The 66319-nt window shown below is 49.4% G+C and overlaps 3 protein-coding genes, 1 long non-coding RNA gene and 1 pseudogene across 6 annotated transcripts; 2 read left to right on the forward strand and 3 right to left on the reverse strand.

The window, feature by feature from the left end:
* The first annotated feature begins 3535 nt into the window (after window positions 1-3535).
* LOC120690661 (beta-glucosidase 6-like) lies at window positions 3536-19008 on the forward strand. The gene is made up of 13 exons (XM_039973401.1): window positions 3536-3815; window positions 6718-6784; window positions 8802-8860; window positions 8949-9024; window positions 9156-9227; window positions 9317-9404; window positions 9504-9759; window positions 9866-9981; window positions 10053-10276; window positions 18050-18084; window positions 18170-18272; window positions 18359-18467; window positions 18553-19008. The coding sequence occupies exons 1-13, from the start codon at window positions 3636-3638 to the stop codon at window positions 18725-18727; spliced, it is 1560 nt and encodes a 519-aa protein (XP_039829335.1). The 5' UTR covers window positions 3536-3635; the 3' UTR covers window positions 18728-19008.
* Window positions 19009-21384: 2376 nt separating this feature from the next.
* LOC120690662 lies at window positions 21385-26164 on the reverse strand. Its single transcript, XR_005681857.1, has 3 exons — window positions 25702-26164; window positions 24114-24292; window positions 21385-23094 (listed from the first exon to the last, which is right to left on the reverse strand). It is a non-coding gene; the product is annotated as an uncharacterized LOC120690662 (long non-coding RNA).
* A 6595-nt stretch (window positions 26165-32759) lies between these two features.
* On the forward strand, window positions 32760-38370 carry LOC120692790 (annotated as a pseudogene).
* Window positions 38371-39778: 1408 nt separating this feature from the next.
* On the reverse strand, window positions 39779-44570 carry LOC120692789 (probable mitochondrial-processing peptidase subunit beta, mitochondrial). The gene is made up of 9 exons (XM_039976175.1): window positions 43639-44570; window positions 42828-42992; window positions 42607-42744; window positions 42371-42522; window positions 42132-42240; window positions 41211-41309; window positions 40930-40995; window positions 40716-40823; window positions 39779-40266 (listed from the first exon to the last, which is right to left on the reverse strand). The coding sequence occupies exons 1-9, from the start codon at window positions 44305-44307 to the stop codon at window positions 40180-40182; spliced, it is 1593 nt and encodes a 530-aa protein (XP_039832109.1). The 5' UTR covers window positions 44308-44570; the 3' UTR covers window positions 39779-40179.
* Window positions 44571-44754: 184 nt separating this feature from the next.
* Window positions 44755-53327, reverse strand: LOC120692788 (atherin-like). Of its 3 annotated transcripts, none has more exons than XM_039976171.1 (8): window positions 46889-49920; window positions 46750-46801; window positions 46587-46664; window positions 46082-46201; window positions 45785-45883; window positions 45522-45679; window positions 45297-45362; window positions 44755-45162 (listed from the first exon to the last, which is right to left on the reverse strand). In XM_039976171.1, the coding sequence occupies exons 1-8, from the start codon at window positions 47806-47808 to the stop codon at window positions 45054-45056; spliced, it is 1602 nt and encodes a 533-aa protein (XP_039832105.1). In that variant the 5' UTR covers window positions 47809-49920; the 3' UTR covers window positions 44755-45053. The 3 variants fall into 3 exon arrangements, with proteins under 3 accessions (XP_039832105.1, XP_039832107.1, XP_039832108.1); XM_039976173.1 differs by having other exon boundaries at window positions 44755-45149; window positions 46889-49911; XM_039976174.1 differs by lacking the exons at window positions 44755-45162; window positions 45297-45362 and adding an exon at window positions 50350-53327 and having other exon boundaries at window positions 45518-45679; window positions 46889-50307.
* Between the last annotated feature and the right edge of the window lie 12992 nt (window positions 53328-66319).

Genomic DNA, 66319 nt, shown 5'->3' on the forward strand with positions numbered 1-66319 from the left:
TTGTTCAAAATAACTGGGAGTACGTTACGATATGACCACTCCACTCCATGCTGAACACAGAACGTATGAACGAGCTGACTGATCTACTGACGAAGCAAAACAGGGTAGGCGCAGAACATATACGCCCAAATTAAACGAGGACAAAGCTGACGTTCATACACACACTTCAAAACTCGCAGCCATCCATTGCCCCGTATCGAAGCTTGGAACTGGGACTCTGGGATGCCACGCGCTAACGACTTTCTCACTGTTTCACATAGGGTGTAAATTGACGACTCTCTTTAATTCAATTATAATATACTCCTTCTATTCCAAATTATAAGTCATTCTAAGAATTTTGGAAAGTCAAACAATCTCAATGTTTGACCAAAATTATAAAGAGAAACACAAATATTTATGACATCAAATAGGTATACTATAAAAATATAACTAACAAATAATCTAATAGTACTTAATTGGTATCATAAATGTTATTATCTTGTTGTATAAATTTGATCAAATTTGAAAAAAAAATTGACTCTCCAAGATTTTTGAAATGGCTTATAATTTGAAACGGAGAGAGTATGTGCTATTTTTTTTAAATAAAAATTCTATTTTTAAAAAAATAGCATAAATTTTAAACTAAAGAGGTTAAGAATACCCCTAGAAATTATCAATTAGCACCCCTGGTATCACACGTCCAGGCAGCCACAGGTAGCGGCGCGCCGTGTGCCGTCGCCCCGCCGGTGGAATCCGGTCGTCTCCGGGCGTCCCAGGAGGGTGCGCGGAAACGGGAAACCGCCGGAGAAGGTCCTCGCCATCATCGTGGGAACGGAATGCGTCGGAATGGTGGACGAGGAAGAACGAGACGAGACGGGGAGATCGGCGCCGGCTCCTCGCTGGGGCCTGGGGGATGGATCGAATGAATGCCCTAGCCCGCATCTCGCTGCCTGCCTAATTGCATACGAAGCAGTACGGTGGAGGCTCGCCCGTTTTTCTCGCTGCCTGCCTAATTGCATATATTGAAGGAGTTTAGGTCGCAGTCGCAGACCAGGCCACCAGCCAGCCGGGCCGGCTCCCCAAGTCAGGCTCGGCACATGCAAAGGTGTCATTGATTGGTTCATTGGTTGCTTGTCTGTCCAAATTAGTTCGGACACGCAAGGACAGTATTTGGTTACCTATTTATTTATGGGAACGTATTTAGTGCAAACCATAGTCTTTGTGAAAACCCGTGCAAATCATGAAAAAAAATTGTCTAAATTCACCAAAAAAATCACTCATGTAGATGATATGATGATACACAAACTTGTAAAATATCTTGTCCAAACTCGGCTTCGTTGGTGAGATATGAAAATATCAAATTTCTAACAAATCATCTGGACAATTTTTTGGCTTGAAATTTGTTATTTTCATATCCCACAAATGAAGCAGAGTTTGGACAAGATATTTTACAAGGTTGTGTATCATCATATCATTTATATGTGTGATTTTTTTGTGAATTTAGATGACTTTTTTGCCGTGGTTTATACGAGTTTTCACGAAGACTGTGGTTTGCATCAGATACGTTCCCTTTATTTATACAGCTCCATCAGCCAATTTTTAGTCCGATTTTGCGTGCCAGGAGCGTGGCTCGATAGCTGGAGCGGGCAACCAAACTGGCGTGCCTGCATCCAGTTCCCACAAGCTTGGTTCAGCCTGTTGTAGGCAACCAATCACGCCGTACAGCCGCGCGCGCTGCATGCGAGCGTGAGTTCAGACCAGGCTTCCGTTCACGCTTCAGAGTTCAGACGACATCCTCCGACAGGGGAGTGAAGCGATGGAGGCAACCAGACGGGTGCCTCTGGATTTCTATACGATCCTTTTTGTCCGCTTATTGCTTGCTTATACTAGGTGTCTCGATCTGCCCTCGATGATCCGTGCAAGGAATGCCGGTTACCAAGTGCGCATTTGTTTAGGGCAAATGGAGCCCCGTGTGATCAGGAACGAGCAGTACCAACAAGCAAGCTTAGCTTGACCCGCCCGATCGACGATGCCAAGAAACTTTTTTTTTTATGAAACAGGAGGGGGAATCCCCCTGAACGGTGGCGTCTAAGTAGTATACAAACTTCGAAATTAACTGCATTGCTCCACCGCATCATTCAGGTTATAATCGGGTACAATCATTAACTGCATTGCTCCTCTGCAAGGTGGTGGCTGTCTTCCACATTGTAGCAAAGGTCGTTCCAAACATTAAATGGTAAATGGTCCTTTCAAAAATATATATTTTTTTAAAAAAGGTGAGGTGAAAAAAACATTATCCCCAGCTGATAGTTCACGCCGACGCAGAAAATTTTCACCGTCAATCTGTTGCTGTGGTCAGCGTGTGTTTAGATCTGTTTGGCGTAAATTTTTGGAAGAGAATCTTACTATTTCGAAGTACTAAATAAAGTCTATTTATAAAACTTTTTACATAAATGAGTTGTAAATAGCGAGACGAATTTAATGAGCCTAATTAATCCATGATTAGTTTATAATTAGTGAATAGTTACTGTAGCATTACTGTTGTAAATCATAGATTAAGTAGACTCATTAGATTTATCTCGCGATTTACAACCCATCCGTGCAAAAAATTTTGGAAATAGATTTTATTTGATACTCCATGTATATGTCGAAACATTCCATTTGATATTTTTGGGTGTAAAGTTTTGAGATCTAAACAAGGTCTAACTCTTCTCAACTTCTTCACCGTTGGCTGTTCAGGGAAAGGGGAACCGTGCATGCAATTTCGCGACGCGGGTTGCGTAACAGTCGATTGGATTTGCCGTTGCCGGTCTTGGCAGAGAGACGAACACAGACGACAAGCAAGCATTGAATTCGCTGGTGCATACGGACATCTGCACTACCTGTCAACTGTCATGCTCACGTTTTTCCTACACCTGAAACAGCTATGTCTGTGTTTAGATTCGTAAAATGGTGATAAAAGGAGTCACACCGGATACTGTATTATACTGTAGCATTTTTTTTTGGTAATTGTTGTCCTACCATGATCTAACTAGGCTCAAAAGATTCGTCTCGTCGTGTACATCAAAATTATACAATTAGTTTTTTTATTTATCTACATTTAATGCTCCATACATGAGGCAAAAGATTTGATGTGATAGGTGAATAGTGAAGTTTGGAGAGAGAGAAATTTTGAAACTAAACACAACCTATATCAAGATTCAGTGCCTAGTGATTAGCAATCCGCAGTAGGATTCCCTAATAACAACAGTAGATTGATCATAGTAATTTGGTCCGTCGTGGCCTCTCGTGGGACTGAAACACTGAAGAAAAGCAGGAAAAGTCCACTCTTCTATCCATTGAAGCAAGAATTTGCGTCGGCACCTCCCCGGCAGTGCTCCATCCCTTCAAGCAAGTGAGCACTTCGGACACTGGGTCACTAACTGACGGCCATGGTCCACTGGCCAACCTCCCTGTCCCTGTGAGATAGATCGTGGCTAGTGGGGGGTGCATGGTCCATTGCTTTTCGTATAAATACCACTAGCTCATCAAGCATCGGCACTTTGGCACACACACACCGACGCACATCCACTCGGCACAGACAGTTGCTCCTTTCCTCGCCGCCGCACTTTGGAGCCCCACCTCGTCCTTCCTTGATCTCACGCGCGCGTGCGCCCATGGGGAGGATAAAGAGTGGGCGACGCACGACGGCGGCGGCGCCGCCGCTGCTACTGCTACTGCTCCTCGTCGGCGCGTCGCTGCAAGGGCGGTGCATTGCGCAGGGCGGCGGAGCAGGGCTCACGCGGGGGAGCTTCCCCAAGGGGTTCGTCTTCGGCACCGCCGCCGCCGCCTACCAGGTTCGTGGTGGTTTCTTTCGTCATCTCCCAGTACATCTTCTTCCTAGATAGGTTACATAGGTAGCTAGTCTGCTCTAGAATGGCGGTTACAATCCTTGCTCAATTTTCTTTTTTTTTATAACAAAAAGTGATCCTGAGTTCTTCAGTTGCACTTGCACGGACTCGTATTTGCATTTCTCTCCTGGATGGACATGCTGTGTGGTGTAGTTTGCCGTCGTTGCCGATCGAATTCTTTCGCTCTTTAGCCGTGGTTTAACACACAAGGAAATTATCGACGTCTTCAGTTAAATATTAGTGATACGTCTGGGAAAAAAATATCAGTTGCTGCTACAAAAATCAAGGGAGATGAATTGTAGCTTACTCCGGGAGGACTCTACGGAAGGAGGACGAAAGAAAAGCCAGCTGGGCTCGTCATGGGGCCTGGAACGGACAAAAAGCCGCGCTTTTTTCCTTCCGGAGTGGGCTCTTCCCTTCCCTTCTCGCAAAGCTGTATTCCTGTATTGTGACCTTGGGTTTGCCCGTTTGCCTTTGGACAGTGCCATTTTGGATCTTTCTTCTGGTCTGTGCACAGGGGTGGGCGTTCGGGTTACCCGAAATATTCGGGTCGGATTTTTTGGGTTTTCAAAAATTCGGGTTTTGAAAATTGAAACCCGAAAATTACTTGGAAAAAAGAAAAACCGATAATTCGGGTACCCGTAATTTCGGGTTCGGGTTTGGGTAACCCCGAATTACCCGAAATTAACGAGCCGGCGAGCTGCTTGCCGTGATGTCACTGGCGTCCTGGTTCTAGAATGAGGTTTTAGAGGAAAAAAATAACCAAATACAATGAAAAGGAATCCAAAATCAATCACCGAGACACCATGCTGTTCCTTCCGTCTAGCCACACAAAGATCCAATCATATAAAAATATCCAAAATCAATCACCGTTGCCGTGTGGTAATCGGATTAGCAAAGGCAAAAGAGGCTGATGCATGTCATGAATTCACGAGGTGCAAGGCTGCAAGCTGCAGCGCAAGAAGCCGGCAAGCCGCATGCCTATCTGGAGCTGCTAAAATCCGCTGCTATTCAGAGGAGCCCTTTGCCCCCTGCACGCTCGCACCTGATTGCAGCGCCGCCGGGCTCCGGATGCTGATGGCGATGGGGAAGAGGCCTCGCTGCTGCAGCTCGCTGAGAGGGGTGGAGGCGAGGACAGCGACGCCGCCGGTCGGTGGGTGCAGGTTTTGGCGTCGCTCCTAGATCCGCCGTCACAGGGGCGCTGGGCGCTGGTGGGCGACTCGCGACCAGTGCTCGGGTAGTGGCGGCGTGACTGCGTGGTGGGGGACTGGGGGTGCCGAGGTGGGGTGGGGCGCTAACCGCTGTGCGTAGGTTAGGGTTAAGAGATTCATGGGCTGGGCTGATTTCATACAATAAATAAACACATCTATGGGTTGGGCTGATTTCGGGTAATTCGGGTACCGTAGCCCAATACCCGAACTACCCGTAATAATTTCGGGTACCGTGGGTTAGAATCCGAATTGGGGTTCGGGTTTTTCGGGTTCGGGCTTCGGGTTTCGGGTATTTTGCCCAGCCATATCCGTGCAGCATAAAAATAAAAATACTAGTCCTATCCAGCGGCCTTTTTTCATCCACATCAGACTCAACTTTCAGCGTACACCCACGTAGAAGGTAAACAAAACCGCGCGATGAGCTATATATTTTTTTTAACTATCTGCAGTCACAGAACTGAAGCATCAATTCCTCAAATACCGTAGAGAACACGAGGCTTGTAGAAAATAGGAATACTCCTGTACGCAGGTATACCTGCTACTGCCAGTGTGTCGTCATACGGCCATGGCACAATATTTTTTTTTAAGGAACGCAGCACAAATGTAGGCCCCACCCGGTTGACACATGTCCGGCCCATTCCAGCTGGTGGCCAGCTCTACGGAGCGCGGCCCTGGTCGTGGAAGTTTCGGCGCAAACGGCCGAAATCCCGAGCGCTCACGAGCCGTGTCCGTTTGCGTCGGAGGCGGGCGCGGTAGGAGACATCCTCTGATCCTCATCGCCTGGGGGTGTGCGCGGCGCGGCGAGACGGGCTCGCCACGGCATCCGCCCGCATGGTCAGCCACGCGGCGACGAGCGTACGACGGGCTGACCGTCGGAGGACTCCCGGACTCGGAGCCGTTGGCCTCGGTCGCCCGTCAGGTAAAAGTGTAAAACTGCCAACGAGAACCGGGTCAATTTCAGTGAGAGAGCGCCCAAGTTAGCACTTCGTGGAAATTATGATATGTTCATGGAAAACTAGGCGTAAAGCCCGCGCATTCGCGCGGCTAGTATTGAAAATTTAAAATTTGCATATCGTTATATCCTTACTTAAATATTGTACTATTTTTTTACTATATATCACCCTGTTCATTATCGTAAATTATGTGTTATTGTTAGTTAAAACAATTCAAATATGATCTACTTATAATAACAATTTGATTTGTTGAGCTTTAATAATATTAAGCATAAAATTATTCTTATTTTCGTTTTATTTTGATTGATGGTTGTTAGCTTTAGTTTTCATTTTTTTTGGGTAAGCTTTAGTTTTCATTAAAAGGATATGTTTGTAACTAAACATAGCTAAATGATATTTTATATTTAATTTTTCATAATAGCATATGTGAGTAAATTTTAATTAAGTATACGGGTATTTTAGGCTAATTTTATTGTAATGATAGTGGTGGGTAATTTTTATTTTTCTGTTTTTCTCCTATTAACGTGGGAATTTCTAGACTTTGAGAGCGAACGTGAAGACTCTATTTGTTGGCCAAATAATAAGATAATAGATAGATTTCAGTGGATTTCATCGCCTTGCTCTCTTGCTAGTTACTGCCCCAACCTGACACTTTTTTTCTTCTTTTTGATGACATTTTTGTAGTACGAGGGAGCCGTGGAGGTGGATGGCAGAGGACAGACTATCTGGGACACGTTCGCGCACACGTTCGGTACGCATGCTCTCTCTAGTTGCTCAAACACATGCTGCTGCTTCTTCTTCTTCTTCGTTCCAATTGGGTCAGGATCAATCCACGGTCGTCGGGGGCACCGCTAATTTATGGTCAACCGTACGGAAGAGTTTCGTACTGTTGATTTTCCGACCGTTCATTTTTTTCCTATTTTAGTAAGTTTTTTGTCGTTTTCTGATTTCAAGAAATTTTTTCAAGAAAAAAATTTTGAGAAAAAAAATTCAAATTTTTTTTGGAGCAGCAGCAAATTAAATTTGGACAGCAGGAACTTTTTTTCAAGGAAAAAAATAGAGAGCAGAAAATTTTTTCAAAGAAAAAATTTGGAGAGAGGAACCTTCAAGAGAAAAAAAATTCCGAAACAAATTAAAAAAAATTAACAGAAAAAAATTTACATAAAAAAAATAAAAAACCTCAAGTAAAAAAAAGAAAAAAATGAAAAAAAATGCGTCAAAAAAAAATCAAACCTGGGAGCCATGGCGAGGCCGCACGGCGCCGAGCCATGGCTAGGCCGCGCGGCTCGGCCCGGCGGCGAGCCCGCGACCTTGCTCCCCGGCGCCGCCTCTCCTCCTCGGCGGCCCCCTTCCCCTTCCCCTCCCCTCCCTCCTCCCTCCTCGCCGCGCCGAGCTTGCCCCCCTCCCTCTCCTCGGCCAGCTGCGGCGGCTCCCCTCCAAGCGCCGGTCGGGCCCGCCACCGCCCCACCGCTCCGTCCCGAGGCTGGCTCGCCGCCGTTCCGACCCGATTCCGCCTCCGCCTAGCCGCGCCGCCGCCCTAGCGTCGCGGGTGGGAGCTCTCGCCGCCTCACTCCGCAGCCGTCTCGAGCTCGGCGCTTGGAGTGGTCGAGCTCGGCGCGGACGGCGAGGAACGCCGCCGTCTCGGTGTGTGACCACTGCGGCAGGCGCTCCCGGTCGAGGCTCGCGGCGGAGGACTGCGGCGCGGCCTCGGCGGGCGGGGGAAGCGGCGGGGGCGGGAGGGTAGGGAAGTGGGGGTGGTGGGGCGGGGAGGGGGAGAGCAGCGGAGAACGAGATCCAGCAGAGAAACGAGATGAGGAGGAGGAGGAAAGGGAACTGGAGTGGATCTCGCTCACGGGATGGGAGGAGTCACATTCGTGTGGGGCCCACTGCATTGCTGGAAGGAAAAAATCGACCGCTCAGAGGCGGAAGTTACGGTCGACTTTAAACTCAGCATCCGGGTCGCCGGGTCCGTTATCGATCGAAATTTTTTTCCCACACACGCTAGTGGCCCACGCCCCACTGGACATGGATGTCGGAACTTCAGGGTCTCAGAAACTTGCAAGGCGCAAATGGCGAACCAGTACGCTTGCGCTCCTTTTCAAGTCCAGTCCTTTTCTCCGCAGTCGCTTAACCCCTGCTTTCACAGTGAAATTTCACACGCACAAGAAAAGTTTCTTTGCTTCGGTAGGATGTTCAGCTGCATTCACCATGGCTACACGCCTTGGCAACAACGGCAGCTGCACTAGACGCCATCACCGGGGATCACAAGACCCCTTCCATTTCAGAAGAGTACGTGCTAGATAGGCCAATAATCCGTGGCCCCCAGCAGCAGCTGTTGCTTGTATCTTGCAGGCTTGAGCATGACACTAACCCCCTCTGATCAGGAAGCAGGTTCATGCCTTGTGTTTTCATGCATACATGTGATGAATGCTTCCCCTTTTGCTGAAGATGGATGCACAGACAAGACTCGCAGTTAGTGCTCGTGCGAGCTGATATGTCCTGCCTGTGTCATTTGCAATGGGTGCAAGGTCCATCTGTTCTCTAGTGGTTGGGAGGAATGAGCGAAATGCGTGTGCTTTTGGCACGGCCATTTATCCAACCTAAAACAGTGGGTTGGAATTGCATGGCATGTGGCCGTTGGCAATCTTCAGACATCTAGTGACTAACCTTTCAAAAAAAGACATCTAGTGACTGTTCTAGTGGTCAATGCAGAAGTTTCAGAACCTGAATGCAGAGGTTTCAGGGTTTTTCTTTTCTTCAATTTGTAGGCAAGATTTCCGACTTTAGCAACGCCGATGTTGCTGTTGATCAGTACCACCGTTTTCAGGTTAGCAGTGCTCTTCAAGAGTGGCATATATACAATATATGTCATGTGCCAATTATTTTTATGATGGTTTTGGACTTCTATTTTTCAGGAGGATGTGCAGCTCATGGCAGACATGGGAATGGATGCTTACCGGTTTTCGATTGCCTGGTCGAGGATTTTGCCAAGTATGTGGCTTCAAACCAGAATAGCAATGCTCCATTGATATATTTCAGCTTCTTCCATCCGAACATTTTCACTTGCCGTCAGTTACTATTGTTATACTCATTTTGGCCTTGAATTATTCTTGTTGCTTCAGATGGTACCGGCCAAGTCAATCAGGCTGGCATCGACCACTACAACAAAGTGATTGATACACTAGTATCAAAAGGTGAAGGGCAAGCAGGAAACTTTGATAAGAAAATCTGTAATAGCGAATTAAAATAAATGGTCTTAATTTTGTGCAATTCAAATTTTCAGGAATTCAGCCATATGTAACCCTCTACCACTGGGACCTCCCTCAGGCCCTGGAAGACAGGTACAATGGATGGCTGGACAGGCAGATAGTGTGAGTCCCTTGACCCATGTCACTCTAGCTACACACTTCACATAACTTAATTCATCACGCATAGCATAAGTAGTAACCATTTCCATGCTAAAAATGCAGTGACGATTTTGCGGCCTATGCTGAGACATGCTTCAAGGCTTTTGGGGATCGTGTGAAGCACTGGATCACGCTCAACGAGCCGCACACCGTTGCTATTCAGGGCTATGATGCGGGTCTTCACGCACCAGGACGCTGTTCAGTGCTGCTCCACCTCTACTGCAAGTCAGGGAATTCCGGCACTGAACCCTACATCGTCGCTCACAACTTCATCCTAGCTCATGCCACCGTTTCAGACATCTACAGGAGGAAATACAAGGTGAGCACCTCTTTTTGTCTTTGTGCTGTTTGATGTCAGGTGACCATTAAGTTTCAGTTTAATGTCCTACTACACTAGTAACTAGTCAGCTTTATCTTCTCCGTAGGCAACTCAGAATGGCCAGCTTGGGATTGCATTTGATGTCATCTGGTACGAACCGATGACAAATAGCACAATCGACATTGAAGCTACCAAAAGGGCACAAGAGTTTCAGCTAGGATGGTGAGCCACTGAGCTGAAGTTATTGTTGTGAAATATATGTGGATTAGTGCTAACTCTGTTTAGTACGGAAGGTTCGCGGATCCGTTCTTCTTCGGAGATTACCCGGCGACGATGAGAAAGAGGGTTGCAGAAAGACTGCCCAAGTTCACAGCAGATGAGTCTGCCCTTGTCAAGGGGGCTCTGGACTTTATGGGCATAAACCACTACACTACTTTCTACACGAGGCATAACGAGACCAACATCATTGGACGATTGCTGAATGATACCTTGGCCGACACCGGAGCCATCAGCCTTCGTGAGTTCTCATCGCCTTTGCAAGTTCATTTCAACATAAAATGAGCCTTCAAACTTGAAACATGCTAAATACTGTCAGGCTGTAAAATGCTGCCTACTTTTTTAACTGTACACAGCGAGGGAGGCGCCCGCTATGAAAAAACTTTATTTTTTTTCGAGACAGGCTCACCCCATTTCCATTACGAGATAACGGAAATACAACATTCAGAACGAGGGGGGGGGGGGGGGGGGAGGGTGAGCACAAGTTTAACCCGTCAACCTTCAGAACCACATAACCTGATTGAGGTTATGGGTTCTGTCAACATTACAAACGATGCCTAAGCTCCCGGGATTCCCAGGATAGCAGGAAGTTTAAACACAGTTTCAAACACTGAACTAGTCCTGACAAAACAAAAGAAAGACCGAGCAGCATTCGCGAGATCACTCTTCAGCTTCATCCACGCCATCCTCGTTTCCTTCGTCTTCAGTCACCGCAGGAAGGATCCTTGGAACGTTGTCTGATTGCACCGCCACAGCTCGATGAACGCATGCCAACAGAGCCTTGACGCCCTCCACGATTTTGCCTTGCATCTCCGGTGGGTAAAGACCTGCCCAGTAGTAATGACGGGAATAATTGCTCTATTCCTCCAACACTAGATAGGTGGGTATATATAGATCCAATACATGGGCCTCTAGATGGGCCTCTACACACATGGGCTCAATATACTCCAACACCCCCCCGCAGTCTGAACTACCGGTGCAGCGGTGTTCAAGACTGGACAATAAGAAAGCTAACACCCCCGCAGTCTGAACAACCGACGCAGCGGTGTTCAAGACTGGACAAGATGAGAGTACAAGTAGAGCACAAAAGGGCTAATACCCCCCGCAGCCACAACTACCACCGGCTACATTGAGGCTGGATCGAAACTCCGTGAAGGTCGACGAGGGCAGCCCCTTCGTGAAGATGTCAGCAAACTGGGAGGTAGTCGGGACATGGAGTACCCGAACATCGCCGATGGCGACTCTGTCGCGCACGAAGTGTAGGTCGATCTCCACGTGCTTCGTCCGCTGATGCTGGACGGGGTTGGTGGAGAGATACACGGCGCTGACGTTGTCGCAGTAGACGAGCGTGCTCTTGGCGAGCGGGCTGTGGAGCTCCGCCAAGAGCTGTCGCAGCCAGGACGCCTCCGCCACGCCGTTAGCGACAGCCCGGTACTCCGCCTCGGCACTGGAGCGGGAGACAACCGGCTGCCGCTTGGACGACCAGGAGACCAGGTTGCCGCCCAGGAAGACGGCGTAGCTAGAGGTGGAGCGACGAGTGTCCGGGCAGCCAGCCCAGTCAGCGTCAGTGTAGACCACCAGCTCAGCAGAGGACGAGCGGTGAAGTACCAGGCCGAGGTCCACAGTGCCACGGACGTACCGGAGGAGACGCTTCAACGCAGCAAGGTGTGACTCCCGGGGATCATGCATGTGGAGACAGACCTGCTGAACAGCGTAGGTGAGGTCCGGCCTGGTGAAGGTGAGGTACTGCAAAGCGCCGGCCAGACTCCGGTAGGCTGTAGGGTCAGCCACCGGATCACCCAGATCAGCAGACAGCTTCGCCTGAGTGTCGACTGGAGTAGAGCAGGGCTTGCAATCAGTCATCCCAGCCCGCTCCAGAATATCGAGGACGTACTGCCGCTGGTGCAGAAGGAGACCAGACGGGCGAGGCTCAACAGTGACGCCCAAGAAGTGGTGGATCTGACCAAGATCCTTCATAGCGAACTCCTGCTGCAGAGAGGAGATGACACTCTGAAGCAACTGCTGACTGGAAGCTGTGAGCACAATGTCATCGACATATAGCAGCAGATATGCCGTCTCATCCCCACGGCGGTAGATGAAGCGAGACGTGTCAGACTTGGCCTCGGTGAACCCCAGTGTCAGCAAGAACGTGGCGAACCGAGAGTACCAAGCCCGTGGAGCCTGCTTCAGTCCATAGAGAGACTTGTTGAGCCGGCAGACCATATCCGGACGACTCGAGTCCACAAATCCCGCAGGCTGAGAGCAGTAAACAGTCTCTGACAAGGTGCCGTGAAGAAATGCATTCTTCACGTCCAGCTGGTGCACAGGCCAAGTGCGCGAGAGCGCAAGTGAGAGGATCGTGCGCACCGTAGCGAGCTTCACGACCGGGCTGAAAGTCTCATCATAATCCATACCAGGCCGCTGAGTGAACCCCCGGAGAACCCAGCGAGCCTTGTAGCGCTCCAGTGTACCGTCAGCCCGACGCTTATGCGTCCAGATGCACTTGCCAGTCACCACATTGCAACCAGACGGACGCGGCACGAGGTCCCACGTCTGGTTGGCAAGAAGAGCCGCGTACTCCTCTTCCATCGCGCGATGCCAGTGAGGATCCGCCAAGGCGTCGCGGACAGAGTAGGGTACCGGAGAGACCCGTGGCTCTCCCTCGGTGGCGGAGAGAGTCGCGGCCTGGGACGCCATCCGCCGAGTCAGCATGGGATGTATATGTCGATGATCCCGATGGATGACCGGCGGGTGGTACACCTCCGGCTCTGCTCGAGAGGGAGCCGGAGGAGGCGGCGACGGCTCCGGTGTCGGCGTCACAGGAGCCTCCGGAGCAGGAGGCTGCGCCGGTGTTGACGCGGAACGACGCAGGCACACCTGCACCGGCTCAGCATACCGCTGCGGCGCCGGGTTCGGCGCCGGACGACGCCGGGTTCGGCGCCGGACGACGCCGGGTTCGGCGCCGGACGACGCCGGTACACCTGCACCGGCTGAGCGTACCGCTCAGGTGCAGGGGAAGGCATCGAGGCTGCGCGAGGCGCAGCAGAAGACACCGGGTCCGTGCGCGGCACGACCGGAGGTCCGGGGGCCGCGCGTGGCGCGACTGCGGGCACCGGGGCCGCGCTCGGCGCAGCAGGGATCACCGGAAGTGGTGCCGGTGCGCCGGGAAAACCTGCAGGAAAAGGACAGACAGGTAACGGTGGCTGGACCACCGGGTCAGTCGGAAACAGGGACGCCAGCTCGGGATCAGGAGAAGGTGGGGAAGAAGTGGAGTAGGAGAAATCCGACTCGTCGAAGACGACGTGTCGGGAGATTAGAATGCGGCGAGAGGTGAGGTCAAAGCATCGGTACCCCTTGTGGTCAGGGGAGTACCCAAGGAACACACAACGAGTCGAGCGGGGCGCCAGCTTGTGAGAAGCGGTGGCGGTGGTGTTAGGGTAACACGCACACCCGAAGACCCGAAGGTGGTCGTAGCGAGGAGGGGTACCGAAAAGAGCGTGGTGTGGTGTGGGAGCAGGAGAAGCAGTGGACGGAAGGCGGTTGAGCAGGTAGGTGGCGGTGTGGAGGCTCTCAGCCCAGAAGCGCGGGGGAAGAGAAGCCTGGATCAGAAGGGTGCGCACGACATCGTTCGTCGTGCGAATCATCCGCTCAGCCTTACCGTTCTGAGGAGAGGTATACGGACAAGACATGCGCAGCTGAACACCCCGAGACAGGAAGAAAGACCGGGAGGTGGAGTTATCGAACTCCCGCCCGTTGTCACACTTGACGGCCTTAACGGTGAGGCCGAACTGAGTAGACACCCAGGCAAAGAAGTGGAGGAGGGTGGGGAAGGTCTCCGACTTGGCGCGCAAAGGGAAAGTCTAAGAGTAATGAGAGAAATCATCAACAATGACCAGATAATATCTATAGCCAGACATGCTGAGTACAGGAGATGTCCACAGGTCAAAGTGAATGAGATCAAATGCATGCGCAGTATGCGAAGAAGAAACAGAAAACGGAAGTCTAACATGACGACCTAACTGGCACGCATGACAGAGGTGCTCAGCAGGAGCCCTAGTACATGGAACATTGGTACTACGGCGGAGCTGAGCCAAAACGTCGTGGCCGGGGTGACCAAGCCGGCGGTGCCAGGTGGTGGAAGAAGGCGTCACGGCAAAAGCAGAAGACGAAGAAACCGAAGGTGAGGCAGCGGAAGCAGGAAGCCAAAGAGTGCAAAGGGGCCCCGGGCTGTCACATCGGAGGAGCGGACGCCGGGAAGCCGAATCCTTCACAGTAAGACCAGAGGAGTCAAATTCGATAGAACAGGAGTTGTCAGTAGTAAAACTGGCGAATAGAAAGAAGGTTGTGAACCATTTGAGGAGCAACAAGAATAGTAGGAAGTCGAGGAGCAAAACCCACGGCGGTGACAACAAGGCAAGACCCATCACCAACCATGATAGAAGAAGGACAAGAGGGGTGTGGGGGTCGGATAGAAGAGAGGATACCAGCATCGGGAGTGGTGTGGAACGAGGCGCCCGAGTCGGCAATCCACTCGGTGCTGGTCGGCGGCGTCAGTCCCATGGTGCTGAAGGACTGCGCCAGAGCGGCCTGGTCCCACCCCCCAGGCCAGGTCGGCTGCTGGCTGGGCTGAGCGGGCGGGGTCCAGGAAGGCGCGAAGAGTGGAGCAGCGACAGTGAACATGGCCGCCGGCTGGAGCTGAGGACGAGGCCCCCCTCCCGGACCCTGGAACGGCCACATTGAGATGTGCCCTGACCATGGATTGCTGAAGGATGGCCAGGGCGTACCTCCAGCGGCAGGGGCGGGAGCCGGAGCCGGTGTCGGCGCGCCGCCCCGACGGCCCCACCGGTACCGGTGTTCCCAGAAGCAGGGCCACCAGTGCCACCACCACCACCCCGTCGCCGGCGACGTCCATGGCCCCCCCTCCTCCGGTCTGCCCGGCGGGAGTACCACCAAGGAGGGAGGTGGCAGGAACAGTGGAGGAGGCCGGTGGAGCAGCAACGAGCGCGGCGGGTGTGGGCGAGGACGATCCGGGCGCGAGACCCCCTGGTGATCTCCTCGAGGGCGAGGTCGTCCCGGACCTGCAGGAAGGTGGGGGAGGGCCTCTAGCGGGCGATCCAGTCCTTCAGGTGGTCGTAGGTGCTGCTCAGTCCCCATAGGACATTGAGCACCAAGACCCGATCGGACACTGGATCCCCGAGGTCGTGAAGAGCATCGGCCATGCTCTTCATTCGCCGGCAGTACTCACCGACGGAGAGGTCCCCCTGCATGAAGGTGCGGAAGGTGGCGTCGAGCTGGAGGGCGCGGTACTCGGCATTGCCGAGGAACTGCCCCTCGAGCGCCACCCAGACCTGCCGCGCGGTGCCGCCGTGTGTCCTGATGAAGTCCTGAAGATCCCGGGAGATGGTCCCGAAGATCCAGGACACGGCGACGCTGTCGAGGCGCAGCCACGTCACGTCCCGCGTCTTGATCGGCGAGTCGACGAGGACGTGGTCGTCGAGGGCGTAGCGGCGGAGGGTGAGGTGCACCTGGTCACGCCAGCGGCCGTAGGAGGAGGACGCGGGGTCGAGGAGGACGGAGACCAGAGCCCTGATGTTCTGGACGCCGGCCGCCTGGAGGTGGAGCTGGGCGACCATGGGGTCAGTCGGGTCGTACCGAGCTCCAGCTCCAGCGATCGGGGCCTGGCGTGAGGAAGAGGCGCCGGGCTCGGGGTCGACGGGCCGGCCGGAAGAGACGCGGAGGAAGCGCTCTGCCTCGGCGACCCGGAGAGCGAGGGCGTCGGCCGTGGCGCGCTCACGCTCCCAGGCGAGGGACGCTGCGCGGACCCGCTCCTGAGTCGCCGAAGCCTCCGACTTGGCGGCGAGGAGGGCCGCGGCGAGTGCGGCGTCGGCCGGCTGCCCGCGGATGGCGATGGCGGAGAGCGGCGCATCCGCGGGCGGCATCCCGAGCCCGGTCCACGCAGTGTCGGACGCGGCGTCGACGACGGGCTGCTTGCCTGCGGCGATGGAGGCGCGGAGGGCAGCAGCAACGGTGGGACCGGCGGCCGCGTCCTCAGGAGCAGCCCCCGCGGCGTGTAGTAGCTGGGCTGCGGCCCGCAGGACCGCCGGATCGGCGCCCGCGGCCTGCAGCAGTTGTGCTGCGGCCCACAGGGCGGCCAGATCGGCACCTGCGGCGGCCATGGCGGCCTCCACGGGCTGCTCCACCACGGGAGGCGGCTCCAGGGCCTGCTGCAGAGGGCCCGCGCCTGGAGCAAGGGGGACGACGTCCCCGGCCCCTGCAGCGGCGGGTGCAACCGCGTCGGGCCCGAGATCGGCGGCTAGGACCACCGCAGGGGCGACGGCGGCGCATCCAGAGTCCATGGCGGCCGCACCCTGGGCGGATCCCGCAGTTCCCGCCGCGCCCGCGCCCGGCACTGGAAGGGCGGCGGCGGCTCGGGACCAAGCGCCAGGACACGGGCCAGAGGCGGCGGCGGCTGCAGGGAAACCGGGCGGGGCGCCCAGATCCGCGCGAGTTGGAGCAGAGGGGGAGGGAGGGAGGGGAGGGAAGGAGGAGGGGGGAAAGAAGGGGGCCGGCGGCGCCGGCGGCCGTCCGGCCATGGCCGGCGGCGGCGGGCACCAGGGGCGACGGCGGCTGGAAACAGAGGAGGCTGGAAACAGAGGAGGCGTGAAACCCTAACCTAGGCTAGTGATACCATAATGACGGGAATAATTGCTCTATTCCTCCAACCCTAGATGGGTGGGTATATATAGATCCAATACATAGGCCTCTACACACATGGGCTCAATATACTCCAACAAGTAGGACATAAAGGAGCACGCGTGGTAAATGATCTCGACAGGATGTTTAATTGTTTTTGAGTCAAAACATGCTATATTGTGGCATTTCCAGATTGCCCAACTAACAGCAGCAAGGAGGAAGTGATGGACAGCACCACCATTCGGCAGATGATTTTTAATCCAGCCATGATAACCCGAGATATTACCCGGCAATTCACGAGCGCCCAGACACATGGCAATAAAACCCCAATTCACTTTGACTATGGGGCATAGAAAGAACAAATGATCAACAGATTCATTTTGAGAGCAGAAAGAACAAGTGGGATCTCCAGTCCACTTTCTCCTGACCAAGTTGTCCTTTGTCAAAATGACTTTATTTTCAAGAAGCCAAGTAAAATTTTTGATTTTATAGGGCAATTTGGACTTCCAGATATGCTTAAAATTTCTTCTAGGATGCCCATTGGACAGGTGATCATAAACAGATTTAGTAGTGAAAATTCCTTTGCTATTCCAATTCCATTTAACAATATCAGAATTGTTTTCAAAGTGATAGGAGAAGGCTGAGTTTACTAAGTTTAGCCATTGATCAAAGAGAAAAGGTGGCAACCATCTAATAAAGGTCAGCTGCCCATCCCTCCTTAGGAAATCATACACAGTAACATCTTTGTTGGAACACAGATCAAATAGCACAGGGTTAGTAGAGCACAAAGGATTATTGTCCAGCCAGGGATCAAGCCAAAAGAGAGTGTTCTTCCCATTCTTGGTTTGAATAGACCTACCCCTCGGATAGAAGTGTCTGACTTTCAATAGGTCAGACCAAATGGGGGAATCATTGGGTTTATGATGTACAGCACCAATGGGTTTACCATGAAGGTATTTGGCTCGGATTAAGTCTTGCCAAATCCCAGATTCATTCTCGAGCCTCCACCACCATTTACAAAGTAGACTAATGTTCATTTTGGTAATGTCTTTGATTCCTAGGCCACCCTTCTTTTTGCTTAGAGTGATGATACTCCATCTAATTAAGTGGTATTTTTTCTTAGTCCCTCCCCCCTGCCAAAAGAAACTTCTCTGTCTGTCCAAGTTTTGGATGAAAAAACTTTATTAAACTAAAAATACAGAGAAGGAATACTTGCAGATAAAGTTCAAAGCCCATCTAAGCTAAAAAGCGAGAAGAGAAAAAAACTGTAGTGTAGCTGATAGAATGGAAATAGACACTGATATTTTTGCAACTTTCACAGCATTCGACAAGAACGCGAAACCAATTGGAGACAGGGTGAGTTGGGAAATCATATTCTTGCAGTGTACAGAGCAGCATCATAGAGAATCAACCCATGTGAAATTTCTTTGCCGTTGTGCAGGCCAATTCGATCTGGCTGTACATCGTGCCCAGCGGGATGAGGAAGCTGATGAACTATGTCAAGGAGAGGTACAATAGCCCACCCGTTTACATCACTGAAAACGGTAAGGTCACATACTCTGAAACCTGCTGGAATATCTTCCTGGATTACATGTGTGCTCTGAAAGTACACTACTGAATTCTGATGCAGGTATGGACGACGGCAACAGCCCTTTCACTTCCATCAATGACGCCCTCAAGGACAGCAAGAGGATCAAGTACCACAACGACTACCTCACCAACCTCGCTGCCTCCATAAAGTACTGAAGATTACTGTACCTCTTAAGTCTGCAAAATTTCCTACATACACAATGGCTGGTACCTGACGAGATGCTGCTGATGCAGGGAGGACGGGTGCGACGTGCGTGGCTACTTCGCGTGGTCGCTGCTGGACAACTGGGAGTGGGCCGCCGGGTACACCTCGAGATTCGGACTCTACTTCGTAGACTACAAGGGCAACCTCAAGAGATACCCCAAGAACTCGGTGCAGTGGTTCAAGTCGCTGCTCAGCTCCAGCTGAAGACGGCAGATATAGTTAGTCTGGCCATACTTGTATATATCATCTTCAGCTATTATGTTCTACGCAAGCACACATGCTCCAGTGTACATGTTCCATTCTTCTCAGTGGCGAAGCCAGGAATGAAAGGCAGGGGGGCTGGAGCCCCCTCAGCCCTCCCTGTAGATCCGCCCCTGATTCTTATGGTTTAGCCATCAGCCTATCAATTCTGATCCGACACACACACGGAGGATATTAGAAATTAAAACAGCTTATAATTACAAAAGTGAACAGTTGATTTCAGAGCACACATGCATGTATATAGTTGTTGCTCCACAAATTGAACTGTGCCTTGCAATTGGAACCTCATGTTTATCCGGCCGCAGGGAGTACTAGTAGGTCCTGGATGCTTCAATTTATGGAAAGTCAGAATTGCGTGGTAGACGGGCGCATACACCCCACGCGCGCTCGTGTGTGTTGGTTGCTGCTCGTGTATCTTGCTACCGATATGATCGACGGGCGTGACTTCAAGTCCCTGGGTGTCCGGCGCCCGTGGTGCGCGACGAGAGCTAGAAAAACACTCAGTTTGCAGGCGGGGCGGGCTCTTAAGGGCGTGATTGGTTTGCTGCTGACTCCGGCCAGGCTCGTACCAGAGAGCCAGGCTCCCAGCGGCCAGGCCGAATGCATGCAACACTCAATTGATTGGTTGACTGCTTTTGTCTAGCCTGGATGCTCAGCAATCTTGTTTGGTTCACTGCATATTGGAGTTTGTACACACGCTAAAGCTTACTTTGGTGCACTATGGACATGCACATGCACCACCAGAGCCAGGCTCTGGGGAAACGCCCATTTTTACCGCATCCCGCGAGCCAGGCTCGAGGACCTCTTTTGCACGCGACGGGCCAGGCTAGCTATCCACAGCAGGCAACCAAACGGATCCAGGTCGCACCACGGGAGCCTGGATGGGGGGTGATATAACCAACCAATCAGGCCCTAAACGAGCCCGCAAAGCCGCCCCGAAAAAAAAAACTGACCAATGTGGCCCAGCTGCAAATCTCTGCTGGTCCAATACTTGCCAGTCTATCTAAGCCCGCGGACGATGGCTACTAGCCTTTTCGCCTGGCATGTGCGTTCAGCGATTTCATTGCATGTTCGTGTGGGCATGCTGTCCATGGTGCCGTTCAAATCTTGTGAAGTGTCTTCATCGGGGAGGATGTCGGCTTCAGCGACTGCTCCGGCCGCCGGCGATGGAGACCACCGGGAAAGGCTTGCAAGGACTTGTGTGTAATTTTTATTTTCTTCAAGGGTGTCTTTGTAAGCGGGTTGTAAATCACTGGAAAATTTAATGAAATATCCCCGGTTTTCTCAAAAAAAAAAAATCTAAGCCCGCGGACAAGACCAAAAAGCCTCAAGACCTGAAAAAAATTTATCCTCACCCGCCTACCTAGCAGCAGCGGGCCAGCGGCGGCCGCCACCACCATCAACACCACCGCTCCGCTCCACTCACCGCGACCGCGCCGCTCCGTTCCGTGCGACCGCTCCTCCTCGCCGTATTTGCTCCTCGGAATCATCCGCTTCAGCTCCCTCGGGGCCGCGCGGGGGTGGGGTGGGGCCGTGCAGGGGCGCGACCGCGCAAGGGTGCGCGGCCTCAGCGTGGGAGGCCCCGCGAGGCAAAGACGGCGGCTCGGCGCGAGGCCGGCGGAGGAGGAGGCGAGCCACGCGCGGCGCAAGGCCTGCGAAGGAGGAGCCGAGCCGTGCGAGCGCAGGCTCGCGGACAGCGCAGGCCCAAGGCGGTCGCGGAGCCGCTACTGCCCCGAGACGACTGAGCAGGGTATCGTCTATGATGAAGAAGAAACAAGATGCTTGGGGAGACATCGAAATGCTCTCGTCTATGATGCCGTGTGATGCACCGACCTGTAATTGAGAATCTATCAGGTGTTCTTCATTATCGCGAATCTTCGCAAATCTCAGCATCTCGCTTGTCATTTAGTATTCGGATTTTGTACGTATCCATGAGCTCCAGATCTGGTTCCTTTGCATTTGAGGCGGCTGTCGGTACCGAGCCCGGCCCGACGATACTCACTGATGAGGATTCTGGGTGATGACAATAAACTAGTTTTTTTTGGAAAAGAGAAGTTTTATTAATTTTAAATAATTATATCAAGGTGATACAATTATATAAGATGCATCCCAACATCTACTCTGCATAATTAAAATGCACACATCTTATCTTATGAAAAAGGAAAAAAAGCCATAACCTAAAAATCATGCCACAACAAACTACCACAAGCGATTTCACCTTCATCTGTTTCGCAAATCAAAACAGTTCTTAAACTATGAAGTAGACTCCCGAGACAACATCTCCAACGAATAAACGTACATGCACGTGCCGACAATAAATTAGCTAGAGCCCTCAATCATAGGAAAGGTTCCCAGCCATGGCAGTCACTCCCCGTTCACACTTTCTGCCTCTCACTCTTTCCCCAGCCAACCTCGATTCAACGAGCAATTGTTTAGTCCCTTGAAGCAAGAGGCCACATGACTGCACTGCACTAGCCAGATCCATCCACTGCCCACCCTTGTTTAGATGTCTTCAAAATTTTAAAACTTTATAAAATTCTCCATCATATTGAATCATTAAACATATACATGAAGTATTAAATATAGATAAACAAAATAACTAATTATACAATTTGTCTATAATTCGCGAGACGAATCTTTTGAGCCTACTTAACTCATGGCGAAACAATAATTATCAAATACAAACAAAAATGCTACATTACTTTACAATCAAAATTTTATGCATCTAAACAAGAGGCAACTTGACTGTGAAAGAATGAAATTGCGTAGCCTTGTAGCTGCCAGTGGGGGCGTATAGGGTTATGGACCCAATGCTTCTATGTTTCTATATATAAATACAACATGGACGCACAGCACACCGCTGAGCGATTCTTTCCTTGCAGCGCTCTCTCGTGTGTTCATGGCGAGGATGGAGAGGAGTGGGGGCCGCAGGGGCGGAGACAGGGGGCCGGCAGGGGCCAGGCCCCCCTAATGTTGCTGCAACTCCACATAAAACCCCATAATCTCATTGCAAATGTTGCTCATTAACAAGATATGGCCCCCCTTGATCTAAATTGGCCCTCTATGTTTCAATCCTGGCTCCGCCCCTGGGGGGCCGATGCCGATACAGGACGGCGCTGCTGCGGCTTGTCGTCGTCGGCGTGTGGCTGCTCCAAGGAAAGAATATTTGAAGTCCCTGCACACAGAGAAAGAACACAACCAAGTAGATCGAAGCGGAAGCACAAAGTAAAGCTAGACTCCGATTAACGTGAGAATTTCTAGATTTTGAGAGCGAACGTAGAGATTCCGTTTCTTGTCCAAATAATAAGATAATAGATTTGCCACTGCATGTTGGTTATCACGGCAACGCTCACAACGCTATCATCACCGGCACATGTGTTTCATCCGAGACGGTTCACTTGAACGGACGGCCCACGAGGCCACGAAGTCCTCTCGCCCAATGCCCCAATGGCCCAATCTCGTGACTCTCGGCGGTAGAGGACTGTCATCCTCACGTTCGGAGTGCGCTGCCACACCATCATGAGACCTGTCGGAGTTGAGAATAGAGTCGAACAATTTGTATGAACTCTTACTTCTTTCTCAAATGATATGTCCTCCAGAAGTTAATTCTCTGTTCTCCTCCATTCTTTCTATGTTCCTCAGATCCATTCTTCTTCCTCTTCCCGCTACCTCTGCTGTTAACAGATATGCTAGGGATCTCGCCTAGAGGGACCTAGGGCGGCCGCCCTAGCTCGCCCTAGTTGTGGCTCCGTCTCTAGCAGCAGGGTAGGTTAGGCTGGCGGCGGGGAGGCGAGTGAAACGAACATGGCACCATTTATGCCATTTCGAGTGATTTTGGTGATCGAATGACAACACAACACTTGGACTAATATGATTGTTAAGATGACCATTCTCAGGCTTTTTAGGTTCAAGTGATGACAAAGAGAAAGAGAAGATAGGCGTAGTAAGTGTGGCAGAACCCCCCAAATTAAACTGGCTTAAGTGCACTAACTATCATTTTAAGTATTAATCAAGCCACCGCGCACTTAAAACGGTGAAATCCGGCAGCCTGCTGGGTTAAGGATCGAAAACACCGGAAGTCTCGCACGAAGGCGAGCACAGATGATTACAAGCAGACTAAAGTTCTCAAAATTAAGTTTACAAAGCAAAGTATTACAATTAAATTTAAATAAAAGTTAACAGAGTTAAAAGTGCAGCGGAAATTTAGAAAGGAAGTTCAGTTGGAAAACCACGAGACCTACGAAGTCGGGAGGATGTCACATCGAGCCCACCGACGTGAATCCTGGTCAGCTTCCATCAACAATAAAAACCTGAAAACAGGGTGACAACAAACCCTGAGTATACTAATACTCAGCAAGACTTACCCGTCACGGGTATACTTAGCCCACTATCTAGACATGCCAAGCTTTTTGGCTCTGAAGTTTGTTTTGCTGAAAGGCTACTAATACTGGATCCTTACTTTCAATATTTTAGCTCAATTTAAGTTTATCAAGTACCAACTAGATTTGCCTGACATCTAAAGCAAGCATGGTTGATCACATAAATCTTTACAAAGTACCACAAACATATCTCATCATACCTCTCTTCTCATTTTCACTTCTTAACTACGATGTGACAAAGTGACCAATGTTCTCCTAACCGAGAGAGACGGCGAATCGATCCGATTTAACCTTGCAAGGTGGACCTAACTCACACGACACGTGCAGCCACGCCGGACCACATATGTCAACCGTTCCCATCTTTACCCCGACGTCTGAATCACGCCTGCCAAAACCCGGGTGAAGGGTCCCTCACGGTGAACTCTCTGAGAACCCGGAGGCGACATACTATCCAACACCCGCCATCATTCTACTCCCAGAGTAGCAGGTCGCGATTCAAAGTATCGTTGCAAATCAGATAATTAGCTTACCGGTTTCGACTACCTCCTACTTCCGGCATGTGGTTAGTACTGTTCAAACTCGGTCAACACTGCCAACAACGGAATGGTCCTCAATCGACACAGGCGGAGATTTCTTTTCATCCATTCCATACCATTAATCCAACTCAATTCCGCCCGGTCTCCATTTATTCTTTCTTTTTCTCAAGATTCATTTTCCGCTAACTTTTCATAAGACCAAGACCTATCTCTCGCGAGTGACAGGAATCACTCGGCTTCTACCGGGTTCCTAATTAGCAAGCAGTTCTAACGGTGCCTGCCTACTAGTAGAGACCCATAGGTACCTAGGAGAATATGCATACTAGGGTTTCATACAACTCCTAAAACTTTAATGCACAAATACTTAAATAAACATTGATATACTGAATTTATGGGTTATACTCCGGGGCTTACCTGGGTTTGACACAAAGTCAGTTAGTTAGCTTGTAGTCCTGCACCGGCTTGACATCATCCCAGTCCAAGCATGTACTCCAGTCGGTCCTTCTGTCTTCTGGATTGATCCACCCGTGCACCATCTTCTGGCTCGGCTTCAACATTGCCCTCCGGTTCCACGTGTCGCACATTTAGCGTACCTAGATGATATGCAATGATGCAAATGCAATGCAATTAAAGGAAAGACATGACTGGGCAATCATTTATCGAGTAAACACAACAAACAAACTCAAAAAGCAAAAGGGGTTGGTGCTGCAACACGAGAGTTCATTCAAAAATTTTAGCCTGAAATGTTTCCTACTAAAAAGCATTACTAGCTTGCTTAGAAAAGGCTAAGCAAAGATATAAAGCAAGAAAGAACAATTAGGACAATTTATTTAACTAGCAAGGCATAAAAGTAAAATAAAAACAAGCAACCCATAAACTAGTTCTCGCGAGGTTAACATAACTTATACAGGACTAACTTATATTGTTGGAATTAACAAGCAACCATGATTTTCCAGCATTTATTGATAACAGGAGGTAATTAAATTTAACCCCAACATGACATACAAGTTAACTTAACTCAAATCATTGCAAGCACTCACCAATAAGAATTTGCCAAACATGTCTAGTCAAACAAGAGTTAATATATTTCACCCAGAAATGACATAACTTGATGGATTGAAACATGCAGAAAAGAATGGCTTAGCAATACTTTTGGAAAGTGAAAGATATAGCTAGAAACTAAACAAATGCAAAAACTTAACTTGAGGACATGATCTAGCAACCAAAATTTACCAACATGATGAGCTATTGATAAAGCATGCAACAATATTTTGCCAACATTTATTGACAACAGAAAACATTTAATTTAGCCCTAGCAAGACAAACAGAACAAAAATAGATTTACAAACATGCACAAAGCTTATGGACATGAAAATTTTACAATGAACTAAGCATGCCAAGAGTACACTATTGCAAAAATTTCATAATTGTTCGACTCCCAAAACTGCAGATATTAAATAAACAAGCTAAAACAAACATTATTCATGATTAAATCAAAACATCACAGAAACATTAAATACACAGCAGGTTAAATATTTTTCCTAAGCTCTATATTCCAAAACAAAGCTAACCCAACTAGTTTTACATTTTTACCATTTTTCTACTATTTACTATACATTTTCAAATATTGCAACCACTTAAACTAACATTTAAACTAGAGCAAAACTATTTAGAAACTGAAGATCAACCTGTAAGGAAAGTTGTAGATCCTTGAACAAGGAATCCAACAAGTTTTAGTTTGCATTTTTCTGATTTTTCTACGATTTTCTATGATTTTTCAAAATTTCAGCCAAATATTGCAAAAGAACCCTTCGGGGCACTATTTCAGCCAAATATGAGTCTTGGCTTGTGCAGAAAACCCCCTGGATTTGTTCCTATTGCTGCGTGGGGTCCCTAGTCGCGATTTTTGACCAGAGGAGGCTCGGGGAGCTTTGTACCAGCGAGAGGAGGCCATCCCGGCGGCTGGGGAGGGGTGGGGGAGCATGAGGGACACGAGAGCTACCTCTGGGTGGTCTCGGTTGATGCCGATGTGGCCGGAGGAGGGCCGGCGATGGGAGCCGGCGGCCGGCGGCGGCGGTGGCGGCGTGGGGCGGTGCTCCGGCGAGGCTGGGCGAGCAGGGACGGGTTGGGGACCTTCAGTGGGCCGAGAGGGACCCGTTCTGGGGCTTGGCTCGAGCGAAGGTGGTCTGGAGGGGAAGGGTCGACGAGGAGCAGGAGCTCCGGGCGGCTCCAATGGTGGCGGTTGGTGACTGAGCCGATTCCGGCCGATTCGGCCGGGGAGAAGCTTGACCGCGGGCTAGGGAAGGTGGAGGGGATGGTGAGGGGCTCGGGGCACGCCGAATCGGAGCGGAGCGGCGGGGAGTGGCCGGCGCGGCAGGGCAAGCCCGAGCTGCGGGGGCGCCGCTCGGCTCAACCGGAGAAGGAAGAGGGGAAAATGAAAATGAGAACCGGGCGCCGTGAATGGATAAGAACGTGCTCATTTGGAGGCCAAGGATCGCCGACGCGTGGAGTCGACGCTGGCACGGATGTGCGGCATGGGCGCCGGGAAAAATGGTTCGACGAAACTCAGCTCGATTTTGACCGTCTAAAACTCAAAACTTCATATAGAAACTCGAAAAATTCCAAGAATGAAAGTTGTTCAAAATTTGATTTTCTCCAACTTTTGTTTCAGGCAAAACTTCATTTGAAAATTAAATCATGGTTTAAAATTTGAAATGTTAAAACCAAGCATTAATGTTCTATTCAAAGCAAAACTAAAAGTTTTCTTCAAATTTTTGTACTGAAACATGAAAAACCATAAACACGAAAGTTTTTCACCATTCCAAACTCCACAATTTTGTTTTTAGGCAAAAGTTTAGTTGAGCAAGAATTTAAAAGTTATTTTTAAAGCATGTTTCTTTGGATTTGAAAATTAGTCATCATTTCATGTGTTAACAACTAGCAAAAATGTAATTAAAAGATTTTATGCATGCAAGGTTAGTGTTAACAACGATATCAAATACATGATTAACCAATACTACAGGTGATTAACACCTGGGGTGTTACAGCAAGGCCCGAAGGGCCGCCCCTACGGGGTTCCGCTACCCAGTTAGCGGACGGGGGTCGAGGGGGAGCCGCCCCTTGCGGGTCTCAGGGCAGCGCCCTGAAAACTCTTCGGATTAGGAGCACCGAAAGAACCGATGCCCAAGCATTGGTGCATCCGACGCTTGTCGGAAGAACCGACGCTATTATGTTCGGTGCAGGAGGGAATCAAAACCAAGTCAGCCTATAGGCACCGGTTGAATCGACGGTCCAAAAAAGGCCATCGGTGCATTGGGCGTACTGTGTACCAGGGACGATGTCAAGTGCCCAGGAGAAGTTTCTTCAGCACCGGTTCAACCGACGGTGCATCGGAGTATTGCGTCGGTGCATTGACGTCAGCAGAAGAGAAGAAGGCTGTGAGTGACCGGTTTAACCGACGGGCAAGTATCGGTTCAACCGGTGGTCACTGCGTCAGCAGTCAGAAGTTCAACGGCTACTTCGTGCTTAGAGTGACCGGATGAACCGACGCTACCCATGCCAGAGGCATCGGTTCATCCGATGATACGCAGATTTTCTGCTGACCGTTGGAGAAACGGCTACAAGACTTGGTGGCTTATATATACGCCTCACCCCGGCCATTTGAAGATTGCTGGAGTTGCTGGATATCCCACACACACCCAAGAACATCTCCAAGCCATACAAAAGCATCAAGATCATATCCTTAGCCCTTGCACACTTTGAGAGTGTTGTGTAAAGGATTAGCTCTTAGTGAGTGAGATTGCAAGGCTTCGGGCCTTTGTGCTGTGGTTCGTTAGCGAACCAAAACAAGAGCTTGGTGCACCGGCACCTTGGAGCGTGAAGCTCACTGGCAACGTCAGCGACCCTCCGACTTGGTGTGGAGCGGCGACATCTTTGTGCGGGGGACGTGGAGACCCCCATCCTTTGTGGAGAAGCTTCTTAGTGGAACCCGGGGCCAAGGTGACCGTGATTGTGTTCACGGAAGAGACTTGGTGGCCGAGTAGCAATACTCTTAGTGAGTGCTACAACAACGTGGATGTAGGTGTGCCTTTGTGGCTAACCGAACCACGGGATAAACACCCGCGTCAAGAGTTTGCTATCTCCTATCCCGCTCTTTAAGTTTCCGCATTTCATACTAGCAATTTGTGTGCCTTTACTTTCATAGAATAGTTTCTTGATAGGAAAGGCTATAGGTTGCTAAACTCTTTTGGAATAGGGGTTTCACACTAGAACAATTTAGTTGCACATCTAGATAGCTTGTTTTAGTTTAAGTTTTGTGCAAACTAGTTGGAGCCATAGGTCAGTTTTTATTAGTATCTAATTCACTCCCTCCCCCTCTTAAGCTAGAGCACCCGGTTACTTTCAGCGAGGGTGCCACTCGAGTCGCCCGATTGGATGACACGGGGGCAAGATAATGTTAATGCTTAGTGGTGGATCAAGCGGTGGGTCATTGGGCTCGAGGCACCCCTAGTGCCAGATACAAATCCTAGTGAAGCTATGTCGTTAGCGTTAGAATCAACTCCTAATTTTTTTCCTGGATCCGCCACTAATAATGCTGTATGATGCACCTACATGTCATTGAGAGTCTATCAGGTACTCTTCATTATCGTGCAAATCTTCGCAAATCACAAGTTCACAACATATCGCCTGTCATTTTGTACTTGGATTTTGGACGTATCCATGAGCTCCAAATCTGCTTCCTTTGCATTTGAGGCGGCTGTCGGTACCGAGCCAGACGATACTCACTGATGACGATTCCTTGGTGAGTATGTGACACTAATAAACTAGCTAGAGCCTAGAGCTCCACGCATTTCGCATTTGATCAATCATAGGAACCCGGTTTCGACTATCTAATATTCCCGGCATGCGGTTAGTACTGTTCAATCCTCAGTCAAAGGGCCAACAACGGAACGGTCCTCAATCGACACAGGCGGAGACTCAACTTTCTTTTAAATCCATAATTATGTCCAACTTTCCCTCCGTCCGGTCTCCAATTTCCCTTCTCATTGCATTATTTCTCATAACACTGCCTGAAGCAACAACCCTATATCTCGCGGGTGACAGGAAATCACCCGTCTTCTACCGAGTTTACTTAAGCATAGCGGTGCTAGCGATAACTGCACTAGTAAAGACACTGGGTATTCAAGATTATGCATCTATGGTTCCAATCAATTCCTTGAACGTAAATGCACAATACTTTAAATATAACATGGAGTAATTAAAATAAGGGATATGCTCCGGGGCTTGCCTTGCAAGTCAGCGGGGTTAGCGATTTCTTCGGAAATGGGTTCGACGGCGTTCTCCTGCTGCTCTCCCGCTTGCGGCTCCTGGATTGGTTCGGTGATTAGCTCGTAGGCGACTTCGGGTTCAGCGTCTACACGAATAAAATATGTCAGGCAAAAGTTAAAACGGTGCAACGAAATTATGCAAGGCACTCAGGATGCAATACGCCAATTAAAAGAAAGAAACGACTTGACAACGATTTATTAAAGATTCAAATACGAACAAGCAATCAGAACCAAATATTTCTCAAGGGTAACTGTAAGGATCACCGGGGTGTCCGACCCTAGAGGAGGAGGGGGTGAATAGGGTCGCTAATCGCTTTTTAACCTAGGGCTCAAACTACTTACATAAGATAAACCTAACACGTCCTACGCATGCTAGTTATGACTAAGATTTATCTATGCTACTCTCTACTTACCCCTAAAAAGACTTGCAACCTAGCTAATCCTAATCAAACTAACTAGGAAAGTAAAGGTATGCAAGGTAGAGTAAGTGCGGAAACGTAATGCGGTAAGTAAAGAGGTAAGTGCAAGAGGGATGCAAACTCCCGAGTAGACACGGTCATGTAACGTGATTCGGCATAAACGCCTACGTCCACGGGACACCGAGGCTCTTCCGATCACCGTCTTGCACTACGCCACCAATGGCGATGCCGGCAAGCAAAGGCAAGTGCCCACAAGACACCGAGTCTCGTGCACCGCCACCGTCTCTCTCGGTCACCCGGCCGAAATCCACTACGGAGCTTCTCCACCAAGGAGGGGGCCTCCTCTTCCCCCGCACAAAGTGTCGTTGCCACTCCACACCAAGACGGAGGGTCACATGACGGATCACAAGTTGCTTGCCGCAGCAAGACTTCTCTCAAGGGAGCTCTCGCAAGAACTAATCCCTATTAGAAGCACTAAGCACTCTCACAAGTGTGCTTAAGCTTATATGATATACAATGAAGCTCTATGGTGGTTGGAGATGATCTTTAGCTCTTGTATACTTTCTTGAACTCCAGCACACTCAAATGACCCGGCCTTGGGGGTATATATAGGCAGCCCAAGCAAATGTAGCCGTTGGAGAAAAGCTGCCAAAAAAACGCTTAACGCCGGTTAATCCGACGTACCTCCAAAGCCATCGTCGGTTTAACCGGTGTATGTAAATTGCTACTTGAAAAACTAGCCGTTAGCAATTAACCGGTGTATCGCCGGTTTAACCGATGCAATCAACCGGTGTATGTAAAATTGGCGTCGGTTTAACCGGTGATTGTTACTTCTTCACGTTCCTCCAAAAACCACCTCTCTGGACAACTGAACCGATGCAATTGACCGATGCATCGTCGGTTCAACCGGTGTATGTAATTTCCTCGGTCTTCATCGGCCAATGCACCGACGTATATATTTTCTTCAACGTCGGTTAATCCGGTGTTAAACCCTAGCCCGCAGACCTTCTCTGTGATTGCACCGGTGAGTTCATTTTGCCCTACGTCGGTTTAACCGATGATAGCAAAATGCCTCAATTCTTGTCCCTTGGACCGAAGAGCTTTCAGGGCGCTGCCCTGAGACCCGCGAGGGGCGGCTCCCCCTCGACCCCCGTCCGCTAATCGGTTAGCGGAACCCCCGTAGGGGCGACCCTTCGGGCCTAGCTACGCCTATCTTCTCTTTGTCATCACTTGAACCTAAAAGCCTGGGAATGTTCATCTTAACAATCATATTAGTCCAAGTGTTGTGTGTGTCATCAATCGCCAAAACATTATATTGAAATATGGCATGAGAGGCCATTTTCGCTACAGTAACCTATTTTGATCCTACTGCAAGAACAAAGGTTAAACTGAAACCAAACCAAAATTGAAAGATACATTACAGAAAGTAAATTATTTTGGCCCTAGCATTAAAAATTGAACAACAACAGATCCACGAACAAGCACATAGGCTATGCACTTGAAAAATTTTCAGTGAACTACACAAGCAAAGAGTAATCTACTGAATAAATTTCATATTTTTTAGAATAAAGGAACAACCGGTATTAAATAGACTAGCTTAAACACAACCCGAATTTTTAGTAGGGGCAAAAGTGAGATTTACCATGCAAGAGTATTTTTCTATTGAAGATCTCGATTTTAGAAACCTAACAAAATTTAGTTTGTATTTTGAGCATTTTTCCTTGATTTTATACGAACTTTGCAAATCTCACTCAAATCAACCCAAAATAAAACAAAACTACCCCTACCCCCTGACCAGCGGGCCCCACCCGCAGTGGAACAGAAGGAGCAGGGGCTCCTCTGCTCTGCCCGCCTGCCCCGGCCGCTCACGCCGGCGGCGCCCTGATGCGCGCGCGGCCGTGGGCCGGCCGGCCAGCAGGGCAGCGCGGGCGGACCCACGCGCAGGGGCCAGCGCGGTCGCGGCCTGCGCAGAGGCGGCATGAGGCGGAGCGAGACGGCGGCGGCGGCGGCGTGCAAGGCCAGGGCGGCGGCGACTTGCGGCGGCGGCGGTGGTCTGGGCCGTTCCGGCTACAGCGGAGCAAGGCGACGGGGAGGCGGAACAGGCCGGCGGCCACGGGACCTAGGCGACCCCCGGGCGCGAGGTGGCATCACGCGAGGCCGCGCAGAGGCGGCCCGCTGCGACGCAGCGGCGGTGCAGAGCGCGCACGACGGCGCGGCGATGCTCCGGCGGTGGCGGCGCCGGAACCAAGGGGAAAAGGGGGTGGGGAAGGTAGATGAGAGAGCGAGGAAGCTCACCGCACCCTCGAATCGAGCGGAGGTGGACCGGAGGACGGGGATCGACGGAGGGGCGGAGCTCCGGTGAAGGGGCAATGGCGGCCGGTGGTCTGGGGGCCCGATTCCGCCCGGGTGTGGGCGCGGCCGAGTTCGTGGAGGGACGGAGGAGCTTCGGGGCAAGGTTGTGCGGCTTGGGGCGCGGAGAATCGAGCGGGGGGTGGCGAGGATTGCCGGAATCGGCACCGGCGGCGGCACTGAGCTCGAGCTCGGCTCGGCGTGAGCGCGAGGAAGAAGGGGAATGCCAAAAACGGACACGACTCCGTGCGGATAAGGCCAGGCGTGTAAGCACGACGTGCGAGGTTCGTCGGCGCGACGCGTGGAGGGCTCGTCGGCGGCCAACGCCGTGCGGTGAGCGCACAGTGAAGGAACAGAGGAAGCACAGTAGAGTTTCTATGAATTTTGACCCAACTTTGACCATCCAAAACTTCAAATTTCAAATGGGAACATGAAATTTGACCAAAATAGAAGTTGTAGAGGGATAGAAGGTCTACAACTTTTGTTTTGGGCGCAAGTTGATTTGGAACTCGGATTAGAGAGAAAAACGCAATCAAACACTGCTAAATCGATGTTTACCGCGCGAACTCGATTAACGCTAATGATTGTGATTAACCTTAATTAGTTATTAAGCACGGTATTAACATCAAAATTAACACCGGAGTGTTACAGGGATGCTCGTGCTCCTCCTTTTCTCCGAACCTGCCGCTGCTGCCTGCGGCCAGGGGAATGTTCGGCGGATGCGGCCGAGACCCACACCCACCCCGACGGGCTCGCCCGCGTTGCCACGGCCGCGAGCACGGCCGAGCAGCGGCCAACCCCTCGGCCCCCGCCCAGCGCTGCCACATGGTGGCCAGGCCCGCCTCGCATGTCGCATCAACCTATCCTGCCGCGTCCTCGACACCCCCCGTTCGCGAGCGCATGGGCTCCCGTGCCCGTTTCCCACCACGCCGCTCCGTCTGTGTGTCTATCGGCTGCTGGCTAGTTCGTCTCCGCGGGACGAATCATATTTGGCAATGGGATTAACACGGTTTGGTTGGAGCCTGCTTTTACTGCTTGCGGACGGCAGCCTGACAGATTTGCGCAGGGTCGAAGATCATCGTTGGTGACGTCTGTTTTGTTCTGGTCTGTTTTGCAGTACGAGGGGGCTGTGAAGGAAGATGGGAGGGGAAAGACAACCTGGGACACGTTTGCACACACTTTTGGTATGTGTTTTGGATTCTCTATCTCTCTCTATCTTCTCCAGCAGATGATCCAACTGCGTTTCATGCATGTACCTAGCTGTCTCAGGCGTCTCAAGAATATTATACAACAACATAGTCTTTTGTCCCAAATAAATTGGAGTAGGCTAGAGATGAAACCAAAAGACACAAATGTCAAGGTTGATAGCTAGTTTCCAAGCGCTTCTATCCAAAACTAACTCCTCAGAGATATCCCAAACTTTATGGTCTCTCTTAACCGACTCGTCCCAAGTCAGTTTAGGTCTACCTCTACCCCTCTTTACCTTATCAACACGCTTTAGCACCCACTACGCACCGGCGCCTCCGGAGGCCTCCGTTGGATATGTCCAAACCATCTCAACCGATGGGGGGTAAGTTTCTCCTCAATTGATGCCACCCCTACCCTTTCCCGAATAGCTTCGTTCCGGACTCTATCCCTCCTCGTGTGCTTGCAAAACCACCGTAACATCCACATCTCTGCTACACTCAGTTGCTGGACATGTCGCCTTTTTATAGGCCAACATTCAGCGCCGTATAACATCGCCGGGTGAATCGTTGTCCTATAGAACTTACCTTTTAGCTTTTGTGGCACCCTCCTGTCACAGAGGACACTAGAAGCTTGACGCTATTTCAACCAACCAGCTGAGATTCTATGCCTAACATCTTCATCAATGTCGCCATCCTTTTGTAGCATCGAACCTAAATACCGAAAAGTGTCGGCCACCACTTGCTCATCGAGACTAGTGTCACCACCCTCATGTCTAGATGCGCTGAAATTGCACATTATGTACTCGGTCTTGGTCCTACTAAGTCTGAACCCTTTTGACTCTAATATGCGTCTTCACAGCTCTAATTTTCTATTTACCCCTGCTCTACTCTCGTCCACTAGCACCACATCATCAGCAAAGAGCATACACCAATGGATATCACTTTGTATGTCCCTTGTGACCTTATCCATCACCAAAGCAAATAAATAAGGGCTCAATGCCGACCCCTGATGTAGGCCTATGTTAATAGGAAAGTCAGTGGTGTCGCCACCATATGTCCGGACAAACATCTTCTCAAGAATATTATACGAATTAATAAATGCATGATTCTGCAATCGATACGCCGAGATTTTTTCCCCCCATTTTAAGCTAGAGTTAGTTACTCCTGCACTGTTGGTTTCGGACAAGCCGAAACCAAACCTAAAATATAAGAGGGAACCAAAGCTCAACAGGATAGCCTGAGAGAGAGACAAATGGGCAAGAGAGCAAATTGTCAAAAGTTCTCTCCTTTAAGCTCTAGGGGGAGGAGGCAGTCGTTTATATTTATTTTATTGGTGGGGCTGAATATTATAAAAAATTTGTAGGATTTATAAAGAAATCCCTAGAACTTATAAATAGGTCCCTAAACACTACAACTAAGTCCCTAGATCTGATGAACAAGCCCTCATATCCCTATTTTTAGGCCTCTTTAATTTTGTACAAAAGGGGGAGGGGTCCTTAGCATTAGGAAACCTAAAGCGCACCCCAACATACACGTACGTTTAGAATCAGTGAAACACGTCCAAACATATTTTTTGTGGTCGAATAATGTGCTAGTCCAATCATCATTAGCCCATTGCACTTCTACCTTGTGTCGTGCTTGCCGCCTTGCAGGCATGCTGATATATTGTTTCCCCTCTGACCATGCCACTACATATCTGATAGATGCATCAACCGTGCTTTTCTTTTACTACAGTTGGGTACATAGTGGAGCAAAACAAGATCACGGTTGTGCTTCGTGCTAGGTGATATATCCCACCACCACTTGCAACGAGCATATGTACGCCAGTGGTTGGGAATACCGGTTAATTGGATTCCACGTGGCAAGGGGCGGCTGCTGCAAAACAAGATCACGGTTGTGCTTCGTGCTAGGTGATATATCCCACCACCACTTGCAACGAGCATATGTACGCCAGTGGTTGGGAATACCGGTTAATTGGATTCCACGTGGCAAGGGGCGGCTGCTGCGGCCGTGGCGCCGGCGCGCCCGCAGCTTCGGCTGGCGATGGGGCTCTTCCGGCCAACACCTGCGCGAGGCCATTAGCGCGGCCGCCATGGCCGCGAGCACGCGAGGCCACCAGGCAGGCAGCACGTCAGGCCGGCACGGCTGCCATGGCTGCGGGCCCGCTAGCCCTCCCGCGGGCTGTGCGTGTGACCGGTGTGGGGGACGCGTGGGCGCGCGACGCCGCAGGCCGAGCCGTGCGGTGCGTGAGGCCGGCACGGAGACCGCTCGTGCTGCTCCCCATCGGCGGGTGGCGGCGCCGCCGTCCTGTGCGGGCGAGCAAGGATCCCGAGCGGGCGGAAACTGGCGACCTGTGCGCGGGGGCGACCGGAGCTAGGCGGGCGGAGTTTGGCGGCTAGAGTCCTTAGGGCCGGAGCTCGGCGACTGGCGCGCGGGGGAGAGGAGAGCTCGACGGCTGGCGTCTGCAAGGCAGAGCATCCGTGGCCGGCGAGCGCAGGGAGACAAGGGGAGTGCCGCATGCATTGGTTGGTGACGTGGACCAAAACCATGTGCCACGTCGGATCAAAACCAGGATGGTTTGGGTGTGGGGGGTAATTTGCACGGTTTCGATAGTTTAAGGGTGCAGGATATCTGGTTTTGCAGTTTGAGGTTGAAAATCGAACGCAGGTGATAGTTGGAGGTTGAAATATGGACTTTTCCATAAAACTTTTGCTTTTAACTTTTTCGGTTTTGTTTTCAATTGTGCAGGCAAGATCGTCGACTTCAATAATGCTGATGTTGCAGTCGATCATTACCACCGCTTCGAGGTCAGCAGTGCGCTCTAAGAGTGCGTGTATACTTATCTGCACCTGATGCCCTATTAAAATTGATATTCTCGATGTTTCCATATGGCTACTGTCAGGAGGACATACAGCTCATGGCAGACATGGGGATGGACGCGTACCGGTTCTCGATTGCCTGGTCGAGGATTTTGCCAAGTACGTGGTTAGAAACCGAAACAGCAACGTGCCCGTGATGTCGGACTGATCTTGAAGGCTGCTGCATAGGAATATTCATCTTTGATTTGAACAGTTTCAGAAATCTTCAGTTTAGTGTTGCCATACTACTGTCATCCTTCAACTGTTCTTGTTTCTTCAGATGGTACTGGCCAAGTCAATCAGGCTGGCATCGACCACTACAACAAACTGATTGACGCACTCCTAGCAAAAGGTGATCAAGACCTGCAATATTTCATCAAAATAGAATGCCTGAAAGTTCTGACAATGTGAAATCTTTCAGGAATTGAGCCATATGTAATGTAACCCTCTACCACTGGGACCTGCCCCAGGCCCTGGAAGACAGGTACAACGGATGGCTTGACAGGCAGATAGTGTGAGCCCTTTAACCTGTATCACTTCAGCTACACACTTTGCAGAACTTAATTGATCATTCATTATATAACTAGTAACCATTTCCATGCTCGAATTGCAGCAACGATTTCGCTGCTTACGCCGAGATATGCTTCAAGGCTTTCGGAGACCGTGTGAAGCATTGGATCACGCTCAACGAGCCGCACACGGTTGCCATTCAGGGCTACGACGATGGGCTTCAAGCGCCAGGACGCTGTTCCTTGCTGCTCCATCTGTACTGCAAGGCAGGGAATTCAGGCACCGAGCCCAACATTGTCGCCCACAACTTGCTCTTAGCTCATGCGACGGTTTCAGACATTTACAGAAGGAATTACAAGGTGAGGATCTAGTTCCAGACCTCTAACATTTTGTGCTACTAGATTGATGTCTGAAACTTAACATTTTTCTCCATTAAATTACAGGGTACTCAGAATGAGGAACTTGGGATAGCATTTGACGTCATGTGGTTCGAGCCGATGACGAATACTACAATTGACATTGAGGCTGCCAAAAGAGGACAAGAGTTTCAACTAGGATGGTGAGCCTCTCACTTCCAAGTCCCTTATATCTTTCTGAAACTGTACATGGATGATTGATACCTAAGTCGGTTGGAAATTAAAGGTTCGCGGATCCGTTCTTCTTCGGTGATTACCCAGCGTCAATGAGATCACGGGTTGGGGACAGGCTCCCCAAGTTCACAGAAGATGAGGCTGCCCTTGTCAAGGGAGCACTCGACTTTGTCGGCATAAACCACTACACCAAGCATAATAGCACCAACATCATCGGACGCCTGCTGCACAACACTCTAGCGGACACCGGAACCATCAGCCTTCGTGAGTTAACCATCCTGTTCGCATAACTGTACTTGATTGCAACGAGCTGCATTGTACTTCAGTGTTCAGACACGTAGCATGCTGATATGAAACCTAGGCACAATGCAAGCTGACAGTTCTGCAATTTTGCAGCTTTCAGGAACGGGAAACCAATCGGTGACAGGGTGAGTTTCAACACCACATTCTTGCATTACAACAAGCAAGATCAGATCATATCAAAATGTTTTACGTGAAGTTTTGATGCTGCTGCTGCGCAGGCCAATTCGATATGGCTGTACATTGTGCCCAGTGGGATGAGGAGCCTGATGAACTACGTCAAGGAAAGGTACAATAACCCACCGATCTGCATAACCGAAAACGGTAAGACCAGCAGACCATGTACACTGGATTACCTTTCTAGATTACTACCCCCATACCCCCAAGAACTCCATGAAAATTAGAGGGAGTAAGGAAGGAGGGAGAGGAAGAGAAAAAAGAGAGATGAAGAGGAGGGGGGGGGGGGGGGGGGGGGGGGGGCTGGAGGAAGGAGATGGGAGATGAGCTCCCCTATCTTCAATTCCTGGATCCGTCCCTGATACCCTGCTGAGATAGTGGAGCTGATGAACTGCTGCTGATGCAGGGATGGATGACGGCAACAGCCCTTTCACCTCCATCAATGACGCGCTCAAGGACAGCAAGCGGATCAAGTACCACAACGACTACCTCACCAACCTCGCCGCCTCCATAAAGTACTCTCAGATCAGCTGGTCACTAGGTTCTTTCCTTGATTTGGCATTTGCATGATCGTAACAAGAGCGATGCTTGCTGCCGCTGCAGGGAGGACGGATGCGACGTCCGTGGGTACTTCGCGTGGTCGCTGCTGGACATCTGGGAGTGGACGGCCGGGTACACCTCGAGGTTCTTGCTCTACTTCGTGGACTACAAGGACAACCTCAAGAGATACCCCAAGAGCTCGGTGCAGTGGTTCAAGGCCCTGCTGAGCTCTAAGTAGTAGCTGAGGGCTGTATGTACATTGCTTCGTCTCGCATAGCCATTTCTTCTTCAGGCCAGCCCATCAGATCATGTAGCAAAATGTGCTGGTGCTGGACCCATGCAATTCCATGTGGCAGAGCCTTTTAACTCAGAGAGGAAATATACAGAATCACAAAAGATATGATCTGATGAACAGAGAGCGAGTTCACACGCTGTGGTAGGGAAAGGACAAACTTGGCAACCGGAGGAGAGGCTGTGGGCTATGCCGAACGCGAGGAAGCTGACCCTCGTCACTTCGTCAGCTCGCGGCCGCCGCAGCCAGGGAAGATACTGCAGCCTCAAAGCCGAGTCCATGCGTCCCCCGCTCTCTGTCTCTCAGTCTCTGTACCATCCATGACGAGTGCTCGAGCGAGGTGGACTCCAGGGGACCTCAGGACCTGCCGAATCAGGCCACCTATGGATCACCTAGTACTACCAAATTTTAGATGACTAAATTTAAATTTTCATCAGTGACCTACTGACCAATCTATAGAGAGCTGTCACAGAGACCCTCCGATTATTTTCACCTGACGAACGTCGCTATCCTTTGATTACTGTAAAACATTTGCAGGCAAATGTTGCTTGCCTTCTTTGCAGTAGCACGCGATCATGAGCCCATAATTCACGGACATCACGTTTGCTGTGTTGGTTTGGTTGTGGCTGGTGCTGATTTATTATGAGAGAACAGTACTGCTGACTGGTTGGTAGCTAGTGGCTGATGCCGATTTAGTATGAGAGAACAGTACTGCTGGTTGGTTAGCTGACAAACCAAACAAACAGAACAATTGAGTTTGGGCTTAGCTTGAACGAAGATAAAAAAGCGGGACACCTGTAAAGTTTGACACCCGCAGTTGAGTAAATTGAATAGAGTTTAGCTTAGCCATAGACATCACACATGGCGATGACTACCAGGCGGTCGGTACTCGGTACCACCACCTGATCCTTAAGACTACACTTAAAGCAGTCCCAGTCCTCCAACATTTCTATAGCATTAAATATATTATCATATAAGCAAAAAGTTAAGATAGTAGCAAAATTAATAAGAACATCAACATCAACATCAACATCAACATCAACCAAGCCTTTTAATCCCAAGCAAGTTGGGATAGACAAGAGTTGAAACCCAACAAAGACTATTATTCATGATTCTGGCACGTGAATCGCGGCTTTCCAAAGACAAATCTCTAGATATACTCCAATCTTTCAAGTCTCTTCTAATTATTTCTTCCCATGTCAACTTCGGCCGGCCCCTGACTCTCCTCATATTACCGTCGTGCAACAAAATTAATAAAAAAAAGATAAAATATGAAGAAATCAAGTCTCATACAAAAAAAACCATATCTACACAAAAAGCAAAACAAAAAGAGAATTGGAGAGGAATAGGAGAGAGAAGAGATGTGATTGGATAACAATTTATTTTGAAGAAACTACCCATTCGAGATATAGTTTCTATGAGTAATGTCTATATGACATGACAAGTATAGAAACTACTAGTGATTTTTTGGGTTGGGACTGGACTTATATATACAAATCACTGTAGAAAAGTTAGAAGACAACAATTGCGTTGAGGAAAAGAAACATTCCATTAGAACAGTAAAATTTGGGAGGCTGCCAAATGGCAACGAAGCCAAACTGTACCATCTTTACATATAACAAGCAGCTTCATGAAATTATTTGACACAAGAAAATTATCTTCCAACAAAAGATGGAATGGTAATGGTCCCAATTCATCGTAAAAAAAAAGCAACGGGTGGCCACTCAAGTCAGCCACGTCAGTTGAGCCTGCCTATCATTATTGACAGATTTGTTGGTTTGGGACAAGATCTCAAAAATAAAACATACTCAAAAACTTCCTCCACTCCAGCACGTAATGTGCTATGCTGAGGCCATAATATACTGACGCCAAAAGTCGCAATTTTATCTTGTCTTTGCAGACTGTAAACATGGTACACACCGGTACACAATCTAGTAGCGGAGCAAGTACGTCCGGCGTCTGAACCAGTTGTAGTCCGGAAGTCCCTGGATTGGTCCCATTGCAGCAATTGCAACATCCTGGAAGAAAATTTTAGCAAACAAAGACAAATTTTCATTATTATGCATGTTTTTTCTCAAGCTCCCAACTAACTCAAACGAAAAACTATTGACGCTCCAATTATATTTTCCCAAACTAAGTTGCTGGCAACAAAGTAGTAGCATTGAGATGGATAAACTATGGTCTTGGATACTCCAATTGATTGCTTGAAAATGTGAGCACAAAATGAAACCATGAACTAAGAACACTAGAGGTATAGAAGAACAAACAATGATACTATGGTAGCATATGCTTCATAATAGACATGAACGAACCATGAAAAATAAAATGAAGGCTCACCTAAAGAAAATGAAGGCTCAGAGCAAACAACAATAAAATGGGTTAGCGCATTGATGCTGGCATAACATACTGTTTTTGAAAATGCTGTAAATTCTACATAATGAAATGCTACAGGTTGGCAAAACAATACCTGGTCAAAGATAAAGCGATTTGCAACACGCTTCACAGTGCTAGCATCAACTGCATCTATTCTTGCAAAGAGCTCAGGAATAGGAATTCTTCTGCCATAGGTAAGCATCTGGCACAAGATGGGAACAGAAAATAACTTGTAAGGCGCTGACCAATAATAATATGACGTGATATCACATTTTTTTAGACACCACAAGAATAGAGCCTGAAAATACCTGACGGCCAATGTCCTCGACAACAGCGGTCGAACCATCAAGATGGAGTTGGATTGAGGACTTCAGCTGAAAGTGGCATAACAAATCGATGAAAATGTGGTTGGCTCAAAATAATCCCGTGGATGATTCATATATCAACAAAAAAATTATTATCATCCGACGATTGTCTTTCTCAAGCCCCCAAAAAATGAAACAACACAGGACAATAGTAGTATGCCGTGCTTGAGTATACTGAAATTCAATTACAGGCAAACCCAATCATAATGTTATCAAACAATTACCTGATTACGAGCACGGACAACATCTTCTTCCGTAACCCGGTACGACAACTTGCTCATCTCTTGCATAATTGCAAAAGCCAAATCATCCAAGCAATCAGCCTGCAAATCAAGGTCGTGTAAGGTCACCAGTAGTGCAGAACGCATTTAACATAAGATAACCATAACAAGTTTCACGGAAAAAGTATACTACCGCATAAAAGAAACATTACGGCAGGGTTACAATACTACTACATAAGCAGAAAGAAAAGGTTCACAACAGATTAGTGAGAACAAAAATTGATTTATGAGCAATGCACTACAGCATGTGTTCAAGCTCTTATTTTTGCAACGTTAGCCGCAGCCTACATAGGTGAATCCATCGAGGTCATCATTGGATTGACTAGTTTTTTAAACAGCCTTTTTTTAGCTTAAACCTAATTCATGCATGATTCTGGAATCTGGATTAATCATCTTAGTTAGAGAACTAAATAGATTGAAATGTGCATACACTTCATCCGTAAGTACATATATTCATGATTTCATTTGACAGAAAAAATCAAAAGTCTTATTTGTTTTGCAGTAGATCAGTATCAGCTAGGCTTGGGCCTCAATAATTAAAATGGAAAAAGGAAACAAAAGTCTCTCAATTTTTACATGGAAAAAAGGCCCTTCAAATTGCACAAAGCTGTTCTGAGAGAAAGACAATACAGTATGTAAATTACTTGTCTTCTTTCCGTTAAGTGTAAGAATTCTTCCAGTAACATTGTTGTCACCAAAAAACCGAACTGCTACAGCTTGTGTGGAGCTTTGATAGAAGTTTATGTGAGTTGAGAACATGCAGATGCTGGAATAGTAACAGGGGAGGAATAGCACAACCACACTTTCATATAGGAATAAAATACTATGTAAAACTTCTACTCAAAGGTAGATAGCAGCACTAACCTTAGCAACAGCATAGACACCAAACAGACCAGTGTCCTTATAATTCGTGTTGAATGCCATTACACTCTCAGCAATGTCATTGATCGCAGCCCTTTGCACAAGCTGTGAACTGTAATATTTATGCATAATATAATAAATATGTCAGTGGGATAAAAGAACACAACAAGATATATAAAAAAAGGATCGTCATACAAGATGGCAGAAAAAAAAGGAGGAACACAAACAAGGGAGGAACTCACCCCATGTGCTTTCCTCCACCAGCATTCTTGTTCCATGAACCAAGCATTGATTGCATAACCATCAATGCAACAGAATCTGGATCTACCCAGGATGCTCCATTGAAAGCAACAGCAAATTGAGCAAGGGGCATGTCATCATCAATGATTCGAACCTATTGAAGCATAAAATGCTAAGATAAACATTTGTTCATGACAAATAACACAGATAAGTATAGAGCGAAAATGGCAAAACACACCTCAGAGCCAGTAAAAGAGGCTGGTTTCTTAGCAACCAACATGCTTGTTGTTGTAGGGTCAGTTGATAGCTTGTTGAACAACTTATTTGCCTGCTGCACGATGTCTTCGTGTTTAACATTACCCGCAGCAGTGATAACCTGAAAACATGCAGAAGTCCATCATACTCAAGCAATAACAGGGACATAAAGAGGCATAGATGTATATTTTGAATATCATGTACCATTCTAGGAGCTGTATAATGAGTTGCAATGTAGTTCTCAAGGTCCTCTTTGGTGATTGACTTGACATTATCTGCCGAACCCAGGATTGGTCTGCCAAGGGATGTATACTGGAATGCAGTTGCATGGAGATGATCAAATATAACTTCCTCGGATTGTCCCTCAACCTACACAATGTAGAAGCAGACAGAAGAATTTATGATTCATAATAGTTACAACCACTTTAAATAAAGCATGAGCATATAGATCGTGGTATACAGAATGCATTGACTAAGCAACCAAAATAAGGATTTTCTTAGCACACACAAGTAAAAGAAGAATTTAGGCATCATTGATAGAGTTAGCAAAGGATACAAAACAAAGTTCCTAAAAGGCTTCGCAGAAAAGAGAAACAATTAACTGATCACACCCTGGGTTGAAGTGACCAAGTATGCATCGGCTAGACTCGCACACTTCGCAGAATATTTTTTTCTGTACTCTTTTTGTATAACATCTAAGCAAGTTTAAGGGTATGGTAAGAGAACAATACAAATTACAGACTGTTCGCCTCCCTTCCGCACTATAAAATTTGCAAACCCTTCTCCCAAGACATAGTAGCATAAGAAAAAAGGTGATCACGAATGACTAGTTTTCTCTTCCAGATATAGCGTTAGAATTAGTACAAATGCTAACAAACCAGAAAGACATATTCATCAAAAACTATGGAACATGTACGGCAACTAATCTGAGGCACCTGATTACCAGAACAGGTTTATGCAGCACCAAAACGAGAAATGCTGACGGAAACAGATATCAACACATCAGGGGACATACCTCCTCCATCTCTCTTAAGATCACTTCGCGCTCACGTTCAATGCGGGCCTCATCGAGATTAGAGTTCTGCAAGATGTCAGCGAGGACCTCCATCGCACGAGATACGTCCTTGTCAAGCACCTTCGCGTAGTAGGTTGTCTGCTCCCGAGACGTGTAGGCATTGAGGTGACCGCCCATGTCCTCGATCTCCTTCTCCAGCTGCGCGGCGCTGCGCTTGCCAGTGCCCTTGAACAGCATGTGCTCGACGAAATGCGCGACGCCGGCCGCCTCCTCGTTCTCGTACCTGCTGCCCGCGTCGATCCAGACGCCGACCGTAGCTGTGCGCGCGGCGAGGGACGACTCCGTGGCGACGCGCAGGCCGTTGGGCAGCGTGGTGACGCGGGTCTCCGGCGCCGCGAGGATGGCCGTGTGGTCGGCGTGGGTCGGTACGGGATTGGCGTAGCGGAGGAAGCGCGGGTCCGGGTGCTCGAGCCGCCGGAGCCTGGCGTTCACGGCCTCTACGATGCGGTCGTACGGCATCACGGGGGCGCGCGTCGGGGGCGCGTCGGGAGCGAGGACCCCAGGGCCCGCGGCGACGGCCGTGGAGGCCTCGCGCGCGTTCCCGGCCGCCGCCGCGGCGATGGCCGAGCGGCGGCGCACCGCGCTGGATAGGATGCGGCGGAACGCCATCGCGGCGGATCTGATTTGGTGCTCTCGCCGGCGGCGGCGGAGGCGGAGATCTGACTTGGTTAGGGTTTGGAGAAGGTGGGGAAGGAAGATGCCTGGCTGCCAAGGGCGAAGGAGAAGTGCTGGGTGGGCGTAGCTTACTTTATGGGGGACCCACGTGTCATCGAGAGGAGGCTGTTGAAGCGTGGGAATTGGGACTGCTCTCACCCTTGTTCTCGTGGAATGGGCACGGATTTCCTCAGGAAGTTTGGGCCAAGCTAGATCATTTTTGGGTTGTGGAGACTTGTTGGGCCGCGCCTATCTATCGCAGATGAATGTTCATTGTGAGAGTCTGAGAGAGTTGGGAGCAAAATTCCCTTTTTGTATTTTCTCTTGATTTCAGCCTTTCAGGCCACACATTCCTTTCGCATTACACTCGGAAAGTTCATACAAAAATACATCAACGGCCCCTGCTCAATAATCCGCATTTTTCAATAAAAATGTTTTATTCACACATTTCGACCAAGACTTTCCAGATGCAATCAAAAATTTATTTGTTGAAACTTACTTCACTTTGCTACTCTTCTGCACATACAAAACTAAGCATGAGCAACAGCAAGCCTACAACTCATGAAGAGAGTACTAGATCATTCCACATATCACCAGCACGCCGGTAGTGCTTGGTGTCTCATGAATAGCCGATGAGAATCAGCAGTTAAGGATGAATTAAGAAAGAACAAGAAGAGGAGAGGGAACATAAAACATCTGGATCATGTGCGACGATGCTCCGCATATCTGGGCTGATGTAGCTGACGTTCACACGGTAGATGTGGCGGTGGCTTCAGCTTTCCCAGCTCCATGCATTGCTGTCGACAGTAACTGTCAGCCGCCATTGACACAATCAAGCATGGTGAGCATGCTTTTCACAAATAAATAAATAAATATAGAACTTAGTGAAACAATTTTTGTACACAGATATGCCAACTTAGTTTTCCTTGACAGTAAAAACTCACCACGACAGTTTTTCTGGCCGCAGCTGAAATTTTGGTTCCATGGGAACTGTTGCAGGTTTTGTCGACCTGGGTTAAATATGAACAATTAGTATGTACTGCAAAAGTAAACCAACAGTTTTGAATAATTTCTGCAACACAGTGAACTGGTAACAAAGTGTTTCTTGTTTACAGAAAATTTAACTCTTTGAACCCGTAAAGAATCAAAATCTAGCAAGAAACAATTACCTTTTCGGGATAAAAGGCCGGTCAAAGTATGGCATGGGTTGTGCTTTAGGAATAAGCTCCGTCCTTCTCAGTTGCCTTATCCTTTCTTGCTCCTCCAGCTCCTGTTGCCTCTCCCACTCCAATCTTTGTTGCTCAGCGAACTTGTTCCTCTCCAGCACCTAAATTATCAATAAAAACATGATTAAAAAGATTAGTATCAATTAGTTCCATTGATATTAGACTTTGGACAGTGTGCTATGTAAAACGAATTTAAAGAGTCTTACATGCTGATCAAATTCAGCACGTTCAAGTGCACGAACGTCGCTATGCAGAACAAGGTCTATCAGCTCAGTTCTTTCTTTAACTGCTGGCTTTACCAGACACTGAAATGAAGAGAGAATCAAAACATTGTTTTTTATTGAAATGTAAACAATGAAAATCCCTTCACAGTTATAAAGAAATTTAGGCAATCAGTGCAGTAGAAGTTTGACACTGTCGATTTTCCTAATAAGCTACTGTCATGATAAAGAATAAGGGCATTCATAGGTAGCAATTTCCCAATCAGCTGTAGTAAAACATACCTCGGGCTCATCTGTAGTCCATGGCAATCCTTGCGCAATATGGATACGCTTCTTCTCTTCCTCCAAAAGCATCTCCTGCACCTTTTGGACGAACTGTTGTTCCTTAAATCTTCCCCTTTGCTGCCGTGAGGAACCATAATGATCGATTTTTCACACATCAGCTTATTCAAAATAAGGTGCCCTCAAGTTTTGAAATCAAGGCATAATCTTGAAATGACTCAGCTTAGATTTGTCAAGCCCCATAAAAGTAAGTATCATTTGACAAATTACAACATGGCATACTACTTAACAATATCATATTTATGATATACCATGCAATAAAGATGGTCAGAAGGGCTTTTAATCATTCACAATGCTAGACAGTACAATATGCACTAATGTATGCTAATGCAGAGCATTACTGGACTAATAAGCACAACCATATAATACAGTCTTTGTGGAAATGAAATGCAACTTATAGGACATGACTTTGACAGCACTAAGGAAAGTGACGATGTGTTATTACCTCAGTCCTTAGCTTGAAGGGATGCTGGCTTGTGACCTTGAGCTTTTTGTTCCAGCTGCTCCTTAGCGACTCCGAGGACTGCCAGAGAAGCATCCATTCGCATATGAGAACATGCTAATACAAGCTCGATCCCAAATAGAAATTAAAACTATGTCAGGCTTACCTTTCTCCTGCTCCTACGCCCTCCAGCTGATGTTCTGCTGTCCCAGCTTAGCCTAACATGAGCAACAAACTATTGCCAATAAACATTGCACAAAAATGATAAAACGAATCATTCCATTTGTCTGTCAACGTCAACTAACCTGTCGGTGTTGCCATCAAGCGACGAGCAGAGCCTATTAGGCACTGCGTTGGGGAAATCAGCCGACGAGAACACGGACATCGGTGGGGGCTCCAGGTCACCATCACCCTCATCCTTCAACGGCTGCAACCCGGGCAGCGCCCATGAACCCTCACCGGCCTTGTCTGCGTCGGAGGTGGCGCCGGAGATGGTAAGCAGGCTCTCGAACGCGTGCACCAAATGCTTGACACGTCCGGCGCCGGGATCTGGAACACTGCTCATCGCCTTCGCCATCGCCTTCGTCCGCATCGCCCTCACCTTGCTGCTCCCCTCCAGGTCCGCCTCGTTCCTCTCCTGCTCATCTTCTAATGCGTTGCCTCTCTCATCCTCTTCAGCGGCGACCTCCTGTGCTACCAATTGCTCCTCCACGGCAGCGGCGGCCTCGGCGCGCTGCCTGCGGAAGAACTCCTCCTGCGACGCGCGCAGCGCCTGGCGCGCCGCCTCACGGCACTTGTCGAAGTCGATCTCGCCCCCGCCGCCGCCTCCCACGCTCCCGACGTTGCGCCTCCGCCTCGCGCCCTTCGCCACGAGGAATCGCCGCTCCCGCTCCCGCTCCCGCGGAGGCGGCGGGGGCGCCACGGGCGCGGGCGTGGAGGGCTTCTTCTTCGCGGAGGCGGCGGACTTGGCGCCCGCGGCCGCCGATGACCTGAGGACGGGCTTGGACGGCGTTGGCTGCGGGGGAGGAGGCGTGCCGGGGATGTTGGGGTGGGCGTTCTCGGACGCGTGGGAGAGCCGCGCGCGTGCCGAGCACGGTGTCTTCGTCGGCGTCTTGCCTGCCGCCGCCCCCGCCGCCGCTGGGGCCAGGGGCTTGGTCGGAGTCCTGGCCGCCGACGCGGGGCCCAGGGGCTTCGTCGGAGTCTTCGCGGCCGCCGCCGTCGCCATCCCTGGGATTTGGAGCTCGGCGCGCGGCGGGATCGTGCTGGATCGTGGGGGCTCCGCGTGTTCGGTGGGTGGATTTGATTCGGCGAATTATTCCGGTGGGGATGGGAGAGCGGGGAACGGGAGGAGAAGCAGCAGATGGGAAAAGGGTGCGTTGGGGGCGCAACGGCTAGTTTCTTCCGTGGCGCTCCGCCCGAGGCGTTCGAACATTTGGCTGCACGACTCGTGCCTGACATGTGGGCTCCAGGCACACGGACCCCAATGTCATCGAGGCGTCTTTGTCTTGTGCGTGTCGGATCGGTGTGGGTTGTCCACGTGGAGGGTGCCGTGGACAAGTAGTGATCGCGACACGATTCCGGAACATCAGGTGTCTATCAGAACGTGCCGCGATGCGAGTGAAAAGCACGAACGAGCTCAACGATGGCACCTGGTGTTATGATGCAATCGGCAAGGAGGACGTGATCGTGTTGGTTCGCGGTTCACGCCGTTGATTGCTATGCATCATGCATGTCATCGTTCGTATGCTTCGTGCACGAGACGAGAAGGATGTTAGCAACGAGAACACTGCTGCATCGTCGTCGGTTGACTAAGATGGGCCGCGAGCAGGAACTCGTCTCAGGAAGCCCAACCCCAAGATCCATGGGCCGGACTGGGTCCAGGCGCTTGCATGCGTCTAACAGGCTGCGGCCTTGTAATAGCTCTATTAATAGGCAATGTGAGAGGGAGAGAGGGCATCAACTTGTATTCCAAGACACAACTACTCTGAATCCCAAATCTGTCCTCTGCTCGCCATCCCCTGTCTTCCTCTCGTGCTGCTCTTCTCCTCTACTCTGTTTCCATTCTGGTGTTAGATTCCACTACTGCTAACATATTGGTTTCAGAGACGCGATCTGGAGCCACATCAGATCTCCCACGACTACTTCACTCGATTCCACAAGTCCAGGGGTGCCATGGATCCCCAACTGAAGCTCATCATGGACGAGCTGCAGACGATCACCGCTTCAGTTGCTGATATGAAGAGCTCGGTGTCGGAGCGCATCGACGGCATGGAGCGACCATCGGCGACCACTTCAGCATCCTGGAGGGCGCAGCAAGCGACTTCGGCAGCTGGAAGCCGCGGATCGAGTCTACCGTGGAGGATCTGCGTGTGGAGGTGGGAGCTCTCCGCAAGACGGTGAATCGGGTGGCTCTCGATTCTCCATCGCCTGCGACTTCAGGCATCCTTCCCACTCCGGTGTCGGCCGCGGCTCCTACATCGGCCTATGTTCATGCCGACGGCCCTGATGGGCACCGTTCGTCACCAAATCACCGAGAGCCTGTGTTTGGGTCGGTGTTTACCCACACGCATCTCCCGGTCACAGGTATGCAGAACTCTCGTGACCCTGCTTTACAGCGTTCTACTTCTCTTCCGCAGTTTGGGCCTCTTACTTCGGGTAGCAAGTCTCGTAGTGGGGAGTCTGAGTCCGAAAATTTTCGCTCTCATGGTCGAGTTCCTAAGGTTAATTTTCCAGTGTTCATGGGCGATAATCCGAAATTGTGGATTAGTCATTGCAAGGATTACTTCGATCTCTATAACGTTGAGCCTTCTGACTAGATCAAGATCTCATCTATGCACTTTACCGAATCTGCGGCCCGTTGGCTACAGTCGGTCGAATCTCGTGTTTGTTCCTTTTCTTGGGAGGAGTTCTGTACTTTGGTTCTAGAGCGTTTTGGCCGTGATGAGCATGCCTTGCTCATTCGACAACTCTTTCATATCCGCCAGGTGGGTTCAGTGGCTGATTATGTTGCCAAGTTCACTGAACTAGTGGATCAGTTGCGTGCGTACCAGTACTCTGATGATTCTCTGCACTTTACGTTGTGTTTCATTGATGGTCTTAGAGAAGATATTAAGGCTATTGTTATGGTTCAGCGTCCCTCTGTTCTGGATACTGCTTGCGTTCTTGCACAATTGCAGGAGGAAGTTTTGGAGCCGGTGAAGAAGAAGGAGTTCCGCAAGCCTGAATTCTTCTCTCCGGGTTGGGCTACGGTGAAGGGAATGTTTCCCTTGCCGATTCCTCCTCGTGTGGATAAAGGAGGCACGTCGTTGCAACCTGGGGATCGCCGATCTGCGGACTCTATTCGGCAGTGGCCCCTTGATGATAAGATGGCTTCTCTGCGGGCGTATCGCCGCACTCGTGGATTATGTGAGAAGTGCGCTGAGAAGTGGAGTAGAGACCATCGCTGTTCTGAGCAGATTTAGTTACATGCTCTGCAGGAAATTTGGGATTTATATCAGTCGGATGATTCTGTTGATGGGGTTTCTTCTCCTGAGTCATCAATGTCCGATGGTCAGCTCATGTCCTTGTCTCTGGCAGCTGTTCAGGGTACATCATGTCCTCATACGATTCAGTTCAGAGGTTCTATCTAGCAGCGTGAGGTGTTGATCCTGTTGGATTCGAGTAGCTCGAATACCTTTGTCAGTAGTGCTCTTGCTTCACAGCTGCAAGGTTTATCTCATTTGACCTCCCCGGTAGCGGTTAAGCTGCAAGGTTTATCTCATTTGACCTCCCCGGTAGCGGTTAAAGTGGCTGATGGGGGTCTTCTCCACTGTACTTCATATTTTCCTGTGTTGCAATGGGAAACTAATGGCTGTCTTTTTCAGTCTGAAGCAAAGGTGTTGCCTCTAACACATTTTGATCTCATTGTGGGTATGGATTGGTTGGAGTTGTTCAGTCCCATGAAGGTTGATTGGAAACAAAAGTGGCTAGCCATACCATATCAGGGTTCTACAGTGCTGTTGCAAGGTATTCCATCAACTATCCCTGAACTGTCTGTGGTGGAAGTGTGTGCTTTTTTGTTGGTTGATGGTAAAGCTGTCCATTTGGTCGTGCCTGATGATCTGTAAGCACTCTTGGATGAATTTGCTGCTGTCTTTCAACCTCCTGTGGGTTTGCCTCCAGCCCGGCATTGTCATCGTGTTATTCCTCTAGTTCCTGGTGCCACCCCTGTATCAGTTCGACCTTATAGATATCCTCCAGTGATTAAGGATGAAATTGAGCGCCAGGTGGCGGAAATGTTGAAGGCCGGTATTATTCAGCATAGCCTCAGCCCATTTTCTTCTTCTGTTTTGATGGTTAAGAAGAAAGATCACACATGAAGATTTTGTGTTGACTTTAGGCATCTTAATGCCATCACAGTTAAGGGTAAATATCTTGTTCCAATCATAGATGAGTTTTTGGATGAGCTGTCTCATGCTAGTTGGTTTTCTTCTCTGGATCTTACTGCTGGCTATCACCAAGTCAGATTGAAGGAGGGTGAGGAATTTAAAACTGCATTTCAAACACACTCTGGGCATTATGAATTCAGAGTTATGGCTTTTGGGTCATCTGGAGGTCCTGCCACATCTCAGAAAGCTATGAATACTACTTTGCACCCTCTTCTTCACAAATGTGTTCTAGTTTTCTTTGATGTCATTCTTGTGTATAGTCAGTCTTATGAGGAGCATTTGGATCATCTCAGATTAGTTCTGCAGTTACTTGCTCAAGATCAGTGGAAAGTCAAGCTATCCAAGTGTGTTTTTGCTCAGAGGAGGATAGCTTATTTGGGTCACATTATTAGTGGGCAAGGTGTGGCTACTGACCCAGCCAAAATTGAGGCTGTGATGAATTGGCCGACTCCTATGGATGTTAAGCAACTAAGGAGTTTTTTGGGCTTAGCTGGCTATTATAGGAAGTTTGTCAAGCATTTTGGGGGTTATTAGCAAGCCACTGACTGACTTGTTGGAGAAAGGAGCTCTGTTTATATGGACACAAGGTCATGATACTGCTTTTCAGACTCTGAAGTCTGCTCTTTGTTCTGCACCTGTATTAGCCCTACCTGACTTTACTAAGCCATTCTGCATTGAGATTGATGCTTGTGGTATTGGGGTGGGTGTTGTATTGATGCAATCTGGCCATCCACTAGCTTATTTGAGCAAAGATTTGGGTCCTAGGTCTCAGGGCGCCTCTACTTATGAGAAAGAATATTTGGCAATTTTGTTGGCTGTTGATCAGTGGAGAGCTTATTTGCAGCATGAAGAATTTCACATTTATACAGACCACAAAAGTTTATCTCTGCTGTCTGATCAGAGGCTGCATACTCATTGGCAGAAAAAGGTTTTCACCAAGTTGTTGGGTCTTCAATACAAAATTGCGTATAAGCAAGGTGTGGACAATCGTGCTGCTGATGCTCTCTCCAGAAATGTGAGCCATTCACCTGATTGTGCTGCTATCTCTTATGCTTCTCCTCAATGGTTGGAGGATGTGGTGGCCTCTTATGAAGGATATACTCATGTGCAAGCCATTATAGCCAAGTTGGTGGTGCAATCTGATGTTGTTCCTCATTTCTCTTGGAAGGCTGGTCTTCTCAGGTACAAGAATCGTATTTGGGTTGGTCATAATCCAGTCTTGCATAAGAAAATCATAGCTGCTTTACATGATAGTGTTGTGGGGGGCCATTCTGGGGTTCCCGTGACCTATAGCAGAATTAAGCACCTGTTTGCTTGGACTGGTCTTAGAAATGATGTTGAACAGTATGTCAAAGCTTGTGTGGTTTGTCAACAGGCCAAGCCTGATCGGGCTAAGCTACCAGGGTTGCTTCAGCCTTCGCCAGTGCCAGCTGCTGCTTGGCAGGTTGTTTCCTTGGACTTCATTGAAGCCTTGCCTTTATCTGGAGGTTATAACTGTATTCTGGTGGTAGTGGACCTCTTCTCCAAATATGCTCACTTTTTGGGTCTGAAGCATCCCTTTACTGCTGCTACTGTGGCTCAAAAGTTCTTGACTGAGGTTTATCGTCTTCATGGGTTACCAGTTGCTTTAGTGTCTGACCGTGACAAGATTTTTACCAGCAAATTCTGGAAGGAGCTTTTCCATCTGGCTGATGTACAGCTTCGTCACAGCACTGCTTACCATCCTCAATCCGATGGTCAGACCGAGAGGCTCAACCAGTGTCTTGAAACATTCTTGCGGTGTTTTGTGCACTCTTGTCCAAGCAAATAGAGTAAGTGGTTGGCTGTTGCTGAGTATTGGTACAATACCAGTGATCATTCTACGATAGGCCGTTCCCCCTTTTAGGTTCTATATGGCCACAAGCCCCGTCATTTTGGTATCTCTGACAGCGATGTGGCTGTGCCGGAATTGTCGGATTGGCTACAGAAACGACAGATGATGACTGAATTGGTCCGACAACATTTGCTGTGTTCTAAGCAGCGCATGAAGAAGCACGCTGATTCCAAGCATTCTGATCGCCAATTTCAGCTCGGCGACTTGGTGTTTGTGAAGCTCCAGCCTTATGTCCAAACTTCTGTTGCCTCTCGTTCTTGCAACAAGCTTGCTTTTAAATTCTTTGGGCCTTTTCGCATTCTGGAACATATTGGCACTGTCGCTTATAAGTTAGACCTGCCGGTGTCTTCCTCAGTGCATCCAGTGTTTCATGTCTCCCAGCTGAAGCGCATGGTCGGGTCTGATTGAAGCGTCCCCTCATAAGAGGTGACTCAAATGTGATACGAATATCAGTCCCAGGAGGCTGATAACACATTTATTACATCATATGGTACATCGCCGTATAACTCTACGCGGTAATGGGCAATGAAGCGCCACTATCGCGAGGACAACAACTAAAACCCAAACAAAAACGTGAACCACGAAGAGGTCATCAGAGTCTTACGCCATACGAAGCTTCCTGCGGGTGACCCTAACCACAGGTAAGGTTGGGTGCAGAACGAAATCCCTACTCAATGTCCTCGGGAATAAATTCTGGATCTTCCTCTGTAAAAATTAAGCAAGGGTGAGTACAAATGTACTCAGCAAGTCCAACCACACCCACGGAGAGGGTATAAACAGAATATATTTCCAGGATAAATCAAGGATGAGACTAAGATTTAATTTGCGGAAAGCTAATTTTTATGCATGGGTTTATTTTGAAATAGGGTTTTTCTTAAAACAAATCTTTAGTAACTGAGTGGGGTTGATCCTACACAAAGGATCCAAGTTTAAATTGCTATCGGACTCCTCACCCGCCGTAGCACACGGCACAGCTACCAGACACTTTTCCAAAACAACTCACGCCAAACCATCCATTCCCAGAAGAAGTAATAGTTGTGTGACCAAACCGTAACTCGCCCAATACCGTGGGCACGGCTATTCGAATAGATTTTATACTCTGCAGAGGTGTGCAACTTTACCTACAAGCGGGGTACCACAGCACGATCACCTTGGTGTCGGTGAAGATCCCAACAAAGCTATTATCCACCTTAGCTAGACCTGACTATCCACCAAGGGGTCATTGACCTATTACCGAGGTTTAACCGGGGCATAAGTCACCGCGATCTTATCCCTTCTCCTTGATCACCCATTGCTCTCAGCTCTCCTGATGGCTATCAGACTAACTAGTGGGGTTTATGCTAAGCCGTTGCCACATACAACGGTCGAGTGGTTTGCACGATAGTTGAGTTAGGCAAGATGACACATCAACTCGGTCTTTAATTATGACAAGACGGATATCTCCCAACCTTGCTCAACCACACAGATACGAGCACACTATTTGGCATCCCACACAGGAATCACCATCCATCTCATCTAAGCATGTCTTTTGTTTATTTTCCAAAAATTCTATTTTTCCCATTTTGATACTCACGCCTTTTTTTAAAAAACATTTAATAATAATATTTGAAGTACAATGAGTAACCAGGTCCTAAGCGTTCTAGTAGGGTTTATCGTCCAAACAGAGTAAATCATATTCAGAGACAAACCTAGGTTATCAAGGAATGGTCAAAGCAATCAAGGAGTGGCTATCCAACAGGGTTTTAGCAGCAATACAATATGCAGTTTTGAAAACAGGCTAATAGATTGTGTTTATAAAACTGGGACAAAATATGCATCAAATGATGAGATTGAACTTGCCGTCTTCGAAACCTTCCGGGAGTTCCTTCTCGCGGTACTTGTTCTCGGGCTCGGGGTCGCGGTACTGGTCGGCAAACTCCTCGATGGGTTCTCCCTCATTCACACCGTGATCTACGGCGCACACAAACAAGCACACAAGCACAACAATAAAATGAGCTAAAAGAGGAGAAGAAAAGTAGGGAGAAATTGATGGAATGATTTAACAAGAATTTAGGAAAGGAAAAAGTGGTTCGGAGCTTTGATGGGTGAAACGTGTGGTGTAGGCTAGTGATTAAGCATGAAATAAAATAAAGTGGGCTCTTTGGTTGCACGTGATGGGTTTGAGTTGGGCTGGACTGTGTGATTAGTATTTGGGCTTTTGGACTTGATTGGTGTTGTGGGCCTGCTGGAAGACAGAAACGGAAGAGACTCGTGCACCCAGGGGCTTCGTGCTCCTCATGCACGGTCACCATGGGAGGCAAGCCAAGCTTCTGCAGCTTGTCGTACGTCAGCACGAGCCACCAAACTTGAAACTGAGAACACGGGGAGAAAGAGGAGGCTAAGGGGGTTTCATTATGACGGCTTCGAGCATGGGAGGCGCCGGTGGGCTCCTGCCGCGTGGCAGCCATGGCGCGGCTTATGAGCTCGTCGAGCTCAACTCAGGTGGAGGGGCTAGTACGGGGATGATGGTGTTAGAAATCTAGGCAATTTTCGGTATATTTTAATTCCAAAATTAAATGTATAAATTAGCAATATTTCTATGACTTTAAGGAGTAAAATAAAACATGTGAACATGTTTATACTTATCACACATATAAGCATAAACAATATAAATAACCAAAGTTTCAGGGAGTACCCTAAAGCGGGGCCGTTGCCGGAGGCATTGGCTGCGCTGTTACCAACTGGAGTAGACATCTACTCGGTTGGCCTCAGTCGAAGTAGTCGAACTAAATCGGTGCAGGAAGAAGTTCGCAGTGCAGTCCCACGAACGGTCACCAAGATGTAGTCGACGTAGTCGTTCGGCCATCAGAATGTAGTCGACGTAGTCGTTCGACTCGTCCACCAGGAAGTAGTCGTACAATCGGGCAAAGCCTTAGTATTTTTGAGCAGTCACGCTAAAGCGTTACCCAAAAACCTGATTGCCCGCCTATCCCGTGCAGGATCTCAAGGCGAGCAAGGTTTCGGAGGCCTGCTCACGCTAATTCTGTGCGCGCAGAAATTAGCGTTGGGGAACTCAGTTGTTGCAACTGGAGAGGGAGAAGAGAGGAGCCGAGTTGCCTCAGTGCTCTGGTGCAGGATGGATGAGGGGAATGGCACTCCTTATATAGTGACTCAGGTGCTCAGGTTCGTTGAACCTGGACACCATCAGAGTCATTTAGGTGATGCGGTTATGGCCATTAATTACAGATTTAATTGCACGTTTAATCGCACGATTAATTGCTGTCAACGGCAAAATAGCCATCACATCACACCGCGCCGCGCCGCGCCGCGCCGCGCCGCGCCGCCCGTCCGGCCGGCCGCGCCTCGCCGCGCCGCGCCGCGCCTCGCCTCGGCCACGGCCACGGCCACGGCCCGGCCCGGCCCGGCTCGGCGAGGCGAGCGAGCGCGCGCGCGCGTGTGGTTCACCGTCCTCCTCTTACCGGCTTCACAAGTGGTGTACAAGAAGTCCACCTTTTAAGTCGGTTGAGATCCTCCTCAATTCCCGGTACGGAATTAAACATTGATTCCCTAGCATTAATAGTGGGCTTTAAATTCTTTTAATGCTTTAGAATAAATGGGCCAAGCCCATTACTCCAACAATCCCCACCAAGAAATTCAAGCCACACTAGAAATACCCTCATTCTCTCATTGATATACCAGTATTCGACAGAGACTGTTAAGTTGAACTTCCATCTAGGACAAAGGCTACACTTATTCACAACTGTGCAATGGATTATGCCTTGAATTGCCAGTTTTGTGCAAACAAGTTTGACCAGAGCCCTACACTGGTACTAGACTGCAAAAGCATCCCCGCGGTTTGGAGCTTATAAGTCATACTCCAGGCCCTTCATGAGTTTCTAGAGAATACCCAATTCTCATAGACCATGACCAGTGGTCAAACTCATATAGGTGTGTTCCTTTTCAGATGTTCTGTAGGACAACATCTTTGTTTCAAGAAAACAACTCATTTGTTTAAAAGAAACCACCTGGCACACATTAAGGTATAGACCAACCTGCCATACAGATTAGAAGAGAAATGCACCTTATACACGGAATGAGCCCTTTTCACAAAGGTTCTCTTCTCACAGTCAGACTTTAGTTTGTTTCACCATCCTAATTCACGGGATCTCCGATCACATAGGACAGGTTTCCACTATAGAATGACTCACGTGGGTCTCAAGCCCAATTCCATAGATGCATTGTCTATCACATTTCGTGAAAGACCCTTTGTAAACTGATCTGCCAGATTTTTAGCCGTCTGAACATAGTCCAGGGCTATAACTCCGGAGTTTCTCAATTTTCTGACAGATTTCAACCGCCTTTTCACATGTCTAGATGACTTCATGTTATCCTTTGAACTATTCACCTTGACAATTACCGTTTGATTGTCACAGTTCATTAGGATTGCCGGTAACGGTTTTTCAACTATCGGCAAGTCCATAAGGAGCTCACGAAGCCACTCAGCCTCAACAGTGGCGGTATCTAATGCTGTGAGTTCTGCTTCCATAGTTGACCTCGTTAAGATGGTCTGCTTGCAAGACTTCCAGGAAACAGCTCCACCACCAAGTGTAAACACATATCCACTTGTGGCCTTTATCTCATCAGCATCAGAAATCCAATTTGAATCACTATACCCTTCTAGTACCCTTGGGTACCCGGTGTAGTGAATTCCATAGTTCATTGTCCCCTTCAGGTAGCGCATTACTCTTTCAAGACCCTTCCAATGATCATCTCCCGGGTTTGAAACAAACCGGCTCAGTTTGCTTACAGCAAACGAGATGTCAGGTCTTGTAGCGCTCGCTAAATACATTAATGAACCAATGATCTGAGAATATCTCAGCTGATCTCGCATTATCCTTTTGTTCTTTCTAAGAATTAAACTGGCATCATATGGTGTTGAGACAGGTTTATAGTCGCTATAACCAAAGCGACTTAACACCTTCTCCACATAGTGAGACTGTGTAAGAATCACCCCACCATTGATCTCTTTTACCAGCTTTATATTAAGGATAACATCAGCTTCTCCCAGATCCTTCATCTCAAAATTTTGAGATAAAAACTCTTTGACTTCCTTAATCACATTAAGGCTAGTGCCAAAGATCAGTATGTCATCCACATACAAGCACAAAATCACTCCTTCAGCCCCACCATAGCGATAGTACACACATCTGTCAGCTTCGTTCACAACAAAGCCGGCAGAGGTCAAAGTTCTATCAAACTTTTCATGCTACTGCTTAGGCGCTTGCTTGAGACCATATAAAGATTTTAACAACTTACAAACCATTCCTTCTTGACCCTTTGATACAAACCCATCCGGCTGATCCATATAGATCTCCTCTTCTAACTCTCCATTGAGGAAAGCCGTCTTAACGTCCATCTGATGAACGAGAAGACCATAAGAGGCTGCCAAGGAAAGTAACACTCGAATTGTGGTCAATCGGGCAACTGGTGAATAAGTGTCAAAGAAATCTTCTCCTTCTTTTTGTGTATAACCCTTGGCCACAAGCCTAGCCTTGTACTTTTCAATAGTACCATCTGGCCTAAGCTTTTTCTTGAACACCCACTTGCATCCAACCGGTTTACATCCATAAGGACGTTCAACGACCTCCCAGGTTCCATTAGACATAATAGAATCCATCTCACTCCTTACTGCTTCCTTCCAATAGTCAGCATCAGGAGATGAATATGCCTCTTCAATGGTTCTGGGTGTATCATCTATGAGATATACAATGAAATCATCACCAAAAGACTTTACAGTCATTTGTCTCTTGCTCTTTCTCGGAGCATCATTGTTATCCTCCTCAGGATTTTCTACAAGTGTATGTTCATTGTGTTCTATCGGCTCAGCAGAGCCATCATCCTTGATGAACTCTTGCCTAGATGAACTTGTTTCATCTCTCATGGGAAAAATGTTTTCAAAAAATGTAGCATCTCTGGACTCCATTATAGTACCAACATGCATGTCAGGTACTCCAGATTTCACTATTAAAAATCTATATCCAACGCTGTGAATAGCATAACCTAGAAAGATACAATCCACAGTTTTAGGTCCAAGCTTACGTTTCTTGGTTATTGGCACACTCACTTTTGCCAAACAACCCCATGTACGTAAGTATGACAGTGTTGGCCTTTTCTTCTCCCATTCCTCGAAAGGAGTTATCTCTTTATTCTTTGTAGGAACACGGTTTAGGACATGACATGCAGTCAATATAGCCTCACCCCACCATTCCTTGGAAAGTCCCGCTGTATCTAACATGGCGTTAACCAAATCCGTTAGAGTGCGGTTCTTTCTTTCGGCAACCCCATTTGACTGAGGTGAATAGGGAGGCGTCCTCTCATGAATAATACCATGTTCCTCGCAGAATAAAGTAAATAAATTTGAGAAATACTCGCCACCACGATCTGACCTAACTCTTTTGATCTTTCTCTCAAGTTGGTTTTCTACTTCAGCTTTATAGATTTTAAAGTAGTGTAAAGCTTCATCTTTTGACTTCAACAAATAGATGTAACAAAATCTAGTACTATCATCAATCAAAGTCATGAAATATTTTTTACCACCTTTTGTCAACACTCCATTCATTTCGCACAAATCGGAATGAATTAATTCTAAGGGTGCCAAGCTCCTTGCCTCCGCGGTCTTATGAGGCTTACGAGTTTGTTTTGATTCAACACATACATGACACTTAGAATTTTTGACAAAAGTGAACTTTGGAATTAAGCTCAAATTAGCTAAGCGCATCATACAACCAAAATTAACGTGACAAAGCCTCGAATGCCAAACATTTGTTTCATCAACGTTAATAACATTGTATGCAATTTTATTACAAACATCTGACAAAGAAAGACGGAACAAACCTCCGCTTTCATAACCTTTTCCAACAAAAGTACCAAACTTAGACAAGATACATTTATTGGACTCAAAGACTAATTTGAAACCATCTCTACACAGTAGAGAGCCGCTGACTAAATTCTTCTTGATGGTGGGGACATGCTGCACGTTCTTCAGCTGCACGGTCTTCCCCGAAGTAAACTTCAGATTTACCGTACCAACACCAATAACACGCGCATGTGATCCGTTCCCCATCAGCAAGGAGGAAGTCCCGCCGGTCTGGTAAGAAGAGAACAAAGAAGCATCAGCACAAACATGAATATTAGCACCAGTGTCAACCCACCACTCGGGTGAACCAAAGACTGAAAGAACAGTAGGTAATAAATTACCGTACCCCGAAGTTCCTCCAGGCTCGCTAATAACCATGTTGGCGGAGTCGTTGCCTTTGCGGTTCGGACACTTTGCAGCAAAGTGATCCGTACTGGCACACACATAGCAAGCTCCCGTCTTCTTCTTCTTCTTAAAAGTGGTTGTCTTCTTAGTCTTTGGTTGGTTCTGCGGTGGCTTTTTCTTGTTCTTATGGGAGTTGTTCTTCTGAACAAGATTGACACTTGAAGCACCAACAACTCCTTTCCCACGTATGTCCTTTGCTCTCGCCTTCTCCTCAACATCAAGAGTCCCTATGAGTCCATCTATTGTGAACTCCTGTCTCTTATGTTTTAGAGAAGTAGCAAAGTCCCTCCAAGAAGGTGGCAGCTTAGAGATTATACCTCCAGCCACAAACTTATTGGGTAACACACATGGGGACTCTTTGCTGCAATTTTTGAGATCTTTTGCCAGAGTATGTATTTCATGAGCCTGTTCCACTACAGAACGGTCTTCGACCATCCTGTACTCAAGGAACTGCTCCATGATATACAACTCACTCCCGGCGTCAGATACTCCATATTGAGCCTCAAGAGCATCCCACAAAGCTTTGCCAGTTGGCAGCCGGATATAAGAATCCACCAGGTTATCACCGAGAACACTAATGATCAAGCCTCGAAAGAGGATATCAGCCTCATCGAACGCACTCCCTTCCTCTGGAGAGAATTGTTCAGGCTTACCCTCTTTCACATGGATCACTCTCGATAGTGTTAACCACAGTATAAGCCGCTCTTGCCAACGTTTGTAATTTGAACCATCAAAAGGTGATGGTTTGATTGATGCAGCAAAGCTAGATACCGAAAGCCTATTAACATAATCAGGTTTTTGGATTGTTAGAAATCTAGGCAATTTTCGGTATATTTTAATTCCAAAATTAAATGTATAAATTAGCAATATTTCTATGACTTTAAGGAGTAAAATAAAACATGTGAACATGTTTATACTTATCACACATATAAGCATAAACAATATAAATAACCAAAGTTTCAGGGAGTACCCTAAAGCGGGGCCGTTGCCGGAGGCATTGGCTGCGCTGTTACCAACTGGAGTAGACATCTACTCGGTTGGCCTCAGTCGAAGTAGTCGAACTAAATCGGTGCAGGAAGAAGTTCGCAGTGCAGTCCCACGAACGGTCACCAAGATGTAGTCGACGTAGTCGTTCGGCCATCAGAATGTAGTCGACGTAGTCGTTCGACTCGTCCACCAGGAAGTAGTCGTACAATCGGGCAAAGCCTTAGTATTTTTGAGCAGTCACGCTAAAGCGTTACCCAAAAACCTGATTGCCCGCCTATCCCGTGCAGGATCTCAAGGCGAGCAAGGTTTCGGAGGCCTGCTCACGCTAATTCTGTGCGCGCAGAAATTAGCGTTGGGGAACTCAGTTGTTGCAACTGGAGAGGGAGAAGAGAGGAGCCGAGTTGCCTCAGTGCTCTGGTGCAGGATGGATGAGGGGAATGGCACTCCTTATATAGTGACTCAGGTGCTCAGGTTCGTTGAACCTGGACACCATCAGAGTCATTTAGGTGATGCGGTTATGGCCATTAATTACAGATTTAATTGCACGTTTAATCGCACGATTAATTGCTGTCAACGGCAAAATAGCCATCACATCACACCGCGCCGCGCCGCGCCGCGCCGCGCCGCGCCTCGGCCACGGCCACGGCCCGGCCCGGCTCGGCGAGGCGAGCGAGCGCGCGCGCGCGTGTGGTTCACCGTCCTCCTCTTACCGGCTTCACAAGTGGTGTACAAGAAGTCCACCTTTTAAGTCGGTTGAGATCCTCCTCAATTCCCGGTACGGAATTAAACATTGATTCCCTAGCATTAATAGTGGGCTTTAAATTCTTTTAATGCTTTAGAATAAATGGGCCAAGCCCATTACTCCAACAGATTGCGTGGGTGGAGCTGCTGATGGAGAAGCTGTTAGGGTGTCTCACCTTCACAGGGAAGAGCTCGAGAGCGAGGACAGTGCAGCAGTAAGAGCAGAGCGAGAGCGAGGTGACTTGCGAGCGGTGGCGAGGAGCCGAGGACTGGGTGGCCGGAATGGAGAGCTCGGCACCGCCTTTTATAGGCCGGGGTTGGAGGAGCTGCCGAGCAAGTGTGGCCAGGCGCGGCGCTGTGCTTGACGGCGCTGGCGACGAGGCCGGGCAAAGGCCGGCGAGGGCGCTGGGTTTTGACGACGCTGTAGCTACGCGTGCGCGGGGCTGTTGGCGCGGAGCGGCGAGCTGGTGGCCGGCAGCGTGATGCGCGGTGGTCTGCGGTGATGCGACGCGTGCGGGAGGGCGTCGGGGTCGCGCTGTGCTGCGCGTGGTCGCGAGCGACGGGCAGGTGCGGCCAAGAAGCAAAAGGTGCCGGCGACGACCGGACGACGCTGCGGCGAGCGTGAGCTTGCATGTTGCTGCCGTGCCAGCGAGAGCGAGGATAGAGATAAGCTTTGTTAGCATGCCATGCTTGCATGTACGTACCAGGGATGCATGTGCGTGTGTGATTAAGTGCTGCTGCATGTGTGGATAGTGTAAGTGTGAGAGTAAGCATGTTGGAGAGAAGCAAGAGGGATTAAGAAATAAAGGAGCTGATTGCATTTGGCTAGTGTGTGTGCGAGATATGATGATGGAGTCGGAAGATGAATTAGAGTCCAAGGAGTTGAGCTCAAGAAAGAATTTATGCAATTAGATAAAAAAAAGTTTTGAATTTGAATGATTTTTTAATATGAATTTTCGAGCTGTTACACTGATCAAGTCGTCTGTTCTGCTCTTCCTGATGACCGAGCCAAGTGGAGTGTTCCGGAGTGTGTGCTGCAGAAGCGTCTTACTCAGGTACTTATCAAGTGGTCCCTGCTACCTGAATCTTTGGCCACTTGGGAAGATCTCGAGTTCCTCGAACAACAGTTTTCTCAAGCGCCAGTATGGGGACAACTGGCATCTCAAAGTGGAGGGAATGTTAGCAACGAGAACACTGCTGCATCGTCGTCGGTTGACCAAGATGGGCCGCGAGCAGGAACGCGTCTCAGGAAGCCCAACCCCAAGATCCATGGGCTGGACTGGGTCCAGGCGCTTGCATGCGTCTAACAGGCTGCGGCCTTGTAAGACTGTCTCCAACAAGCAGAACTCAAATAGGAGACCTATTCAATGTTTTGGGTCGCCCACAGCAAAGAGATTGAGCACCCAAAATATCTGAACTCCAACAGCGCGGACCCAAAACTCCAACGGATGCTGCCAGCCAAGTGCCGCTCCTCGCCGGCGGCGGCCGGCCGCTCCTTGCTGCGAGCTCACCTCACGCTCGCCGGCCCCACCCCGAAGCTGCGCAGGCAGCTCCCGTCGCTCCCTGCCGTGCTGCTCCTCATCGGCCGCGGCCCGCCGCTCCTTGCCGTGAGCTCGCGTCGCATTCGCCGGCAGCTCCCCGTCGCTCCCCGCAGCGCCGCGCCGCTCCATGGTGGGGATCGACCTTGGCACCACCAACTTCGCCGTCACCGCCATGGAGGGCGGCAAGCCCACCGTCGTCACCAACGCCGAGGGCGCGCACACCACGCCCTCCGTCGTCGCCTACACCAAGACCGGGAGCGCCTCGTCGGCCAGATCGCCAAGCGCCAGGCCGTCGTCAACCCCGAGAACACCTTCTTCTCCGTCAAGAGGTTCATTGGCCGCAAGATGTCCGAGGTCGACGACGAGGCCAAGCAGGTCTCGTACGGCGTCGTCGCCCGGCCACCGGTCGCTGCTCCTCGCCGACCCCCGCCCGCTGCTCCTCGCCCGGCCGCGGCCCGCCGCCCACTGTGCTGCCTCCCCGTCGCGCTGCCTTGCCACGGGGTTGCCGCGCCGGCCGCCTCATCTTGGGCCCACCTCCGGCTGCTCCCCACCTCACCGGCTGCCCCCGCTGTGGTCCCACCTCGCGTGCCGGCCGTGCCCCGCCGGGTGCAGCGACGGGTGCCGGCGGCGGGGATGGAGGTCGGGGTGCCGCGCTGGAGAGAGAAGGACGGAGGCGGTTTGCGTCGTGGAGAGAGAGACTCATTTTTGCGTCCCCGCTCGGCTGATACGCAAAATGGGTGGCCAGTTTGGGTCGTCCGTTGGAGTCCATTTTCAGTAGGCAAAAGTATTGTGGGTGACCCATTTTGGGTTTGGGTCACCGAATGGGTGAGCTGTTGGAGATAATCTAATAGCTCTATTAATAGGCAATGTGAGAGGGAGAGAGGGCATCAACTTGTATTCTGTCGTGGGGTTTCTAGGGGTACCCACAGCCGGGTGACGGAGCGCACCCGCCTATTCCCAGTGAGGGAGTACTCGGGGAAGCACTAGGCGATGGGGCTGAATCTACGCTGCGAGAGGGACTCAAGAACACATGATTTAGAGTGGTTCGGGCCGCCCTGGAGCGTAATACCCTACGTCCACTGGGAGATGTATTGTTCTTGGTGGTGTGAATGAACCTATCCTCTGCTGGCCTTGGCTCTCACCCAGCCTGAGGTTTTCTAGCGGCGCCCCTTCCTTTTATAGACCAAAGGGGGGAGCGGATACATTGAATGTTGGGCCCCGACAGGTGGGCCCAACGTGACTGTGCAGCATACTGCGCAGAGTACTCAAACGACTACAGTAGTTGCGAATCTTTCCTCCGATATGCTTCCGCACACTGTTGCCCTTCTGACTCAGGGGGGTCTTCTCTTGTCCCGTCAGCTAGGTGCCCGTTGGAGTAACATAGCTTACGGCGTGGCCTGCTGAGGCTATTATATAGGCGTCATAATGGGTGAAGCCGAGCAGTCACATCCTTCTGTCATGGCAGACTGGCAGGCGCGGAGTGGGCGGCGCCAGCGGCTCCACTACGCGTCTTGGTAATACGCGATCAATAGCCCCCTGGTCAAGGAATCGCCTCGGCTTCTGCTGCATCAATGCGGACGCTCACCTACCACAATGAATGCAGCGGTGGGTGAGGCTTAGTACGAAGACCAAGCGGCCTTGTCCCTGTAGACACGTGTCGGCTCCGGACCGCCCCGAGGCAGGGCGTCGACTTCTTCCCTCAGAGAGGGGTCCGGTCACTATACAGGTGGTCCAGGACCCCATGAGGGGTCCGGGACTCCGCGGGGGTCCGGACTCCTCAGGAGGTCCGGAGCCCCAGCTGCTTGCGTTTGAGTGACTGCCTCTCCCAGGACACGTGGCGTCTCCGGACCTTCCCCAGTCGTGGAACGGTTCCGGATTGTTGTCGGGAGAACAAGACTTCGGACCGCAGGGGTCCAGCTGTTTGGATGTAGTCAAGGATAACTACAAAGGCCCTTGCCTAGACACAGCAAGAGGGGGTACCCCAGTCCTGGGGTACCGACATATTCCAAGACACAACTACTCTGAATCCCAAATCTGTCCTCTGCTCGCCATCCCCTGTCTTCCTCTCGTGCTGCTCTTCTCCTCTACTCTGTTTTCATTCCGGTGCTAGATTCCACTACTGCTAACAAAGGAAAAAAAAAACAGAGCAAAAGCCTTGCTCGGACACTGATTTTTTCCTTAAAGTATCGTAGCATTTTGCTTAACAAGCTCACAAGCAGCACAAATTACACAGCCACACAGGCGCACGTGACGGGAGAGCAAACGTTGACACCGCCTCGTCAGCCGTCTCCACGCCGGCCGCCAAGGAACGCGCCCTTGATCCTCCTGAAGAGCACCTTGGGCGCGGCGAGCCAGCTGCCGGCGGCCTTGCGCGGCCCCCTCGCTCCCCCGCTCCCGCTCCCGCCGGCGCCGCCGTCCCCGTTCGCGTTCAGCAGCCGGTTCAGCCTCACCACCATCGCGTTGAGCTCGAACGAGTCGTACAGCGTGCCGCGCTGCCCGCCGACCGCCTCGACGGCCAGGCCGCCGCCGTCGCGCTCGGTGCTCCTCGGGTGCTCGCCGCGCCCGCGCCCGCCGCTCGTCCGCGCGGCGCCGCGGGGCAGGGGCTTGACGACGTCCTCCGGAAACATGCCCGGCCGGCCGCGCGCGGATCGAGCGCTCGCTGCCGTTACCGCCTCCGTGTGCAGACCGCGAAGTTTTACCTGGAGAGCGCGTGCGCGTCGCTCGCGCAGTCTTTACGGTGCACTACGCTGTCCGTGTGCACTGCAGGAGCGGTGCTTGCAAGAAAAGGAAGCTGACAAAGGGTGGGCGTGGGTTTGTACGCAGGCTAGCGTTGAGTACAAGAGGCACGGGCACCTAATCATCGAACA

Source organism: Panicum virgatum, chromosome 9N, assembly GCF_016808335.1.
Source record: "Panicum virgatum strain AP13 chromosome 9N, P.virgatum_v5, whole genome shotgun sequence".
Lineage (NCBI taxonomy): Eukaryota > Viridiplantae > Streptophyta > Magnoliopsida > Poales > Poaceae > Panicum > Panicum virgatum.

What these genes read in the sequence shown, in the direction of transcription:
- LOC120690661 (XM_039973401.1), top strand. Translation starts at nt 3,636, where the DNA reads ATGGGGAGGATAAAGAGTGGGCGACGCACGACGGCGGCGGCGCCGCCG. An exon ending in CACGTTCGCGCACACGTTCG is followed by an intron (nt 6,785 to 8,801) that starts GTACGCATGCTC and finishes TTCAATTTGTAG; the next exon opens with GCAAGATTTCCGACTTTAGC. An exon ending in CACCGGAGCCATCAGCCTTC is followed by an intron (nt 10,277 to 18,049) that starts GTGAGTTCTCAT and finishes CAACTTTCACAG; the next exon opens with CATTCGACAAGAACGCGAAA.
- LOC120692789 (XM_039976175.1), bottom strand. Translation starts at nt 44,307, where the DNA reads ATGGCGTTCCGCCGCATCCTATCCAGCGCGGTGCGCCGCCGCTCGGCC. An exon ending in GGTGGAGGAAAGCACATGGG is followed by an intron (nt 42,241 to 42,370) that starts GTGAGTTCCTCC and finishes TAAATATTACAG; the next exon opens with TTCACAGCTTGTGCAAAGGG. An exon ending in GTGTCTATGCTGTTGCTAAG is followed by an intron (nt 41,310 to 42,131) that starts GTTAGTGCTGCT and finishes CTTGATTTGCAG; the next exon opens with GCTGATTGCTTGGATGATTT.
- LOC120692788 (XM_039976171.1), bottom strand. Translation starts at nt 47,808, where the DNA reads ATGGCGACGGCGGCGGCCGCGAAGACTCCGACGAAGCCCCTGGGCCCC. An exon ending in GGCGTAGGAGCAGGAGAAAG is followed by an intron (nt 46,665 to 46,749) that starts GTAAGCCTGACA and finishes CTTCTCTGGCAG; the next exon opens with TCCTCGGAGTCGCTAAGGAG. An exon ending in CGGCCAGAAAAACTGTCGTG is followed by an intron (nt 45,163 to 45,296) that starts GTGAGTTTTTAC and finishes GGCGGCTGACAG; the next exon opens with TTACTGTCGACAGCAATGCA.